At 42.7% G+C, this 59,532-nt stretch overlaps 2 protein-coding genes across 10 annotated transcripts; both read right to left on the minus strand.

The window, feature by feature from the left end:
• Positions 1 to 666: 666 nt before the first annotated feature.
• Positions 667 to 12,240, minus strand: LOC128803613 (organic solute transporter subunit alpha-like). Its single transcript, XM_053970734.1, has 8 exons — positions 12,162 to 12,240; positions 10,510 to 10,661; positions 10,318 to 10,391; positions 8,814 to 8,972; positions 5,989 to 6,100; positions 4,925 to 5,071; positions 3,455 to 3,560; positions 667 to 2,944 (listed from the first exon to the last, which is right to left on the minus strand). The coding sequence occupies exons 1-8, from the start codon at positions 12,238 to 12,240 to the stop codon at positions 2,757 to 2,759; spliced, it is 1,017 nt and encodes a 338-aa protein (XP_053826709.1). The 3' UTR covers positions 667 to 2,756.
• A 20,354-nt stretch (positions 12,241 to 32,594) lies between these two features.
• Positions 32,595 to 55,985, minus strand: ZFX (zinc finger protein X-linked). 9 transcript variants are annotated; one of them, XM_053969661.1, is made up of 9 exons: positions 55,201 to 55,394; positions 51,533 to 51,602; positions 50,145 to 50,233; positions 49,148 to 49,714; positions 40,626 to 40,775; positions 40,287 to 40,430; positions 40,062 to 40,196; positions 37,723 to 37,863; positions 32,595 to 36,413 (listed from the first exon to the last, which is right to left on the minus strand). In XM_053969661.1, exons 3-9 carry the CDS (start codon positions 50,203 to 50,205, stop codon positions 35,227 to 35,229), a joined length of 2,385 nt encoding a protein of 794 aa, XP_053825636.1. In that variant the 5' UTR covers positions 50,206 to 50,233; positions 51,533 to 51,602; positions 55,201 to 55,394; the 3' UTR covers positions 32,595 to 35,226. The 9 variants fall into 9 exon arrangements, with proteins under 9 accessions (XP_053825636.1, XP_053825630.1, XP_053825633.1 ...); XM_053969655.1 differs by lacking the exons at positions 51,533 to 51,602; positions 55,201 to 55,394 and adding an exon at positions 55,882 to 55,985; XM_053969658.1 differs by lacking the exons at positions 51,533 to 51,602; positions 55,201 to 55,394 and adding an exon at positions 55,673 to 55,743.
• Positions 55,986 to 59,532: the final 3,547 nt, after the last annotated feature.

Here is a 59,532-nt window from a genome sequence, read left to right on the forward strand (position 1 = left end):
GGTCTGAGCCAGAGGAGGGCAAGAGAGTCTTAATTATAAACAAAACAAAACAAAACAAAACAAAAAAAAAAAAAAAACCAAAATTTGTAACAATAAGGCCCACACATTCTGCTACAGTCACATAAACAGGAACTCAGGAAAGCTCTTAGGCATGTGTTTAAGAAAATGTATATCTAATTTTGCTCTGAAAAGGCTTCTGTGTAAGTGATGTTTGGAATGAGATCTCCATGACTGTACACAGTACATAGATTTGCTGCGAAATCCAAAGACTGCTTGACAATCACCACAGTACATCTTATTGCTGAAATATGTCAGATGAAGGTCACAACAAGTATTAAATAGCTACCCAAAAGCATAATAGCTAGCGATACCTGTGGCTAAATCAGGCCCACACTGATATTTACAAGATACATTTAATGGGCACTGCAGAGACATGACAGATACCAGCCCAACAGCCACGAGTGAAGACTTTTGCTGTGCCCCAGCAGCCTCCTCTGGACCTACAGACACCACTTCTTACACACTCCATCTGTTTTCAAATGCACTCTTCATGCCACATGGATCTGCTTTTCCATGCCACAGATCCCACCCATCAAAGCATTCCCTTGAACCGCTACAGAAAACACAAAGATGCTTTACCAACTCAAAATATTTTATTTTCCAATTTTGAAGCTGATTGTACTCCCAGTCAACCATCCCCAATGCTGTTACGAAAATCAGTATTGCTCTTCAAGCCTATGTAAGTACCTGTGGCCTAGATTATACTGATATAAAGCAACATTAGGAATATGCTAATAGACATAATGTTAAAATACATTAAGAAGATTTCTCACGTTAAGAATAAGTTAGCGGATCCCAGCTAACTTATTCTAATGCACTCACTCTAATGCAGAGTAAAAATTCTCACATAAATTATTTTTCAAGGGAAAAATGCAGATTCTCTCAAATTAATGCAGTCCAAGACTGCCTACTTAGAAAAAAGATTAAATATAAAAATTGCATCAACCATTTCAAAACAAAAAAAATTCAATTTCTACTATAATGGAATCCTTCAGTTGTTAAAGAAAATATTGTTTCTGACCTCAATCAGAAACAAAAAAGCATTTTAAGTGAGCCCCAATTTCTGCTTCAGGTGGTTCACTAGTTGTTTTCAGTATATTTCATTTCCCACCAATTCCTAAACTGAATGCAATGTTTTAATTCAATGTAAGCCATAAATAAAGCCCCACTGTGTGTTGGAGTGGGTCCAGAGAAAGGCCACAGAAATGATGAGAGGGCTGGAGCACTTCAGCCTATGGAGACAGGCTGAGGGAGATGGGACTGTTCAGCCTAGAGAATGGAAGGCTCTGGGGAGAGGCCACCTTATTGTGGCCTTCCAGTGCCTAAAGGGGACTACAAGAAAGCTGAGGACACCCTTTTTAGCAGGGCCTGGTGCAATAGGACAAGGGATAAAGGTTTCAAACAACAAGAGCATAGATTTAAACTAGATATAAGGAAGACATTTTCCACAGTGAGAGATGTAAAATAATGGAATGGGTGGCCCAGAGAGGTGGCAGGTGCTCTGTCCCTGGAAACATTCAGGGTCAGATTGGATGGGGCTCTGACCAACCTGATCTAAGTGAAAATGTCCTGCTCACTGCAGGGGCTTGGACTAGATGTCCTTTAAAGGTCTTTTCCAACCCAAAGTGTACTGTGACTCTAATCTGCCTAGCTTTGTTCTCTTGCCCTGCTCTGGACACACTCCAGCACCTCAATGTCCTCTTTGTCATGAGGGGCCCAAACCTGAACAAAAGATTTGAGGTGTGGCCTCACCAGGGGAACAGTCCTGCCCTGGTCCTGCTGGCCACACTATTGCTGATACAGGCCACGTGCCACTGGCCTTCTTGGCTACCTGGGGACACGGTGGCTCATGTTCAGCTGTCTGGTGACCCTCAAGAGTCCTGTCAATCGCTCCCATCCTCACAGAGCTGTTAGTGCAAGGATGCTGAGTGTCATTATCCCCATTTACCAAGCACACAACCAAAGCACCATGTAGCATCACAGACTAGAAGACATCCCAGACTCTTTAACTCCTACTTTCTTTTTTCAGGCCAGTGACAGAGAACCTGCTGTCCACAGGAAGAACACCTGACATATTTACAGTCAGTAACTGTGTATTTACCAATTTCAGAGGTGAATTGACTAGTAATGTAAAAAGTCTTGCCCAAGAGAGATCGTTGTTTATGTAGGTGGAGAGCCCACATGGATATGGGGATTTCAGAACAAACATATGAGACTGTATTTACTGATCAGAATTAGCTATGGTGTAGAGTGAGAGATGCTCTATTGTAATGGAGGAACCACGAAAAAATGCTACATTGGACATATGACAGCAATCCAGGGTGAAATAAGACTTTTAAAAGTCAAAAAAGATTAAAAATAATTACTCTGAATTAACTCTAAATCATAGCCATTCTAATAGCTAAAAAATAAAAATAAAATAAAATCATATTGTAAGACAGTTTGGCACCATCAAGTGCTCAGTAACAGTATAAAATGGTATAAAATCTTAGTAAATTAAATGGTGTGAAAACCCTCACACCATGCACACATCGCTGGAGAATCAACAGGATGATCCTTGCTGGTCCTTTCAGTACTGCAGCTCACAGGCCTTCATGCCATGCTCTGACATGGACAGTGGCTATTTTTGGTGCAAGAATATACAAGTTCCTGAAGCTGATCTTACAGCTCCTGCATAACAGGAGCACAGGAGGCTTCTAAATCTTTGGCAATGCATCTTCAACAACTGCACCATTCAGGATAATCTTAGGAGTCTGCTTCTTGTCCCCGGGTTCTTCAGCCACACACTCTGGAGGCTCTAGGTCGTGGTATTTTCTCCGATAGACCACCCTCGAGATTACAGTTATCAGAAACATTTCCATGATGAGCAGCTGCTGGGCAATATCTGCAAAAAAAAAAAAAAAAAAAAAAAAAAAAAAAAAAAAAAAAAAAAAGGAGACAAAGAAAAACCGCCCAAAAGGGGAAATTACTATCAGACAAAAAATGACTAATTGGCTTATAAATTTTCACCTGTGCAAAAGGAACAAATTCTATCATGCTGTCCCCATATCTCTCACACTCAGCAGTTACATCAGTTACAGAATTCCAATATTGCCCATCAATAAGAATGCAATAAATTACGCATCCAAAATACAAGAGATTTAACAGTAATCATGCATGTTGATTTCTTTTCCTCTCATTTCTGATTCCTGCTCTTCTCATTATCAAGTTGTTCTCTACCATCATGACAGCTATGAAACTTCTGTTATTGTTTTTAAACTAAAAATTAGATTCTCCAAAAGCTAGTGATACCATGAAATTTGTATTTTGGGAAAACACCAGAGACTGCCATTAGCAACAATGAACTGGTACTTTTATAAGTAAATGAAGAACATTCTTCCCCCAGAAAACTTACATGATCCTCTTGCTGTAGAGGAGAGTGGTGGAGCACAGGGGATGATTTTTTGTGTGGCGAATATGTTGATAATAGTGGTCTGCAGGTGGTTCAGAATGACAATAAACTGCACCAGAAAGGGAAAACAAATGCCTTAGCTACCAAAAAGGCTTTTATAGTTCACACAACAATTCTGCTTTGATAACAGAACCTCTTTTGCCTCATTCCTCCTTCCTTGCCCTCCCTTTCCCCCCACCTACCAGCAGGGTGCCTGCCATTCTGCAGAATTCATCTTAAGGTCAGGATGATATTGCTCTGAATAGGAGTATTAAATTAATCCTGGACTTGAAAAGAATTTCTTCTCAGGCCTTCATTTGGGAGATACATTATACACAGACCTCCCAGCAGGGATTTTAAATAATACTGAGTTCTGAATAATAGGTAACAATGTTTTAAAAATGACAGTTAATTTGACCCTTGAGCTTATGTTCTTCCTTCATGAGAGACTCAAAGAACATTTTTCCTGTTGTCTCCTCTTTTTGCCAAAGCAGGGAGATGTTGTGGTCCCCAGATTAGATGAGACTGGCTTCTTTGCCAGAAGGTATGAGGGACTCTTCACAGCTTGAGTTCAGCAACCACCACTTGCTCATCACATTACATTGAGCCAAACATTTGCTGCCATGGAGTTATCAAAGTGCCTCTGTAGCTGCTGGTGGAACTGCCTGAGTCTAAACCCTCACATCAACAGAGTTTGCCATTCCAAACCTGAATTCACCCTAACACAGCTTTGCAGGTGTGACCATCCTGTTTACTGTCTTTATTAGTGCTTAATAATTTACCTAACCTCAGTGCACCAGCCTTGATGCATGTTCTGTTCAAGGATGCATATCCAAGGATTCTGCTGGACTCTATTCAGAGTGATGTGGAAGAGGGTGGCCTTGTCCCTGTGCTTTTTCAATCTAACCTATGTGGTTCTGTTCCTTACTGTCTAATGATCTGCAGCCAGTATTTTCACTATTATCTAATTCTGAAGTGCAGAATGGCCAAGAAAAATACTGTTGAAACAGCATACTGTGGAATGCTGAAACAGTTCAAACAACAGCTGCCTGCACAATGCAACATCTCCTCTCTGAGGTACACACCAGCATTTTAACATTGCATTTCAGGATACCACATCTACAAAACTTCCTTCAAGCCCCACAGAAAGTGCTGTTGTGATTTCAGCGGTCTAAAAATAGATAGATTTTACATGGCTTTCATGTCTCCAGCACTCCTAAGACTAAAGGTAAATTGGCTCCAAGTGAAACTGAACAGCAGCCAAGGAGAGTGCTTCAAAGGGATGCAGCTTTAATCAGGTAAAAATATGGCTTTGCACAAAGTGTATTTAATGGGAAATATACCAGAAATTTTCAACAAAGGAGCAGGAACAAGAGAGGCAGACTAGTATCAGCAGTTAAGAGAAATTCTTACCAGAAATATTAAAGTGCTCACCTGATAAAGAGCAAACTTTGGGATAATGTTCTTACACTTAAGGAGAATCCTAACTTTTCGAAACATGATTCCTACTGCCCACAGGGCAAAAAGAGTGAGGGCACCAATGAAGCAGCTGATCCATAGCGCAGGTCCTTTGGGAGACAACTGAGAAGCAAATCACACAACCTTAAACAACCTTACTTCAGTGTTTCCAGGAAGAAGTTGTGAACTGGATGATGTTAAAATGCTTTTTTCTATCTCCATGAAAGCTGGTGGCAGCAGCAGTTGCAGGGTTTTGCATGGGGAAACTGCCCAGTACCAACTGGAGCGTTGGCACAGGCTCTCCTCCTGCAGGCACCAACAGGGAGATGTGTTCAGCCTGGGGAGGTGCCAAGTGACACAACCCCTCAATGTTGCAATTGCCAGCCATGGAGTGTGGTGCCTTTTCAGAGACCCCAGCAGCACCTGGCAATGCTCAACAGCTCAAGAGAGCATGTTCAGCCTGACATCTCAGGTGGGTCATTCATTTTATACCATGAAACAACAACAAAAATATTACTTTTAGTCTGAGTTATCCAAGAGGTGCCAAATTATTATCAGATATTGATTTCTCCATCATCTTGCAGGTTACATGGTTACAAAGCAGAAGTATAGTACTATCTTTTCATTTTGCACAGATATAAAAATCACCGTGTCTTGCTGAAAAACATAGAATTAGGCTTCCTGTTAACATGCCAGTACATACACTTATTTCTTAAGGCTGTACCTTAAAAAACACAGGGCAGATACATCCCACAGGGCAACTTGCAGTCCTGCTATTCTAACCATACCAGCTGGGAAACGTATTGGAGCATAATCTGATGCCCAACCCCCCCTGATGCCCAATTTCTTTCCAAGAGAGTCGAAGAAGGCAGAAATCGAGGATGTCAGGAAATTATATGCTTCTGGTCTCAAAAGAATACAGTAAGGACTCACTTGGAAATGGTCACAGATTTCACAGTTTAGTTGTAGGCTAAGATAGTTACATCAGCCCTGAAACCCATGGATTTTGAGGACCTTCTCTGATTAAAATAGTTACTTACATTGTAAAGAACGTAATTGCCATTAGTCCAAAGCACTATTGATAAAAATGTGAGCACAGGCCGAAAGACAGCAAACTGAAAGGTGCCCAGCTTCAGCCAAAAGAGGGTTTGCCTGGACAAAAAAATAAGCAATTAAAAAATCATGGCCATGATCGTATCATCAACCTTAATAACATTTTCTGGATACTGTCAACTGCAAAACTTTTCCACTCTTGTAGCATGTGGCTAAAATCTGGGGAGGAACAGCTTCAAGATTAGAAAATATTTCCAAGAATTTCCCAATGTTTATTTAATAAAGTCTCTACAAAAATAGTAATTTCCCTGCTCTGCAGCAAGTACATACTAACCAAGGCTGGGCAAAACATGATGTCTTTCTCTGCCCTGAAGCCAACCAGGGAGACAGGAGCTGCATAACTGGTTTCTGAACAATGATGCCATTTGCTCTTGCCTTGTTGCCTTATTATTTCAGTCCTCCCATGAAATTGGACAAATCAGCCTGTTCAGCCACTTCCTAGTCCTGTGGTAGATCAAGACAGAGGATCACACAGACCTAGGTGAAAGGACTGGTGGTTTTTCAGTGCATCTTGAAGAGTACCATGTTTGGGTACTGGGTTTGGCATCTGGGTTTGCCCCTCTGTAGTCTAACAGAAGAAAGGAACAGTCTCTCACTCAGCAAATTGCACAAGGCTGGCAGGACAGCTCAGGATTCCTCCACTTCTGTCACTATAAAGTGGCTCCAGAACACACCAGTAACCTGGCCAGCCAGCACTGAAGGCCACCAGAAAAGGGGCAGATGAACTTTCTAACAGGGGGCATGAAAGCTGACTGACCTGAGCTCTCCTTCAGCTTTCACAGGGCAAGCTGCTGCTGCTGCTATAGGTGCCTCATGTTTTAGTCTGTTACTGTGCATTATTTCCCATATTTTCAGTGTTTTCACTGGAGTTCCTTAGGCCCTGCCATCAGAGATGTCTCACAGACAACAGGCTGCCATTTAGTGTGCTAAAGGATATAGCCATGAACCAGGAATTACAGGAGTTGCTCAATGAATATAGCTAGTAATCATAGGATTATCAACAGCACAAACCCATGTGGAAAGACCTGCAATGGGCCAGCCACTTAATGTGTCCCTTTCCAAAGATTTATTATTCCCAGAGAGCTTTAAAGAATAATACATATGACAAAGAGTGCAGTCACTGCAATGCCAGGAGTTGTTTCCCTTGTTAGCACGGGCCCATCTTTACTGATCACCAGATCTCTTCTGCCACATCTCTCCCTGTTGCATGGATTGTTACATTGCCTCATCTGTAGCTTGTTATTTTCCCCAGGACTGCAGATATATATGTTTTTTTTTTAAAGAATGAATCTCTCCCTTGGGGTAGCTCCCTGTTTCCCCATAAGGTACCTATGGAAAGAATGTGAGACTGACTTTTCTCTCATATAGCTTGCCAATATATTTGTTTAAAAAAGGTACCCTGCAATGGGAGAAGGCCAGAGGCTAGAAGCAGAGAGCAGATGGGTTTCCCAGTGGTACAGACACTGGAAAAGGAGGCCTAAACCCTCTGCAGAGCAAAAAGTCTTTTTTTTTTTCCTTTTTTTTTAACAGACAGCTGTCCTTCCTGCCAGCAGCAGTAGGCACTGTCTAGCTCCTGAAATGAGTCCATATTAGATGACATCATCCTGCATAAGCTGCCACTGAGCTGAACAACAGCAAGGCAGAGTAGAGGATCCTCTCCAAAGCTCCCAGCTGCTACAACCTATACACAGACATGGGAAGAAAAACAAATAAAGGTGCATTTTTTGGTTGGTTTACTACCTCTTCTTCTTTGTACCTCCTCCACGTAAATATTTAGTGTTACTCTGTTAAAATAAAATTATGGAAACTAAAGTTTTAATTCTAATACCAAATGAGGCAGTTTAAGGAGAAAAATTATTGTAATAAAAAATTAGAATTTTTGAAAATGCATCAGAAACCACTATGCTGTGTTCTGTTTGATGCTTTTCTCTAAACAGATTGTACAATTCCCTAGGACCCTCTGACATTAAAGTCCATACCCTCATAAGAAAGTGTCTTTTCAGTCCCTCAGATTTTGCTTATAATGAGAGAAACAGTCTCATGCTCTATGCCAGTAGAAAAGCTCAGGGAAATACAGGAGGTTACACTCCAGGCTCTGGAGTGGTGTGTAAGTGAGGGGGTGACACTAACCAGAGGAGGAGCTCCACCAAGCAGTGCTCAAAGGAGGACAGGTTTATGTTACAGTATATCGGCTCCTGTAGCTCTCCATCCTTAACTCCCTTCTCAAAGATGATTTAATACTGAGTTTAGAAGAAAACATCTGCTTTTGCCTCACCAGACAATGCCATTTCATTAAGAACAAAGCTTTACAAGAATTTTATCTACTTTTTGTTCTAAAATTTATTTTAATCTCAAGTAGTTTTAAAGTCAAAATCAGAATGAAACATTTCAATTTTATCAAACTGAGGGAAATTTTCTATCAAGAGAGCCTCCATTTGACAATTCTGCTTGTGAAAAATACCCAATCTTAAGACATTTGTTCCCTTCTGGAATGAAAAGAAACTAAAATGTCAATTATTAGGTTTTCTAGAGTAGAAATTTCTCCTCCCACACACCTCTGCATTATAGAAACTAAATAAATTAGTGGTGGTGTACAGCCCCAAAGTGATGATGCTGTTTAAAAGAAACCATTTGAGACGTCTTGAGACTGACTTTGGGGAAGCTTTGCTGTAAACCTGGCCCTGCCAAGCTGGTTGAATTCCAGCAGCCCTTTTCAAGCTTTTTAAAGGGAAATCTTAAAGGGGTGACTCACCTGGTGATGGGCACATGAGGGAGGCAGAGGCAGCAGCAGCAGCAGGGGCCGGTGGTGATGGTAAAGTGACCATTTTCAAACCGTCTGAGGAGCACCTTCTGCCCTCCACACTCTTTAATCATCATCATCAGGAACTTGTGGATAACTATGGCAAAAAATCTAGGGGAGGAAGAGAATTCCAGCTTAAACTTGCCTGTGTGTCTCACATGCCTGTGCAAGCCAGTGCTACCTTCTGTACAAGGTTTTTCCAGCTTGGGCTTTGCAATCAACAAAAATTCTAGCTCTGTCTTTGAGACACCTTCTGCTTTCCATCACCTTGGAGGAGCAGCACTGCCCTACCCTCACTGAAAGAGGAGTAAACTGGGGAACAGAGCAGGTGTGGAACTTCCCAAAGCCGCTCTGGTGGCTGGTGGCAGAGTTGGTGTTAAAGCACAGGCTTTTCCTGGCCCCAGTCATTCTGGCTGTATTTTTGCATAAGTTATCTAGTTCTCACTAGTCCGAACTTTTTAGAACAAGTCCTCTTGCTCCTCAAACATGGCTTTCAACCAACATGGCTAGGTTCACATAAATAGCTATCACTGAATGTGCTGGCCCAGGCAGGGTGTGGTTCCTCTGCAGACAAAGCACCTACTGCTGCAACCCCACCTCTCCTTCCTTCCCCAGCTGCACATTCTCAACCCTACCCAGGAACTACAGATTATGCCACCAAACATGGAAATCCAAGCAATAAAAGAGGTCCTCTGCTGCACTGCCTGTAGCTTGGGCAAGGGAGAAGAGGGAATTTAAACATGCTTGAAGTGCCACAGGACTGGATTGTTGGAAGTTTCTGGCAATCTGCACTACCTGCACGCACTGCTACATGCCAAGAGTATTCCCTACTCCTGTGTTGCCCCTCCTCTTTTACTATTTTACTCATCTCCAGACGTGGAGTGCTCAGGGCTACGGCATACCCCTACTTTGTCCTGCCCTCCAGGGCTGTGCCATCACCTCCAGAAAAGAGGGACCACATTTCTCCCTTCTTCTCTGTGCATGCCAGAGCTGTCATGCTCACACATAAAGTGCTTTTATGAGGACAACTGAGGAACATTTTTACATTGATGTGCTCATTGGGGGGCTCACTTGGCACCATTAATAATAGACATCCATGGCTCATCATAAGTAAAAGTGCAGGGAAGAAGTCACAGGCCAGACTCTCATTCCACATGACATGCAGAGAGAGGAAAGACAGATTACTGCTCCAAAGAGACTGTCAGTCCAAGGAATCAATTACATGTGAGTCACAGATCCTTCATACTGACATTCCCACACTAGGGGACTGTAGCACTGGGAACTGTTTCAGCATTTTCCACCTCCCAGGAAAGTGCTGCCAAAAGATTTCAACTCAAACAAAGAAATTACTGAATTGTTAAATTTACAGAATGACTGTGTTACCAAGAGCAGCAGATGTTTAAAGGGAAGAAATTCAGGGTTTGGAGCAACACCTAGAAACAAGCAGAATACTCACATTCCTGCTGTGAAATCTGTAAACATTGTTGAGCGAGGAACCCACATGCCAATGCATGAAGTAGTAGAGATCACCTACAGAGAAAAAGGAGGAAGGCTGCACGAAGGGCAGAGAGCTCATGTGGCTCCTGTGGATTTTCAGGGAAGCCTTATTTTCAGCATTAAATTTTATCTTGTTTCCACGTTAACTTACTGGAGCTGCAGCATTAATCCAAATTATGATTGATCTTTTGGAAGAGGGGATTTTCCTGTAGATGTAGACTGCTTCCTCTATAAACACCAGAATGGCAATGAGCGTCATCAGAGTCAAGGTTGCAAAGAGAAATCTCCCTGGTAGGTCAAGGCCTGCAGAAAGAGAAAAGAAAGCAGACAGTTCTGATTTATTTCATAAGCTTGTCAAACATTAATGTAACAACACCATCTCTGAGGGGCTTCTTTGCCTTATTCCTGCAAATACTTGCACTCATCCCTGGTTACCCAGGCAGACCACTGCCTCCACAGAACCATTCAAATACAGAAGTTCATGACTAAATCTTTCCAGGATCCACAGACAGCAGGCAGGAAGAATACGCCTTCACCTTCTGAAAGCATTATGCAATAGTCCATTTCAGAAAAAGGGAGTTCTGGGACAAATATCCTTAGATGAATGTAAATATGTATCAGAAATAAATATATAATCTGGGAACTTTTCCAGGTAGGCTACAAGCAAACATGCATTCACTCAGTATTAGTTCTCTGCTTCCATCATATGCTCATAGGCATGTAACATGTAACTTCCTTAGGCAGGCAAACTTACTAGAAGCTCGGTGGAATTTTGTACGGCACACAAGCAATGTAAGGAAAAGTCTCTGATATCCCAAGCCTGAGATAAAACTTGGTGTCTTCACCAAAATCTTTTTTGCTTCTCCCTTAAACATTTCAACATTTACCCATAGGTGATAGGTTTTATGTCTCCATTGACACTGGATGTCATATCGAAAGCCTCGTGGGGTCACCTGGCTAGCTCTGGACCCCAGCTTCGCTGACAAGGACTGAGTATGGGGATCAACTTTGACCCAACTGACGGTTGAAGTGCATTTTCTCCCAGGGGATGTGCTTCCAGAGACAGAAAAAGGCACCACAGTGGAATTCTGCTTAATTCAGGAGAAGTTCATGCCCTTCATCAGTACTAACTCCTGCCGGACCCGCAGCCTATCTGGAGGCAAAGCAGCGCCTCTGCCCCAGCCTCTTTAATCTAACCTGCTTCAAAAAACCCCGGCACTTCCAGACTTGGCTGCAGGCGGGGCAGTGCACGTCTCAGTGGATATCTCCAATCCTTAAATCTCACCGGACGGAACCTGAGACCCGGCGTAGCTCCAGGAGCCGGTTCAGCGCTCGGTTCCGCAGGTCCCGGGCGGCCCCGGCGCTCCTGCCCCACCGGCCCGTTCTGTGCCGCCCCCAGCCAGGCCCTGGGCTGGGGCTGTGCTGTGCTCTCGCCCGGCCCCGAAGCAGCTCGGCCCCCAGACAGGCGGAGGATCGGCCGGGACAGGCGGGTGCCAACCTCTGCTCGGGGATTTCCTCGCCGGGGAAAAACGGCGAAGGGACACGCAGGGACAGGGATAGGGGATGGGCAGGGACAGGGATAGGGGATGGGCAGGGACAGGGGCACAGACAGGGACAGGGGCAGAGGGACGGACAGGGACAAGAGGACAGACAGGGACAGGGGACGGACAGGGGCACAGACAGAGGCAGCGGCAGGGGCAGAGGCAGGGCCAGCCTCCGCCATCCCGCTGCGGGTAGGTGCCGAGGGCGCTGCCGCCCCGGCTGTCCCGCGGGCAGCCCCCTCTCCTCCCGCCCCGCACTTACTCCGGAGAAGCTCCTCCGAGTAGGGCGGCTCGCTGGAGCCGCAGGAGGGGTGCAAGGTCCCGTTCGCCTCGCCCTCCATGGCTGAAAGGAAACACCGGCCCCGGCGCGGTGCCCTGGCGCTGCCGGGGCTGGGGACGGGCGGCGGGGTCGGTGCATGCCCGGCCGCCGGTCCCTGGCGAGTGCGGGCGGCGATGCGCGGCGCGGTGCCGGCGGCCGGGCCCGGTTAATGATTACCCGGGAGCCGGGGCGGGCGGGCGGCGCAGGGACCGAGCCCGCGCTGCCTCCTGGCGCCCGGCGGCCCCGGCACGGCGGCCCGGGCAGTGCCGAGCCCGGGGCAGCGCGCCCACCCCGCCTGACACGGGCCGCGGCTGTTCCCGGCTGGTCCCCGTGTCTCTGCCCGGCCTCGGTGGAGCTGCTTGCGGCACCCAGCCGGCCTTCCCCGGGTCCATATTCACAGCCCCAGCGTGGCGGGGCACCTGGAGTCGGGGCTCGGCAGCCGAGTGGGCGCTGGAACCGGCCAGGGGCGGGCGGGATCCCCAGGGCCGTGTCCGCCTTCGCTCCAGCCCCAGGGCGCGGGCGGAAGCTGCTCTGTCAGTGGGGCAGGTGTTTGAGGGACTTTTCATGGAGCCCTTCACCAAAGGCTTCCCGATCGATTCGGCTGCAGCGAGGTGAGACGCTGAGGGGGAGCGCAGTGAGCGTAGGAGAATATACCGAGAGATTCTCCACTTTCCTACACGCTTCCTCTGCTGGAAGGATTCTGCAGCCTGAGCACTTTCAGGTTGTTTACAGGAAAAGGGAATGAGTACTGAAATGGTGGAATTTAGTTACCCACCAGGTTGTTCAGGATACTCAAAGCTGGCTAACCCTAATGGTTACTGGGCTGAATGACAAAACTACAGGGACACGCTGTAACAATGAGCAGAGTGGTGTCTGGGGGTAAGGTGGACAGTCCTAATTACCTACGCAGTGATAAGCAATTGCCACTCATGAAAAAGATCCTGGGGGCACAGTGGACAGTCTTCAAAAATAACAGCAAGAATCAGCATGGGACACAATGCAAAGGACTGTGAGAAATTGTAGATAAATAAGGGAAGACACAAACCAGCTAAAATACATATGGAGGCCTCCCTTCACCATGGTGATGTTCTAGAAAGTTGAACAAATTGAAGTGGGGAGGTGAGAAATTTAGGGACATTTTTAAGCACCAAGGGCCCTTGTGGTAAGGGCTGTCATCTTGCAGTTTTCAACGGATTTCCAAAGGTTTTACAGGAAGGACAGGCCAGACGCTGAAACACTGCCAGCAGGAACACAAGGATGCAGGGGAGAACGGGACTGCTTACTGTCTAAAACCAGCAGGTACCCAACTGAGAGAAGGCAGGATCCTTCCAGAGTGGCAAGATTTGGGAGCAAGACAGACGAGGCTACTGATAGCCTGTTCTTTTACTGTCAGGAAAGCTTGGTTACAGATGAAAGTAATTTATTTCAAGTCCTCCTTGGCATTGCTGACATTGTTTTCACTGCATTGAGAGGTGAGGATGAAAGCCTTCCAGTTTCATCAGAAGGGATGCAACAGTCAGTGGCTGTTGGAATGTGGTATCTGCCCAATTCTCACAGTCTGCCCAGAGCATTCTCCACCCAGCACATCTGCTGCTGCCCAGCTGCAGAAACAAAAGGCAAAATCCATGAAACACTATTCCAGCTGATTTTCTACTTGAAAGTCTTCTTTTTCATCCTGAAGAAACAGTTGTTAGTAGAGAGGGAAATGACCTTAAAAGACCATTCATTTTCTACATAGTTTGTTTGATTTTTTTTAACCAACTATTTTCAGGCGGTCACATATTCCAAAATGTGACCAAAAACTCGTTAGGATTGCTGAGATTTAAAGATGGCCCAAGGCCTTTGAATGCTCTTCCTGAGCAGACACAACAGGATTCCCATCTGTTGCTATTTTGGTTGCCAGCTCCTTGTATTCCCTAAAAGCTAAAAATAAAACCCCCTTACCTGTGAATTTCTTTTTCTGAATGAGGCAGGTTTGGTAATGCTTGTGTTAACAAAATTCATACACTACATGTAAGAGACTCAAGAAGTCCTTGAACTCAATAACAATTTTGGATTTGACAGTCATATTTAAGCCATTCAGAAATACCAGTTTGGAACAAATACTGCAGCAGACACTGAACATGGCATTAGAGAGTTTCCTGTCTCAAACCTATAGAAAATTAACAGGTTGAAGTTTAGAGGTTAAGGATTAATTCCCACCTGGTGCTGTAGGGGTCCAGCTCTCCAACTCTCTTCTTCTCCCAGAGTGTCTCATGCAAAATAGAGTCTAAAAAGAGAACCACAGACCTACTGTGATTCCTTTTTGTTAGAAACACCATTTGCCATTTTTGGGTCAAACATTGGACCCACTTCCTTAAAATCTGCCATATGTCCTGGAGGGAGTGTGCATCACCTCTTCCCCACATTCTGGACTGTGACATTGCCTGGCAGTGTTTAAATGTAATAAAGCAAACTGGAGAATGTGCCATGATCCCTCAGTTACCATGGTCGGAGATCTGCTGTTCTGTGCTCGCTTTCTTAGACCAGACTCTTCAGCAGTGCCCTCTCTGCTCTGCCCTCAAAGCCAAATGCTGTGTCTCTACATCAACAATGAATCCTTTAAATTCCCATAAACCTGAGTATGTTTTCCTCCACCTTCACTACTCCAATTTTTGGTTTAACCTTTTAGTTCAGTATATTGTATTTTCCACGAAAAACAAACCAACGAACTAACCAAACCCCAAAGCCACCTTCAGCACTGGATGAGTATTAATAAATGTATCACCTATCCATTTAGATGCATCAAGAGATTGTCACAGGTCCTCAGACTAAAAACCACCTCTGAACACAGTTCCCTTCCTCTGTTCACGAGGGGCATTCAAGTTCTTTGTGGTTCAGCCCTCTTCCAGACACTGCACAGCTCAGACTTGTTCTTTTCAAGAAACCTTTGCTTCTAGTTTGCCCCTTTGCTTCTACTTGTATTCATCTTTTAAAGAGCACTGCAGATGCTTATTTTTCTTCCATTTTTGTGATGACTTTCATTTTCACCCACCTCACTTCAGGGAATACTGGGTCCTCTCAGCTCTGTGGAACAGGACGCCTGTTGTGGTCACTGCCCCATGGCATGTGGTCCAGAGGAGCTGATGCCATCGATGGCATCTCCCTGAAGGAGGAACACTGGCCTTCAGAAGGTGACACAGCCCCTCTACCCCAGGCTGGTGGGCCAAGCTTATAGACAAAACACCTGATGTCAGCCCTGTCTCAGAAACTGAACAGCAGAACATCCTGCAGGTTATCTCAGAGGACAAACTCAAAGCTCCATTGCACAGGATCCGTAGGATAGGCTGTTGCATTTTGGTTGTAGGAAGTGCAGCAGACATCAGCATCATCAGTGCAGATGGGAAAGATGGAAAATGCAGCCCCTTTCACAGAATCATTTGGTCTGGGAAAGACCTTTAAGATGATTGAGTCCAACCACAAACCTAACACTGCAAATGGTTCTGAGGCAAGGTTAACTCACCTCCTGGAGGGGTACACAGACTTCAAAACCCTTACATTCCTTTAGTTAGTGAAAATGTACATCACCTGGAGAAGCTTCAGCTGATTCTGGAAGGGCCTCAGCAACTGTGAACTCCAGGGACAGATATGCAGAGCAGCTGCATTTACTAAGTAGGGTTAAAAAACAAGGTAGGCATTTCAGGTTCAGTTGTACAAAGTAAAGGATTTGAGCTGTAGATGAACAAACTCCAGAGGTGCCAGAAGGAAAGGTTAATAAGCCTACCTGATTCTCCTCTGCTGGCAGTTCTGGTCATGGACCTCCAATCACATAGATAAATCAGCCAGTTTGACAGAGACAAATTATTTGAACTGTTTAACCTCCTCCCACTGCATTTGGTTAAGACAATTTGGAGGCTAACTGATGCAGGGTGGTAAACTCAATCATCCTAGAAACAGCTTAACACTCATTAATGGGAGAGGTAATTATCCTTCTAAGTGCTATTGCTGGATTTGAAATGCTGCATTTGTGCACTAATTTCATGGAAAAGGAGGTAGAGTTTCAACAGTACCTCTGCTAGAGTGTGGACCCAGGGAGCACTATAGAAGTACTTGCAACTATACTTATATGAAAGGATGTGATCTATACTGATGCAAGAAACTCACAATGTCAGTAAAAGCTTGTGTAAATGAGTCTTTAAACTTGGGCTAATACTTCAATACAATGAAAGCAACTGGTTCTTCATTCATTTTTCCTTGTGATGGACAGAAAGCGAAAAAAAGTAACTATAAAGAAAAGGAACATTCACAGAAAGGAAAGGAAAAATGAAATATGAGAGGAAAAATAATACTAACTGATGATTTAAAATAATGCCAAAACCTAGACTTAATTCATTCAATCTCAGGAAGACAGGTATCTCCAATTCCCTTTAGAAGAAGTTTAGATTTCCTCTGTGTGCTCTGCCTAAACAAAGGTATGCTTTAGTCAAACATGAAGCAGTAGATGAAAATTCAGAGGAACTGGATGAAATTACAGGGAAGGAAAAGCAACTTCTTGAGTTTTTGTCCTGTTCAGCAGAGTTCAAGCTAACAGGACAAATTTTGTTAGAAGTCATCAATTTTCAGTGCTATAGGGGACTGCACATCACAAGTTTGGATATCCAGATAAGAGCCAGAAGAGTCAGCTAAAATTGTTCAGATTTCAAAGGAATGTACATGTTTAATAATTAAATTAAATTAAATTAAATTCTGTTTTTCAGCTTTAGCATAATATACAGTTGGATGTACATGCAAGTCAGCCTTTTCCACTATAAATCTGTGGATTTTTCACCGACCACCAGTAATAAACTACCCATTTCAGGAAAGGTAAGTCATTAATGTAAGAAAAGGAACATCTATATCACTGTAAAAGAAATTAATAAAGGGATTTTCTTGTTTTCTGGATCATGACAGCAACTATAAAAATAAATAAATATAGTCATGACAATGAAATAAATTAAGATAACAAAACTGAGTCGTAATTTTAGTGTTTATTCAGGTGGACAGATTTCTACATTAAAAAGAATATCAGGTGTGCCAGAAGCTTTCATGCTCTTAAGAGGAAATCTTAGACAAAGACTCTTATCAGTACAGAAGCAATAAAAGAGAAAAAAGAGAGGCTTTCATTAAATTTCAAGCTAACAGGTTTAATTTTATCTTACTTCCAAAGCAGCAGATCAGTTTCTAGCAGTCAATAAAGGGGAGAAATACAGAGACAGAATCAAACTATTAATTTTTAATGTATTATTGCACTTTCCTCCAGTTACAAGTAATTATTTGCCCTATCTTATCCTTTGAAGGTAACTTAGGAGCAATTGCCTGTGTCAGTAGAATAACAGAAAGGAAATTCACAGTACTTCATAGTAGAACAAAGAGCTGAAAGAACCTTATAAAATTAGGACCCTAAACTGGTGGTAAGGGGGGTAGCCAACAATCAGCATTCTGAGGGAGAGTAGAGGCAGGGAGTGCATTTTCCCTGCCATTGCTCTGATAAAGTACACATATTTGATTGCAGAGCTTTTCAGCAATGGAAGAAGTTTTTCCCCAAAGGAGTGTTGATGAGCAGTAAGACAAATATGCCTTAAGGACCAAGTAAACGCCACTCTGAGAGCATCTCGTATGTATCCAAGGGCACTGATGGGCAAAGACAAACCTCACAGATCTTGAGCATCTAAAGGAATAGATAAGGATTAAGAAGTTCTGTCTCTAGGGTGAATTTCTGTAGATTTTCCCTTTCCAGTCCTGATTTATAACCCCCAACTTCTAGAGCAGGGCTGTCAAGAATTTTGATGTTTTGTGTCAAAAATGCCAGTTCATCTGAAGGGAGGCTTCTGATAAGAGGGGTGATTTTTAAAAGATTTATTGTCAGGAAGCTATTGTAAAAACATTTCAACTTGACATTTCCTACAGGAATTGTTTTGCATCTGCTGTTCAAAGCAAATTTTGAAATATGAAACATTTTGAAAATCCTTAAAATTAAAAAGTAATGTAAATAAAAACACAATGTTTCAAAGTGAGGAAATTACACACAAATCCATTGATTTTTTATTTTAATGGAAATTTCTGCTTTTCAGCTTGATTCAGGACACCAGGCCTTAGGAAAAGCTGAGGACCTCCTTATGGAATAAGGTTTCCAGAGCCAAAACCATGCTGGAGATCATGGTTTACAGCAGTTTCCTGGAGGGGAGAGCAGGGATCTCTTCAGAAACTACTGATGTTAATCTGACTGGGGCTTCTCAGGCACTCTGCCCTTAATGACTCAGACTGCTTTTTTCACAACAGTCAGGTGCTGGGCAGGATACATCACGCATTTCTTCCAACAGGTCACAACATGACAGAAATATTTTCTGCTTTCTCTGTACTCCTATTACTGAGAAGGAAAAAAAAAAAAAAACAATCTCAAAACCAGAACACACACACACACAACTGAAAAACTGTAATATAATATTGTAATGAAAATATTGTAATATAATTTAAAACCCAAACCACAACATGCTCCAAAACTAGGGATATACTGTTTTGTGGAGCAAGCAGAGCACTCACCAGCAAGCAAGGAGAAAAGACCGCACATGTATGAATGCAAAATATTGTCAGCATGGGCTTTAGTCACCATGGCAGTGAGACTGCCTGTGCCAGCAGCCTGGGCACGGGTGAAATCCTGCACTGCCTACCTACAAAATCAGTGCCACAGCCTGAAACTGTACTTTTTACCTTTATATAAAGACAGCCTGTGAAAAAACTAAAGCTCCTACTTTTTTTTTTTTTTTCCCTCTAAATAATTAATAGAAATTTTATTTTGAAAGTTACAGTCAGGAAAAAGATGTTTTCAGTTTCTTGCTGTTTGAAACTACCTCAATGCTATAGCTCTTGCTACATGCATGGGAAATTAGTGGTTCAGCAAACACTGAAAAGCCACAGGCAGTGTCTGAATTTGTAGTGAACTGTGAAGGTGAAAGAAGAGCACAAATATCCACATTAAATATTGAATTTTTGTCCTGTACAAACAGAACCAAATGGAGAGGTGAATAGGTTTGGTAGAGAAGCAAGAGCTCCTGGAGCAGAGTTTGGCTGGAAAGAAAACACAAAATTATGCTTCAAATAAACATTAGGCACACATTTGTAATAGCTCAAAGATGCACTGTCTGCAGATGAAAACTGAAAGCTGGGTTTCAGACAAACACCTGAAGTGTGCAGGATAGCTGCATGGTCTGGGATGTTATGAAATAATACACAGGTCACAGTAAACCAGAAAATTCTGAAACTTGTTAGCAGGAGAAAGGCTGCATGACTGTCTCCAGTGTATCTCTCTGTCTTTGGGCAAATGGTGTCTGTGCCTCTGATCCATGTGTGGAGGAAATGTGCCCCAGCCACAAAACTGCAAATCCAGGGGCAGCTCTTGTCATGAGGCTGGGGGTGCCCCTGCTCGAGGACTTACAAACTTTGCTAATTTCCTTGCAGAAAAGGAAAAAAACACCCTGGAACTCTAACTTGCAAAAGACCCTGTAGCCTTCTTCTGCACACCCTTGGATGTTTTTGCAACCTCTGACAACCTGAGGGGTTTTCCCTTTTGGAACTGGTGTGTCTGGTGTACTTGCACTATCACTCCCGGGGGTTCCACTGACTCTGCCCCAGCTCACAGAGACAGGCAGGGGCAACTCAGGCTGCCAAAGGGAAACAAGGCATTGAAGAAAGCAATTGGGTCCTTCCCAAGGGAATGGCCATTTTTTGTGATTTCCAGTATAAAACAGCTAAATACTCAAATTGTGCTGATATTGCCTTGATAATGAATAACCTATACCACTCTGGGGATTTATGATACTGTTCTCTTAAAAAGTTTTGTTTCCATTGTATCGTCCTTTGGACAGAAACAGGGATCTTGTGAATACAGTGAAGGAGATTCACAATAGCTGTGGTATCTGTTTAGCTTTGGCAAGAACTATTTTGGAAGTCAAGCAGCCTTGAGTTTGAGCTTTTTCATCTGTGCAATGGCAGAAGTGCACCTGTGTGGAGGAAAGGGTCCCTCCAGAGATGGATGCAGGAGGACAAGAAACATTAATGTTTCTTGATCATCACACAAATACATAAGTGAATTCTTCTGATGCTTGTCCTATTTGGAATTGTATAATTTTTCAATAATACTTTAAAAAGTGGCAACCAAAATCAAATGTTTGTCTTTGCTGGGCAGAACTGTTATGATTTATTCCAAAGTATAAGGTTAAAGGCCTTGTTTGCAGAGGGAATCTGGATAGCTCTGTTATCTGGCATTTGTATTAGCCAAAAGACTGGTTCAGATCAGCTTACTCCTTGAGCACTATGAGCCATAAATTACTAAAAATAATCACATCCTATAAGCATCTGTCACATCATCTTAGCAGCTGTCAGGGGGTACAGCTAGAAATTTGTGACTGTCCAAAGAGCAAAAATGGAGTGTGGAGTAATACACCAAATAATTTTAAGAATAGTACACATCAGCCTTAAAAAATAAACAAAAGACATTATACATGAATATATATTTATACGTGGACATATACATTATACAGTGAACATATATTTATACTTAGAAGTCTCATTTTCTCTGCACTTCTGCCCCCTCAAACCTTTGAATGGAATCTGATAGCCATTCTTCATTTCTTATGCTTCAAGCAAATATGCTGCAAAAATGCCACCTTCTCCTACTGCAGCTCTGCCTAAGCAGCCCTGACATACTCCTGACAGCATTAATTCTCATGATCCATTGATATGGAAGATTACAAATTAAGCAAATTTGCAAAGACCTGCCAGAGATGAAAAGCAATTAGAAGTGAAATAGGGTTCTAATGAGTATTGTCATCTACTGTGTACGTATCTTGATTTTATCTGAGTGCAGTTTTCTTCTACTCCTGGCACACATTCATCCTGATTACTTCAAAGTGTTAATTTGTCATCCTCTTCCATCTGGAGTAAACGGGTAGGCACACACCACAGCCATCCTGAGTGGAGACACAGGCTCCTGGGTGAATGTGGATTCGGGCTCCAGTTTGCAGAAGTCTGCAGAGCAAGACTTTCAGGACATCATACCTGGAATAACTCAGGAGGGGTTTCTTTGGCAAAGGCTCAATGCCCACTTCATTAGATGAAACTCAGAGCCTGTCTTCCCATAAGGAAGCAAAAGCAGTCTCTTTCAGTAGACAGCTTGGAAGGTCCTAATTGTATCTGTGAAGCTGAAATAGAAATTCCAGCTCCAGATGTCAGATTTTTTGGCACTCCTGCATTTCCAGAAGGTCCATGCTGACCTGGTGGAAGACTGGGGCAACAAAGATGAATTGAGGTGACTCACCTTTGGCTTGGGTACACCTTGCACATCCCAATTCTGCTCCCTCTGTAAGGAAGGCTGGGGCTGAAGAAGGAGAGATCTGTGGGATGTTTCTAGTGAGGACTGGGACCTCAAGTGTGCAGGACTTGCTTTGGGCTCTCACCCACAGCCAGCAGCTGACATTTAGTAGGAGACCAGCCCCATCTCTGCGGGCTACTCTGAAGGCAGCAAGCTGATTTCCATGGCATTTCTGCTGGAATGAGGACAGCTGCAGCAGCATATCACAGATCCCCCCTGTCTGAGTACCAGCAAAGCCTCTTTTCACCCCTGTCTCAGGACACTGCTCTCCCAATACAAATGCACATACTGGATTGAGGTGAATTCCATTTCAGGAAGGAAGGGGATGATTTAGAGCCACTGTGAACTGCACTGCTGGGCACTTTCTCCTTATTTCTTGAACCATTTTCAAAACAGCTGTTACTTATTCCTCTTATATTTCATCAACTCAGAACATGGAATAGATATATTCCAGAGTTCCTGAGGGGACAAAAATCATTATACAGAGATTGTTAAAAAGCAAAAAAGAAAGAGAAAGAGAAACAGATGTTTTGCATGCTAGTGAGGCAAAGTTGTAGGAAGTGATAATTTTATTAACCCGACTTGAGAAAACTGGGAAAAAACAGGAAAGCTTTTAGACGTAAGAACCACCAGAGGCAGCAGCGTGTTAGTGACATGGCTCACACTGTAACCTTAGGCAGCAATTCAGCTCAAAAGGCAGAAGCAATTTTAACATACTATGAGCTAGACTATAGAGAGACCTTTTCAATATATCTTTCTTTTGTCTTGACAAATTCATTAAATATTTCCAGATACTTCTTGCATTCCTGATAGCCTGTTTCTCTCCTCCCCTCATAATTTTGTTATTTACTTAGAATATATTTTTGTTTCACAAGATACATTGTTCATGTTAATGTGTAAGTTGCAGGGTGTGTGGTCTATCTGAGACCCAAGCCAGCTTTTCTACTCTTGCTTGGCAGTTCCCATGGCAGCATCTGTTATCTCTCCCTTAGTCTAACATCTCTCTGATTTATCTCTACTTGCCTCTTCTATTATCTCCTCTTGCCACCAATTTCCTCTTTTCTAGCATCTGACAAGTTGACTAGCACCTTCATATAGCAACTATCACAGCTCCCCCAGCATCCTTCAGCCCTTGCTGACAGCTGAATAATGTGTTACCTGTCCTGGTTCAGAACTGTCATTCCTGCATAATAATTTTCGGAGAAAAATTTCTCTGATGCCCTTTGTTTCTTTTCCCTCTCTCTCTCTCTCAATTCTACCTAGTCAGTTTATAGTTTCTCTGATATTTACTCCCCACCAATTCAGTCTGACTTGGTAAGTGGAAGCAAGAATTTGAATAAGTTCCACCCAAATGTTAAGCTGTGTATCTGGGGGTAGGGGGGAGGTGTTCAAGTCTCACGACAGAAAATTATTACCTTATCTGACTGACAGGTAATACTTAGGGGCCAATTTTTGCAGTGCAAACATATGCATGTCCAGAAAGTAATTTGTATAAACATTTGTCAACAATTGCTTGGACTTTACTATGACTGAAAACATTCATGACAGTAAAGCTAATTCAGTGAAATGCTTGCAAAAAGCTACACTCTTATCTCTGTAGAAAAAACAGAAGCCTCAAAATACTTGGTATTTAAGTATTAAATTATTTTAATAATTCAAATTTTTTCTTCAAGTCTTATTTTCCACAAAAAATCTCAGATTTCGCTCAAAATAAAAGTCCACTTTTAAAAGATGTTTTTGTCCCAAAAATATTGGAAATGCAATCTATATCCTAAAGAAAAAGACAAACAAACACACACAACCAAAAAAATTCACAGAATATTAACAGAATACTGTAAAAGGATATATACATGCACATATATGTATGCATATATACATGTATACATGTATACATGTATGTATACTTACATGTATATGTGTATGTATTTAAATCTCACAGTTGGCTGAATTAGGCTTTTATTAGTCCAATAAATTAGAATACCAGAGAAAATGTATTCAAACCAAAAGCATATTTTTAATAATTCTTGGCTATTTTTGCAACACTTGACAAACCTCTTTCCTTTTTAAAAGTCAGGTATAATGCCTCATGTTTAAAAATAGCCACAGAGCACAGCATTGTTCCACACTCAACATGGCTCCCAAAAACACACATGTGCTCCTGGCCCCTGCAGTTCTGGAAGAAGGGGTGTCTCCCTTGCCTTCACTCACTTTTTCCTGCAGTTCCCACTGCCACTGGTGGCCTTTGTGGAAGCTGTCTCTATCCCACTGGAGGTCTATTGCCCTGTATAAAACTAGGAGGAGCTGAGTGCTCCTTGAGAAAACAGAATCAGTAACCACTTCAGAAGATCAGAACCAAGCCTGTGCCGAGGAAACTCACTGCTCTCGTGCTAGTGCCCCTTCTCTACCCAGCCCTATCAGCCATGTGCAGGACACCCAGGGAACAGAAAGTGATGCTGGCTTGAAGAAACACCTCCTTGTCATGCTGGATTTCACAGAATTACAGACTGGCTGAGGACTTTTGAGCACAGACAGCACCCTCAGAGAGAATCTGTTCTGCTCCCCTGCTCAGGGCAGGGGCGCTGACAGCAGGTTGCTCCAGGTGTGTCTAGCAAGGCTGAAGACAGAAAAGAAGACAAATGTTAGAGAAAGGCAGGATTCAGGCATTGCACAGAATGCAACTCGAAGATGGGGTTGTTCTCATGAAAAGTTTTCGTTTAAACAAATATGTGGCATTTATGATGACAAAATTATTAAGTTAAGAGTTCTAACAGCATGTACTCTTGATTCCCTTCTACAATTCTTCATTCCTTTCTTACATTCCTCAGAATACCAGTATATTTTTCTTCTTGTTCTAATTTTCTTTAAAAAAAAAAGAACCAAACAAAACAAGAAAATAACATCCATAATTTTGTAAAGAAATTGACTTTTGATCCTATTCTCTTGCATATTATTTTTGTAAGGGCCAGCCATAAATCAACCTGCCACTTCATTTTTTTCTTTTCTATGAAGTGGTAAAAAGTGGAGTTTCTGTAGCTAGAAATGTAGTGGTGTAGACATAAATATCATATCCTCCATCCTAGGAATGTGTTTCTGTGTCCTTCAGAATAATAAATGTAGCAACTGAGAATGGGATGGAGGAGCTTAAATGTGATGAGCAATCACTCATTTATTCCCAGCACATGCAATGCACTCCAGAAAAACCACAGTGGTCATAACTTAGGGGACACTGTCATGTGCTGGAGAACCTGTAAAGCCATTAAAATGAAAATACAAACCATTAAAGCTGTTCAGGTATTTTTTAACTTCCTGTTTAAGGCACAGACACTGAGGATGGCAGTTGTGTTATTCTGTCTGATGTCTAGCAAGGGGCCATGCTTTCAGGCTGCCTCTTCTTAGGGATAAGGAAAATCAACACAAGCTGAGCAGGCATCTTCCTGTGATGCTGTGATTTATAATAGGCAATCGCCGTGATTTCATGCTAGGTAATTTGATCAGGATATTAAACACCTTTTACACATACAATAGTCTCAGTCTCCCTTTTGCAGCAAAAAGATTTTTATTTTATACTGATGACTTGTGTAGGCTGACTTAGAACAGACTAGATGGAGCTAAAGAATAAAGTAGGTATTTATTAGGAGGTCTCAGTAGATTTATCTTGGGCAGCACAAGAGCCCAGCCAGGGCTACATCCAAGATGAACCAAAATGGTCACAAAATGGACGACTGGTCACGAGGTCTCTCACTTTTATAAGTTCTGGTCCATTAGCATATTGGAGTTAATTGTCCAATTGTAGCTTTAGGTTATGAAGTCCCATCCTTCTTGTTTTTCTCTCTTCAGTCCACCTTTGTTTTTGCTCTTGGGTCTGAGATTTGGATTGGTTGTCCTTGGTCCCCAGCTAGAGAAGGAATTGTTTTGTCTACCTGCTCTGTGAAGAGAGCTCACCATCCCCTAATACGAAGCTCAGAAGTACAAAACCTGAAAAATAGAAAAGCCAAAACCTGAGGCATCAATACCAAAAAAATAAACAGCTTAATATGTGGGGTAGAGTTGAAGATTAGGAGGTGTTTGGTAACACCAACCTGTGCTCTGTGCAGGAGGAAAGGGCCAGACCCAGAGAGGAGGCAGAGCTGAGGCAGAGCAGGAGCGAAGGAGGAATTGGCTGGACAGCCTGGCACTGGCACTGCAGCTGCTACACAGAGCTTGCAAATAAAGAACTATTGTTTTGCAGCCAGTTGAGGAACTGGATGTGATTTTTACAGGTGAGCTGTAAAAATCCTATACACAGGAGTGCATTTTCCCACAGAACAATATGGTTCATAAATTACTCCAGAGCCACAGATAAAAAGAATGTGAGACATGCAAGGTGCACCATACATAGAATGTTTCTGAAAGATAAGCAGTAAATCTAGAGACAAAGGATCAGATGGATGCCCAGTAAAGTGATTTGTTCGTACAAACTGTCTGGAGGAAATAAAGATTGTAAATCAGTGTCCCTTAGGATCAATATCTTTCCATGTGTATCTGCTGAGAAATGATGGCTTTTGCTTATGTAGCACTTCACTTATCATGAAGACAAGAGCTTTCAAAGGCTGCTGGACTTCTTTGACACATCACTTCTTTAAGTCTCTTACAATCACAACAAAAACTGTCACACAGCATGAAAAAAATTCCCTGCATCAGGTCTTATTCTTCACAAGAAAGCTATACTGTAGTTTAAATTAGCTAGGAGCTTCTGACCCCCTATTTAAAATGTGTTTGCACTGACATCCCAAGAAAAGAGTTTTGTTATTTAATTGCACTGTCAGTGCCAATGCTTTCAGCTAAACCCATTTGGAGTTAGACCTTTTAATAGAAAGTGACAATTTAAATTGCCACGGTAGCAGCATAAATGGTGCTTAAAGTCATTATTAACCTGATGCTGCAGTTGGCTCCAGACCAGTTTATTAAAGCAAAATCAAGGTGGAGGGAGGAGGGGAAGAGGAAATTAAGTGATGAATCATTAATTCCTTTGGTATTCGCTGTAAGAACAGTTGCTGTGGTGAATGAATTTGCCAGGGTGAGGGAGACAATGTGTAATCCTGTCCTCCCTGTGCCTTAAGCAGCACCCCTCGCGGAGGAATCGGCGGCTCGGGTTTGGGCTGGCTGTCCCATGGGATGCTGTCCTGCTCTCCTCGCCCACTGCCACGACCCACAGGGTGTGCATTTTTGGGTTTTGTCCGGCTGCGGGGCTTTGGCAGGTCACCAGTCCCACTGAGCCTGAGCACGAAGCCCCTGCCCCGCCTGCCAGGGCAAATCCCCGCGTTTAACTCCGTCCCGGCCTAAGGCCTCTGGGGGCTCTCCGAGATGCCGGGGGCTCTGGTAGCCCTGGGCAGCGGCTTTGCAGCTCGGGGGCTGGGCAGGGCCGGGCGCCCGCTGCCCGCGGGCCCGGCCTTATCCGGCACCGCCACCTGCCGACCGCGGCCCGGGCCCGCCGCCCCCGGCCGGGCCGCGCGGGGCGGCAGCGCCGGCCCCGAGGGACGTGCCCGGGAGAGGAGGGTTTTGCCATGGAGCGGCTCGCTGCTGCCGCAGAGGGGCTGGCGCGGTGACTCTGCGAGAGCTGCAGCAGGCTGGCTTTCCTGCTCCGCCGGAGCCCTTCCCTCCTCTCGCCCCTTCTGCCTCTTGCCGGCCTCAAAGAGGAGCACCACAGGTCAGGAGCGCCAGAGGTCAGGAGCACCACAAGCTTTCTAAGCAGACATCAGCTGGGAAAGCTGCCCAGCATCCCTCTCGTTTGGAGCTATCCCTCACCACCTCTCCCCAAAGCTCTTGAAATGTCGGTTTGGTGCTCCAGCCCTCTCTCTGCAGCATCACACGCTCATGGAGCCTCCTCCGTGGTGACAGAGGAGGAAAAGCTGTGCACTCCTGAAGCAGCCATCATTTGGTTGGTCAGCAGAGCTTAACTTGATCTTGGCTATGCCAACCAAAAACCAAAAGGAAACCCTGTGATTTCCACCCCTTCAACTTGGCAGCCCCGAGAGGGAATAGAACTCCTAATGTTGGTTCCTAATATTAATCCCACTAATAGGATCACTGATTTAAGACTCACAAGCCTCTTAGTACTAATAAGCTAAGCAGCGGCAGGTCTGATAAGGCTTTGGATACAAGAATTTACTCCTTCTTGCAATGGAGAAGAAAAGCCCACCTGCAGGGAAGCAGCAGGGTGTGCTGGCATGGGGCTCAGAGGTTGAGATGGTATCCCCAGCACTGCTGGGGAGATCTTGCACTGCAGGATTACCTTACCTTTCACCTGGGCATCCAAACATTCAAAAGCCACCAGGGTGACTGAAGGATGGATATGGTGCCCTCAGCATCCATTCTCTCCTTTAGAGGGGCTCTTCTAGTGTCCAGCCTCCTGATTAGCGTAGGCAGAGCTGTCAGGACTAGTTGCATGTTACCTACCATTTGCATTACATCTCATTGTATGCTTTTCCAAAAATTATAAAGAAATAAATAAGAAGGGGAACAAATGTTATTTTTAGGCGCTTGGAGCTCAACTCTAAGAGGCTGCTCTGTAATCTGGAATCACTTTCAAGTTTCAGTCAAGATCATGTTAATTTAGTTTTCTTTTATGTAAGAGATGTGCCATACTGAAGAGACATCACTTGCCAACCCTTTTCGTCTTTCAAGCACCGGTGTATTTCACAGATGGATGTGTATTCTGTGGAACATCACTTGTCCCACTTGTATTTATTTGAACACAGATGGTAAATCAAGTCCTTCCTCTCCCTGAGAAGCCTGGTATGATCCTGCATCCAGCTTTCTCTTTGCTTTAATGGTCTTCTACATTGGGAAATGTAAAGGCAGCTGGTGCTTAGCTGCTGGTACACCTTTCCCAGCCTCCTTGTCTCCCTGATGCAAGAAGGAAATCTCAATTTATCCAGTCCTTTCTGTAACTGACCTCCTGCAAGTGGCCAGGCTGGTACTTAGGTTTCATTTCATTGTCTTCAGCTCATTTCAAAAGCTCCCAATGAAGAAAAGGAATATCTACTCAGAAAAGGAGTTGCTGCTCAGCCACTCTTGGCAGCCCAGCAGCCATTCCTCCTTCCAGCCAAAGCCAGAGGAGGAGAGGGGGCTGGTTCCATCTCTGTGTGCAATTGTCAGGAGGCCCCCATGACCCAGCGCAAGTTGGGACTCCCAGGAAAGTGTCCAAACTGGAATCCTGCTTGCCAGCCTTGGCAGAGCAGGCACTTAATATCCAAGTTGTGGGGAAGGTTTTGGTCTGCACTTGCAGGTAAAGCTACCTGGCCTCAGTGGCATGGATCCATCATCCCCAACCCCACGCAGGAGCCAGTCCTGCACTCCTGCTGGAATTCTCTTCAGGCTCACACAGAAATCCTGGCACAGGACACTTGCAGCATAGACTGTGTGTCTTTCTGCAGCAGTCAGCTTCTTCTGATCCTTCCCAGGCTCTGTGCCTGCACATGTGAAGTATCTGAATTTGTGGTGAGAGCCCTGAGCCCCAAGCTGCTCTAACAAGAGGAGGGTCAGGGTTCCTCTTGATCTGTAGTGACCATGAGATGGTGTCACTATCCTGGCTTGCTGGGGTTTTTTGCAAGGTGCTTGTTGTACTACAGGAAGATCTTTTCCATGGCAATATAGGGCTGTGGGGTATTTTCTCCTGCATCCATGTTAGGTTTATTTTGATACTGGTCACCTGTCCAGTGTGGTGACAGCTTTGGGTACTGCTGCAAAGGAGCTCAGACTTGAGTCTGGACAAGTGCTGGCATTGCTCTGATTATCCACAGAGAATTCACATTGCTCCATGCCAGAAACTTTTCAGCAAAACTGCTGCATTAAAAGCCTAAGAAGTAAGGAAACGAAAGTGCTCTCTTAGTAAGCCATGATAGACAAAATGGTATTAATGATACCATTAATGACATTTTAAAATAGAGTAAATATATAAAGTAGATATTAATTTTCCTGGTTTCAAGCACTTCTTTATTCTTAGCATTCTCTACCTCTGCCAGTCATTTGACTGGCTGTAACAGCCCAGCTTCTGTACCTGTGAGTGCTTGTTAATTATGACTCACGCTTTCAAATGGATACAATCCTGGCATTCTTTGTTTTTCTGGGCTGTGTCAAACAAAATATGTCCTAGTTTTCTTAGAGCTAACTTTACAGTATCAGATTAACAAAAAAAAATTCTCATGCCAGTGCAAGAGTAAAATCGAGTCTTTGTTACATCCTTCTTTTGTCTGTCATGAAGTGTCTTTTCATCTGTACTTGTTTCTGGGCACACCATCAGGCACAGATTCCCCTCAGGACCTGTGTAGCACCTGGGATTCCCAAGACAATCGATCACAGGTGGCTTTTGTGCCTGGGTGTGAGCAACTGAACTAAGACCAAGAAATCTAAATAGGACAAGGCAGGATTTTTGGACCCTGTGCTTGTAGGTTGTTCTTTGAGCTTCTAGCCAACTTGCTAGACTTTAGTTTAAAACTCTCAAAATTCGGCTTTCTGATTCCTAGGGCAGGAACACCTCTGTGGTCCCTCTTGGAGACACTCTCATCTCTGCTTTGTGTTGAGCTTTGATTACAGAGCACAAGATTTTCCATCAAAAACTTGATTTCAAGCACTTGGCTCCTCAGAAGAGACTCACTCAGACTCCTCAGCCCCTGACCAGCACAGGAGCATTGGTCTCTCAGGGCAGTGGGTCTGACAGACATCCCCCAGCCAGGAGGCAAGGAGAACAAGCACCACAATGGGAGTCACCCGTCTGAAGCTGTTGACACCCCACCCTTGGCTCCACGGTGGAGCTGGTTAAAGTGAACCTCCAACACTGGTTAAACCACAGCAGGAGATAAGGTGAGAGGCAGAGCAGGGGTGAGCAGTGGTGGTACAAGGGGCTTGGCTCTGGTGAGTTGTGCTGTCACACCAGGGACAGCCCAGCACATGACCCAGCGCTACCACAGCACTGGAGGAGTCTGTTCAAAGCTAGGGCACACATGCTCTAACTGTAATACAGGATGTGTTTGTTGTGTTTAACTCTTTTTTTATTTCCTTCTTTACTTGTAATTCTGTAATCCTTTATCCTGATTTTGCTTGGGCTTGTGCTGAGATGATTCTCAAATTTTTGTCTTCAATGGAACAGTAACATTTTTTCCTGATTTGCAGATTTCCAGTAAATATCACAAAAGTGTGTGTGGTACATGGCCTCTGAACCACCTGTGCTTGTAGTTTTTAATGCTCTTGGCCTATCACATTCTTGATTGTCACAGGTCTGGAAAAAAACCATCCCAAGCCTTATTCGATACTTACACTACTTTTATAAAATAATAAACTATCAAAATGCTTGCCTTTTCTGCACTTACAGGAAACCAAATCAACTCATCCCCTCTTCAAACTTCACAAAAACTAAAGGAAAGGTTTTAGTTTGTGTGTATCAACAACCGCTTCTTTGCCCCTGACCCCGCTACTCACTTCTTTATTGGTTCCAGCCAGCCTATCCTTGGTCAGTTTTCTACCTGTCCTAATTGTTAATGTATTAATTGTATTTCCTAGTAATGATATATTATTTATTTTTAATTACTACTTTAACAAGCCAGGGAACAGCAGTGAGAAGCTATCCAGCTGCTTATTTTCCTAACTAGTGACACAGCCTTTGGCTTGCAAATAAGGCTGTCAAAGAACTCTCATGTTGGCATCCAGGCTCTGGGTGCCTTGGCTACTGTGTCCCAGTGAGGGGGAAATCACCCATATGGGCTGCAGGCACCTGGGCAAGTGGAGGATCCTTCAGCAGAGCAGTGAGGCTTCCACAGCTACAGAAATCCAAGAGGAAGAAGGGGAGATCCTAGAGGAGGGGGGAACTTAGTAATGTGCAGGAGCCTAGAGCTGGTAACTGCTCCTGGCCCTTCTTCATGGATGAATGATGCAGAATTGGGCGCATTTCTTCTCCAGGGCCCTGAATGTCTCTGGTACTCAATGTACAATTTCCTGATGAGTGGTTGAGGAACATCAGGTAGATAGAGAAAGCAAAAAAACAAAACCAAATCAAAGGGAGATTGCTGGCTCTGCAGTGCGACAGATTCTTTCTGTGAAGAGTTGCCCAATGTCCCAATTCAGTGGGGCTGAATCACTGAGATGAGGAGTAACTCAGCATTTCCTGAAGGTACCAGTGAGAGTGAACTAACAGGTATAAATGTCCTGAAGGTATCTGGGCCTCCTCCCTGGGAAGGCAGGTGCACATAGAGGGCAGTGACATCCAGCAGCACCTCTGGCAGTCGTGGGACCTGCGGGCTGGCGCTGGGTGACGTGCTGTCAACACAGGATGGCCTGTGCCCGACAGACCATTGCCAGAGCAGCTCCCACTGCCCGGCTGGATTTAACTGGGCTGAAGCATTTGGACAGCAGTGGGGAAAACGGCCACAAGCCCTCTGCTATCCCAGCCGGCCGCTGCCTGCCCCGCACAGGGAGCAGCGGGTGGAGAAACTGGGCAGGGCAGCAAGGAGGGGCAGAGGCCCAGCTCGGGCACCCTCCCTGCAGAGCTGCACCGTGCTCACCCCTGCCAGCACGAAGGGGAAAGCTGGGCTCCTGCTGGGGCTCACACGGCAAAAGAGGCACCATTTATTCAGTCCCAACAACAGCAGTGCCCCTCATTTGTTTCAAGGTCTGGTGGGGTGTTTTGGGACAGTGTAGTAGCACTTAGTAGGCAACCACCTTGCTGAAAAAACACAGAGGCATTGTCAGAAGTCTATCAGATGTGCATTCTTTAATAAAAAAACAGGCATTAAAATGGATTTTGAAGACCTGCCATCCCTTTCACTTTTGCAGATTTCCAGGTAAAGGAACGTTTCAGCCACGGCAGGGACTGAATCACTCCCGCCCCAGTACTGCACAAAATGAGCTGAAGAGCAGGGAGCAGAAGGGAAGTTGAAGTGCAGGCGAGCTGCAGGTGACCGTGTCCCTCAGAACAAGGCTCCGTCTCAGAACTGGCATCAAATAGACTAAAATGGTCATTAAAAGGAAAATATTTTGAATTTTATTTTTTCACGTTATTATCAAGTACACAATTACAATAATGTCACACATCCCTATATGGTACTATGTATTTTGTTTTTTTCTTTTGTCTTTTTTACAAAGTGTACAGAGGGAAGGACATATACAATATTTAACAGGGTATTTTCTACAGAACAATAATTTATATTATGTCCTTGTAAAAATCTGTACCTTTTTTAAACATTAAACTGAAACATCCATTTTATAGCATTTGCTAAGCAAATTATTTAAGAATTAAAACTAACCTGTAACTAATGTCAGTACATTAACAATAACTATAACTTCATTTTCTCTTTATACAGACAAATACATTTTACAAAATCCACTTGACCAAACCCTTAATTATTAAAAAAAAAGTTTCAACATTGTGCTTTAAAAAAAAAAGTGTGTATGATTCCAGGCTACGTAAGAGAAAGAAAATGCATAAAATTGTGTTCTTTGTCTTTCAGCTTATTTAAAAAAATAAAGTTCAAAATGGCTAAAATCCTCAGCACTACTATGGGAATTTTTGCAGATTTTGTACACTTTTCAGGTTTCCAGTTAGAAAATGTTTTGAACATAAGAGAGGAAAAAACAAGTAGTCACAGGCAAGTATTTTGCAAGAAGCTAGTGGGAATCTCTGCTGGGTTTTACTGCATCTGGTTTGGCATCAGCAGGTAACAGACACTACGGCCATGTAGGAAATCCACTGGCTTCAGCGGGGATTTCAAGGAAGGCACAATGCAGCACAGCCAGGAATTACACGCTAAAGAGTCATGTAGCAATATTACACAAGAACACACCCAGCAAGTCTGGGGGCACTGCAAGCAGGCAAAGAAAGAAAAAACCATCCTACAACACAGGCAGTGACATGGCATTGGACTCTCCTGAACTGCACACTACAGACAAGAATTTCAGCTTGAACTGAGACAGGAGGGATGAGCAGTAGGGCAGGGCTTGGTAACAAGACAAAATACAAAAGGCCTAGAAGATGCACATCCAGAAAGGAAACCTTTTTCTTCCATCACCCCAGACTTGAAACTAGCATTAAAATTCTTGTTTGAGTTCAATTGGAAGTTCACCTGCCTAGAAACAGGAATTAATACTGGCCCAGTCTCTGAAGCCTTTCCATTAGGGAATTGTTGGTTACAAATCTATCCTAATCTGGCAGGCAGCCGAGACTGGATTCTGCAATCCATCATCAGTGGCTGGGATGGGAATTTGAGCAAGGGGAGCAGGGTCATGTCCTAAAATTTGGCCTGTAATTAAAATGGTTTGGGTTTTTTGCTCCAAGGTTGTTGTTAAAGTACATGACTTTGTGCTTGGTACATTTACACTGCAATTAGCAAATGATATGGAGCTACTTTATAATAGTCTTCAGGTGGCAAAATTGCATCTAATAATTGTAATATTCTCCCAGCTGTTTATAAACAGATTGAAAGAACTGGGTTAATTCTGGATACAGTACTAATTATTAAACAGCTGCTGAACACAGCTACTAATGGCTCAGGAAATACATTTAATTTAGAAACAGAACTGCATCTACCATAAGTTACTTTTCTTATTACGGATATCTATGTTACAACGTCTCTACTCCTTATGAACTCATCTGCTCCACTCCATTCCCTTCTTAAGCTCTCACTATAAATATCTGGTTTCCAAAATTGAGGCACCTCTTGGTCTTAAATTCTATTCTAAAACAATTAACAATAAAAATGTGACTTGAACCACAAACTGGTCTTTCAAAGAAATACCAACATACATAAAAGCATAAAGTTTGAGGTACGTTTACCAGCACATACAGACAGTTGTGATCTATTGTTAACTCTGCAAATGGAACAAGAGTATTTTACGTTTCCAACATTTAAGACAGGAATAAAGTGGAAAAAACCCAACTCTTGTAACATACAAAACCTTTCAAAGACAAAGAAGCACAGAACAATAAATGCAGTATTTGCGCATATTTTGAATTTGCCCAGGAAAGATAAAAACTGCCCCAAACCATTTTTTAAAATTATTTTTCTCTCTGAAACCAGAATGAAAACACAAAGCGAGACTTGTAACTCCTCAACCAGAAAATAGTTCACCTGCCACGAAGTCTGTATAGTTAAAACAGGACAATCAGGTGGGCCCTAGTGACTTTACTGTCAACATGACAATTCCCCTTTTTATACACACCTCTGACAATTTTATCAAGAGAAATTTCGTATTTTTAAAATTCACGACAAAACTGCATTAACATGGACACTGTGAGTATCAACGAGATTAGTAAGATAAATATACTTAAATAAACTATTACGGCTGAAAAATTCAGTAAGAGACAGGGTTTACTTTATTAAATGCAACTTTATTGTTGCCATCTTTTCTTCATTTATTAAACAAACTGAATAGAATTCAGAACACGCTATTAAACAAAAGGTATAAAAGTCAACTACAAGCAATAATCCTATTTTTATACAGCAACAAATCAAATGCACAGTATTTTTTTTGTATTTTTTTTGTTGGTTTTTTTTTTGTGTGTGTGTGATCGCAGGTGATTGGCTTTAAAATAAGCTAACTGCCTGAAAGGCAAATTTCCTTTATAATTCCAGCCATAAGTCTGTGAAAGAGACTTTAAGGCAGCCCAACATCTTTATGATGTCGCATAATGTGCTGGTTCTTCTCTGAAGGCCTTCGGAAACCTTTCTTGCAATACTCACACCGGTGAGGGTAGTCTTTTGTGTGAATGGAAATCACGTGCCGTTTGAAGCCTGAGGCATCTGTAGTGCTATACTCACAGTACTCACACTGATAAACTTTCCTGCCACTGTGTGTTTTCATGTGTTTTTTCAGCTCGTTTTGTTGCCTAAAGCCCTTTCTACATCTCTTGCACCTGAATGGAAGATCCTTTGTGTGAACTGAGAGTATGTGGCGACTCAGAATGAACGGATCTGCAATTTTAAAGTCACAATGTCTGCACTGGTGCAATTTTTTACCTTTGTGAGCCGCCACGTGTTTTTTCAGTTCCGAAGGCCTGTGAAAGCCTTTATCACACATATCACACTTATGAGGATAGTCTTTTGTGTGGACTGAAATAATGTGTCGTTTCAGATCACTCGAGTTTGAGCTCTTATGGTCACAATGCAAACACTGATGTGTTTTACTTTCTTGATGCATAAGCGTATGCTGCTGTAGCTCTTTGGTATCTGAAAAAGTCTGGAAACAAATATCGCACTTCAGCGGCGTTTCCTTACTGTGTTTAGTCTTTACGTGGGTTTTCAAGTTGGAAGAGTCGGCAGATCGGTATTCACAATATTGGCACTGGTAGGGCTTCTCGCCAGTGTGGATCCGCATGTGCTTCTTGAGCTCCGATGGGTGGCGAAACCCTTTGCCACACTCCACGCAAATGTGAGGAAAGTTCTTGCTGTGGACAGCCAAAAGGTGGTGACTCAGTAACCCTTGTTCTGCTGTCTCATAATCGCAGAATTTGCACTTGTGCATTTTATTAACTCCTTTGTCCCTGTGCACCATCTTGTGAGTAAATAAAGTTCCTGCATGAGAGAAGGTTTTCCCACACTCGTCGCATTCAATAAGCTTTTCTGTTTTGTTGGTCAGCTTATGACTCTCCAAGTGGTTATGTAAACTTATTTTTTTATTCGTAGTGTAATCACAGTCTGTGCATCTGTATTTCTTCTTAGTAAGAAGGTGCTCCGGGTGGTTTTTCATGTGCCTTTTCAAGAAACCTCTGGATTTAAATTTCTTTCCACAAATCATGCAGGGATAGACTGTCAACGGATGACCGTCGGGGCCAATAATTATTGCTGAAAAACAACAAAAAAACCCTTTATCAATATCATACAACAATACTACACTTCAATAAATATCAGATGTTAACAATAAGATGAATTGTTGAGAAAGATGGGATACATAAGTTTTACTATACAGGTGTTCTTCACCTCAAATAATTCTATTTTGAAGAATTCTGAGTTCACACATTAAATACATGCAGAAACCAATGGCTGGTGCAAAGAACAGCAGCCAACTTGTTAAATTGAGTATCATCTAGTAAGCAAAGTACACAATCTTCTCCTGACTCTCCACAAATTGGTAGATAAAGTTTAATCTTGCAGTTTAATCACCTACTACTGACTACAATTCAGATGCCCTGAAACTAACACCTCCTTAGTATGCCATCTGTTACAGCTACAATCTGAAGAGGTACTACGCAAGAATCAGTAAGAACATGTTTCATGTACAGAAACCTCAAAGCTTTGGAAATTATTTGCACTCATCTATCATCCTGACTTGTTTATCCTGAATTTGCCTAGGCACGTTAAAAAAGCTGCCTTGTCCAAAAATATTTTATAAGGAGAACTGACTAGCTGGAAATAGAAAAGGCCAACTTTAATTTGCACAGTTTACTAACTCAAACTAAACAAAACAGAACTCCTACAGTTAAGTCACAATTTGGAAAGAAACTTCTAATATTAATTAAGGCAGGGCTACTGAAGAAGAAGTTGTGTTTTTTCAACTTTATCAAACCAAATAAATATTCTGACTTTAACACAATAACAGCAGAAAACAAATTATGCCACAGAACACTTCTGTTCTCACAGATGAAAGGAAAAAGATAGGCACAAACATCAACGCAATTTCATTTCACGACTAAAACAGGAAAAGGTATAGAAGTTACACTACTGAAAATTAATATACAATGTTCACACTTTCCAGTTACCTACTGAGCTGAAATAATGAAATGCATTGTCCTATATATTTTCGATAAAGACAAAAAAAGGGTATTAAAAGGCACGATTACAGAATACCATTTATCTAACATCACCTTTTAAAGTTACATTAAACATTAAAATGGGTGTGGCAAGTTAAGTCTGTAACTAACCTTTTGCTATGATATTTTTTCCTATGTCAGAGATGGCTTCCTTTAAAACACCTGCCACAATCCAAATCACACATGTATTTAAAATTTGTACAATAAAATATGCACTCATTTATAAAGCAGAAGTGTTGTCAACCAAGTAATTCCCCAAATCCCCTCTTTTTACAAGACACTCCACATGCATCTGTTTATGGGCAAGTGCCTGGATGATCGAGAGCCAGGCACCACATACTCACCTGTCTGATACTGTCTGGACTCAGGTCTCCTCTTCTTCTTTGGTTTTTGCTTGGCCAGTCTCCCAAGTCCAGATGACTCATCTATGTGCAAAAGAGCACTTGCAGTGCCATTCCGACTTTCAATGCCATCGTTATTATTACCTACCAAGGTAAGTTAAAAAGTTACCTACCAACACTGCAGGTAATTCAAGCACAAATTCTACAATGGTAGTAACAGAAATGATAAACTATTATCTGGACATTTAATCAAACTTTAATCATGTACAGCATAAGCTGGAAAATGTCTCACCATGAAACTTAGGAATTATGTTTGGTATCATGAGCATTAGCTTTGTTAATCTAATTTTACAGGAATACATAATGTACAGGAATTAATGGCTTTTCATTACACAGAGAATTCTCCTTCAAATGTAGCATTTTTTTAATCTCTTTGGATGCTAATTATATCCAAAATGTTTAACATTATTAAATAATAGCATGTCACAGTATTCACTGTGCCCGATTTTCTTTTCAGTCCTGAAATACATTTGTGTGTGAGCTCTCATTCACTTCTGTATGTCTGAATTCACCTGACTGAAGTTTGTCGCACACCAAGTTTCTGAACTGGAGCTGTGATCAAAGAATCCTTCTGAACAGCCCATAAAGTGGCAAACAAAGTACACTACTTACTATTTATACACCTGATGTTTTAGCACTTACAAATCCTTTCTACTGGGAACAAAGAGCATGCTCAGTATTGTGTAACAGAAAGAAGGAAAGAGTCTTTGCCTCACAGAACTTTGTGTTTAATACACAAATGGTACCACTGTATGTGAAACAAACATGAAAATTACAAACACATTCAAGGAGGTATTTATTGGCAATCAGTTTAACACTGGTGATTTAAGAGCATAAGTAAACTTTTAATAATAAATTTTGTGGTCAAGTATTTACTTGAACCAATAAAAGCCAACATTTCCTAGTGAAAGCAAAGTACACAAGACAGGAAGATTCAAGAAAGTGCAATATGATCAACAGCTGTTCCTTTGGTACAGAGTGCTGAGCATTAATATTCATGATTAATGTAAAGAGACTCAGAGCCAGGCACATGTGCAGAGCCTGAAGATTCTCATCTGTATGCTAGCTCATGTGTTCCTCTGCCATTTTCAGGCCTTCGTGCTTCATTTCTCACTGTCCCCACCATCTCTCACCCTTTGTGTTAGGTTGCTTACTGCTGACAATGCAGCCATTCCACTGTTTCCCACATTCTTATATTCTCCTTTCAATTCCATCTCACTGTTTTTAATACATTCTGCTCAATTTTCTCCCCCTCCTCCAAAACCACTGAACGTTTAGTATCCAACTTGTTTCAAGTTCACTCAATTTCATTTTTAATGCCCACTCAGACTGGCTTATGTAATTTCCTTCTCACTCAAATTGGGCTCACCAGTATATCGCCTAAGATAAGGCTTTGGGTGCACTACCATCCATCCCCTAAGTAACTTTTAAACACACACTGCTCCCTGAAATTTTGCCTTTCCTGACTTATGTCCAAGATTCCAGCCCCCACTGTATTCCCAGCACAATTGTCTGCTGGCACCAACACCACAATCCACATCATGCAGACATGTAAGTTTTGTCCTCTACTCCACTATTTCTTTTGTTTTGTTTAGAAGGAGAAAGGGGCAACACAGAAACAATTTTTCAGATTAAATTCTGGTCTTAAGCTTACAAAAGTTTGGGAAACCAGTTTGTGCACCAGTTGATGTTCACATATCAATGATCAAGAAAAATGGTTCTGCATGCTGGAAATACTCTCAAGGTTCTGCTACAATTTTAATATCTCCCTCTAACTTCTTTTTATTAATCAATTAACTATTGCCATGAGTGAAATCATGTGTTTATATGGTCCTTCTAGAAAGCACTTAAATCAAGCTAGACCTCAGTGTTGCTTTTCACTGTTACACTGAATCTTACATATTCCCATCTGCTTCCTTTTTTTTGCTCCCCCCAAATAAAAATATTCAGTTCTAGTCCCAAGCCAGCTCTCATTATGTCCCAAAACTCTGAGGAACAGAGGCACTTGAGATTCAATTTTTTAGCTGGAAGCTCATGTATTTCCCCTTTCACATCATGAAAATATGAAGGAAAATGCCTGTTAAATAGAAGCAAGAAGAAGCCTGCCTTACAACTTCCCTCTTCCTTTCTTTTTAAGGCTCTTTATCCTAAGAAACCATTCTTAAACTAAAAATCTAAAAACAAACACAAAAGCACAAATACTCTAGGCTACCCTCCAAAAACCAATCCCTGGTACTTTGCTGCAGGGTCACCAAAGAATAATTCTTTCAAGTATTACTTACCATAAGCTGCTGCCCAAGCTATGGGCATGAAAGTTTTAATTTCGGTGTCATCAATTTGCTGTTCATGGGCAGCTGCGGCATCCTCCTCTCCTACAATCACCTCCATATAAACCTCATCAGCTATTTCTGCAACATCTAAGATAAAAAGAAGTTTAAAAAAAAAATAGGAATGCTGCACTGCTGAAAGTGAAAATCCCTGCTCCCAAAGGAAAGCCACCTACTTACTTAAGTCTTCGTCTTCATGCTGAGAATCATTTACAGTCATGTAAACCATTTTCTCCCTTGGAATACGAATACTGCTATTTTGATCGAGCAATCCAACTGCGTGGTCATTCTCTGGCTCGCTCTCCACAATGTCTACTGTGCCCCCTAATTAGGAAGACCAGAGCAAAATATTTTAAATACATTTCACCAAAATCTAGGCTGAACCACAAAAAAACTGTAAGTTTGTCAACTCTTTAGTATCAGACTCACAGGTCTTTACATACCACTTGAGAGAAACCACCAGTCTCATGCAAAATTTCAAGTGTCAGGTTGGAGTATTCTCAAAGAAGTGTATTTTACCTAAATCATCTTCTCCAGGATCTGCTTTGAATATATAGACCTTGATGACTTCTGGACAAATGCCATCCACTTTACAAGAGCCACTTTCTGACTCTGCTTCCATGGTAATTTCAGCAGAACCTTCGTGTTCTATCTTACCAGCATCATCCACTACAAAAACAAGTTATTACAATTACCCAGTCATATGCAGACAGACATGTGTGAAATACATATTTATTAATTTATTACTCAAATTTGGAAGCAGTTTAAAATTAGAAAGTTGTGATAAAGAACCTATCCATTAATATTTTTTTCATATCCTTGAAAATAGTGACAATAAACACAAAAATAAATTCAAGCTGTTATCTTCTAGTTAAGCTGGAAGTGCAAGAATGCTGCAGTGACAGAACTAGAAGCATGAACACTGCACGAGGCAATGCTAATAAGGAAACTGTGATCTGCATCAAGATGATGGTAGGAAGAAAGTACACACAAATACTTCACTCTGTGGCATAATTTCACTTATTTTCAGTTTTAATTGCTTCCTCCTTCATAACTAATAAGATATTAATTGTTCTTTTCAAAAGCATTATCTGTTGCTCAACCCTGTCTCTGATGCAAGTGGCACACTACTGCTGGCCATCAGACCTGGTTCCCTGCAAAGCACTGGTACTGATGCTTTTCCAGCTGCCAGGAGAGGAAACCTGAACGGCAACTCCAGAAAGAAACTCCTCCCCTTTCCTCATGCCCTCCACAGCTGGGGACGGAGCACGGGGATGGAGCACAGCGCCAGAGCCCAAGCGCTGCCCTCGCACTGCAGCACTGGGAACCTGTCCCTGGTGTCCTTCCTGCAGGACCCTGCACTGCATTCCTGCTGCAGCCCTGTGTACTCCCAAACTTCACTCTCCCGCCTCCAGAAGGGCACCCACCATGCTCCAGGCTGAGCTGCTGAAACTTGCCCAGAATCCCACATACCCATGGCTGACAGGCAGCTTTATAAGGAACACACTTGGATTTTTGAGGCATACTATACATTGGCACCTCCCCCATCTTACTTTAGCAAGAACAGGTTTTCAAGAAAAAAAATAGTAAGTATGCATTCACAAAAATCAAATCCAGCTCTCAAGACCTTTGAAGAATCTTCCAATTTTCACAAACCCTAGATGTTTATTCAGTATTGAAATTATTCAAGAATGCTTAACATGACAAAATACTTTTGTAATTTGTGACTTTACTGTTACTCCCTCAGAGTCATGCATGACTTCAGTTCATGATAGAAAGACATGGAATTTATACTAATAAAAATCTAAGAAGTGTCCTATAAATGGTGAAGAATTTTTAACTACCATGCCTAGGACATACCAAATGCTTCACAAAGTATGCTTACTTTACCAGTACTCATTGAACTACCCTCATAAATAAATCATAGCTTTGCTACTCAGTAACTACATTCTTAAATTTATTTTAATACATACTTTAAAAAAAGCTCAAGCTCAAAATGTTATTACTATTATTTTCTTGCCATGAAGCCAATAAATTAGCCTTTGAATTAGAAAAACTATCACATGTTCTGTCTCACGCTTCAAACATAACTGTATTTAAGTACAATTTCTCAATCAGGCATCACTACTCACAAAAAAAAATGAATAACATTAAATTATAAAGCACTAACATAAATTAGTCTGTCTCTCCTTACCAAAAGAACAGCAGAAAAACCTAAATACTTGGAATGCCAATATCATGATCAGTGGCCATGGTATAGACTATTTCAAGCAGTAGGATGCTTAAAAAATTACTTTGTGTCTCAGGACAACATAATATCTTGTGGCTGAAGCCCAAAGCTTTTAAAAGTAAAAACCTTAAGATGTTCTTTTGAATCACATTAACAATGTAGCTCCACAGTGTGTATATTCAGTTACTAACAGACTTTCATGACTTCTTTGTCATATCCGTGATACACCAAATGTCATTGGAACTCTGACAAAAAAGAAAACTTGCTTTGTTCCTACACTAAATTTATGTAGCTGTTCTCCCTCAACTTGGCTGTTTCCAGTGTCAGGCACATTTACTTGAAAGGCTTTCAAATCAGTGTAGACTGACTTTACACCTCTGAAGCCAAAAGGGAAGTCTGCCACCAAGATCAACTGATGCTGGAACATACCGACAAGGAAGGAAAATCCTGGCTGAGTCAATCAGAGAGAAAACAAATCTATGTGCATGATGGCCCATTTCTTTTAACCAAACCAGTTTTTTACTTCCATTTATATATGAAAGTATCCATTAATAACTTTCACACAACATAAGAATTCAAGATCTTAAAAACATGCTCTATTCATGCTTTGAAATAAGTTCTCCAAGATTCTAAGTATTATTTTACCCAACATAATAAAAAAAAATTGTTATACAATTTAGAGTTTGTTTATCCCTGAATTCCCTTTATATTCAGCATTGTTTTAAAAATCTAACAACTGGTTTAAATATTTTACAGCCATTAAACTGTAAGGAAATTGATGCGTAGGAGGTATGAGGCCAACTTTTCTCATCCAAAAGGAAAAAAATTCACTCTTGACAGGTGGTAATATTTTAAAAACTGAAGTCCCTGATGGGCTTGAAAAGCAGTAATATTTGTCTAGTAACAGGCAGGTAACAGGATGAAAAATAGAGTGGAAAGGAAAACGTAGGAAAAAGATAAAAATTGAAGGAAAAGACAAGCCAGGTGAAAGAGAATGGGTATTATTACAGAAAGTACCATTTCCAAGGTATTTTGTCCAATGGCTACACAAGCATTTATTTATACTGATTCACTGGCAACGTATCATGAAATTTGCTTTCTATTTAATATTTGCCCAAAGCTTCTGCATTCTCCATGTATCTCAGTCTCACAATCTGAGAAAATTATATTCAGAAATACTTGACTGATTAATGTTTCAAGTTGGAACTCTGATGATATTAATTTTTCATTTCAAGGGGTCCCACAAATTACCATCCATGGCTGATCTTCTTTCATATTGCTCCTCTTTGACATTAACAAAAAACCAAAAACAAACAAAAACAAAAAAACCCCAACAACTCTACAACAACAAACTCCCCCCCCCAAAAAAAACCCAACCAAACAAAAGAAAGTACTTAAAAGAATTAGTTAAACTTCTAAGAGACCACTTCCTTTTAAGTAGAGCCACTGAGCAATACTAAACTAATCACAAGTCACACGCTAGAAAAAAGTTCAGGCTAGCATTACTGCAGTACTATTATACCTTGTGCCTCCATTTTATCAGATATGAACTGGACACTAAAAACTTCAAATGTCTGACTTTTTCCCCCCTATACCAGCTGGTAGCTTTCATTCAGTAAACAAGTGGATACAGACTAAATCTCAAGACTTTAAAAAAAAAACAAACAAAACAAAACCCAGAAAAATTACTAGAGCCAGTACAATTTTACATGAATTGCAAGAATGCAGTCTATGGTTACTTTGCCAAAATTCTTCACAGACTTCACTGATTAGAGCAGTCTGCTCTTTGCATACTATGAGCTGCAAGAAACAACTAAGTATGTGCTTCTCCAATGTTGCAATAATTGCTTCCATATAAAGATAATGCTAGAATTGTGATTAAAGCACAAACAGATGAGAAAGGTGCCACACAACATGAGAGCCACAGCATATTTAAAACCTGTCTAGTTAGCACTTATAAGGAAATCAAAAATAAGAGACCAACAGGTAAAAAAAGGAAGAAGGAATAAAGAATAAAGCAAAGAAATAGAAGATCCAGGCAACAACAACAACAGATATATAATTGCATTTATTTTTAATGGATTCCATAACATTTTAAACTTTTTCTTTCCTACCATTTCTCCTCTATGTGGGATTAATGAGGAAAATAAAAGGATTGTAAAAAATAAAATTCACTTAAGCACAGACACCTTCCACCTTTTTCAAGTACCCACTGTTTATTGCTAAAAAACACACCAAAACAAGCAACCTAAGGAAAAGCCTATCTACACCAAGTAAACAGATCTTAAAAATGTGTCAATGGAGCAATTAGACAAAAATCATCTATTTTATCAGGCTTTATGTTCCCAAATGGTTCTCTCAGCTGCTAAAAAAATGTGTATCATGGGACACTTGTCTGCTTACAAAATAAACAACCCTATTTAAACATTATTAATGAAAAAAGTAATTATTAACTATTTTCTCTAAAACAGATTAAAAGCATTGTTTTCCACTTTGTTATTTGTGACAGAAACATCTACTTAACAGCAGAGAATTCCTAATCCAATGAAGAAACTATTTTTACCATACACTTATTTCTTGAATGGAAAAGCAGGTTTCCTAACCTATTAGAAAAGAGAAATCTGCTCTTATTTTCATTTTAGTCCATTGCTTTTACATGGGAGTTGCTTTTACATGCATCTAGAGGTCCCTCCAGGGTAGTAATCTAGTAGAGGTGTAATTCCTGAGCTCCCAACTGGGATCTAACACTTGTCCTTCTTGTCCTCTGCCCCTAGCACACAAATCAGACTAAGCTCTGAGACATCACTCAGCCCAAGGTAACTCTTATTTCCATCACCTCTCAGGGTAACCTCCTGAGCAGCCTGAGCTGCAACAACTGTTGGTGCCACTCCAGTGGTCAGACAGAGGCATGGCAGCAAGTTCTACCTCTGAGAAAAAAAAAATATGAGTTCCTGCATCTTTAGCAACCTCCAGGGAAAAAGAGGGAGATATTTACGCTAAAAAAGCAATTAAAAGCCTTTTGCTTTGTTGACTCAAAGTCTACTGGATGGCCCTAAGGAATAGCAAGAACCCTATGGCTTGGTTCATCAGATCCATTGCTTTCAACTTAAACATCCAACAAGGATGAAAAAAGATTGATTTTCATAGGCCTAGGTGAAACCTTTCTCTCTCTGTGAGTTATCCTGGCTTTGGACTCCTGTAATGAAAAGTGTTAATTCAGATAAAACAAACAAGGGACATGTCTAACTCAAGAGAAAAGCAACGGGACAGACAGACGGACAGCCGGATGGATGGATGGATGGATGGATGGATGGATGGATGGATGGATATAACACAGCTCCCATATTTGTAAACATTTAAATTCTTAAAGGTGCAGTTTAAGCCTTGTGAGGCTGCCCTTTGCTCTTTCCGGACTCCTCTTGTCAAACTTTTGCACCTCACTATTTTTACTGTGGTAAGAGTATATCAGGATACAACTTTTCATCTTACAGAATCAATTAATGCCAGAAGATGTGTCTACCATTGCCAAGTAGAATGAAATCAGACAAAAAAAAAAATCCATTTCCATCTTATTGTTAGGCACAGAGCACTGCTTTCCTTGGTTAGTAAATGTAGGATGTTTGTTTTGTTTTGACAAACACCAGCCAATCTCACCACTACTGTTTCACTTAAGGAGAAATGGTTTTCCAAGCTACGAAAGAATTAGTACCAGTGTGAGTCACAGCACAATTTATACTTTCCTGACCCAACTGAACTGGCTTAACTGAACTTGTTATGGAACATGCAAAAGAAAAAAAAAATTATCAAACCTCCTTTCATCTTTTTCAAGCCACTAGCTGGTAGGTTTGCATTCTTAGTTGAATGAATATCTGATTCTGCTCTGCTGTAAGTGCCCCGAATCTACCATGGACCAAAAATGAATCTTGAGGGCAAAGACAAAGTATCCAAGAAAAAAATTAAGTACATCAAAAAGTAACTGGTGATATAAAGTTGTGCCAAGAAGCATTGACTTGAAAATGAAGACAGCAAAGGCATATTAATTCCCTAACTGGGAAAAGAAGTATGAAAATACTGAGCTCACTGAAGCAAAGTCACAGAATGAAACCCACAGGAGCTGTACTCTTTGAAAAGACAAACCAGCCTGAAACCAACAAAGTAGGCAGACACAACGTTTTAAAAAATGTACACACAGATTAGTCATTTCAAATCACATATTTTCAGGATAAAGCTAAGAAAATTACCTTAAGAAAATATATGTATACTCAGCTCATTAGGAACAAAAATGGAAATGCTTATAGAGAGCCACAAAACAGGAAAAAGCAAAAAGATTTTGCCAATAGCTTCCACTGAAGAAAACAGATGGAAAAACCTACAGTAGAAGGAACACAAAGTGTTGTCCCCTGATTTTCAAGTGCCTACCTAAAAGAAGACAGGCAAATGCATTCTGAAGAACACAGTCTAGCTCACAGATCTGGAAAGCAGCAACATTTGGCTACTGTAATGGCAGACAAGATTACATTCTAACATCTGCCCCTGCAGTTCAGGGAGGTTTGACAGAATCAAACACAAATTTACAAGTTAGGATGAAAAAACCAAAACTGGACTGGCTGATGTTACTACCTTTTGAAAACTAAGTTCAACCGAAGAACTGAGACAGGCATCAGATCAACGAACACATACACTGCTGATGCAAACAAAAAATAATAAAAAAATTAATTAAATCATATTTTTCATACAACAAAGAGACTGTTCGGCAAGACAGCCTTTACTTGATGGAAAAGCGCTAGACTCTGCCTTCACAACCAGAAGAACTTGTTAAGCAGGCTTTAAACACAGTAGGTGGTAGTAGGGACTTCCCTTTAAAATGAACCGTAGAACATTAAACACAAGTAGAATGCATTTTTTGTAGCGTAACGATTATTTTAAATGTTGACTTATTTAAGGTTCTGAATCTCAACAAAGTATATTGCAAGAGACGTTTAATAATAAATAAACTATGAAACAGCAGAAATATGTGACTGAAGATGGAGAATACCCCAGCACAAATGAACAACTGCTACATCTAAGAAGCCTTCCCAGCTAGGTAGGGATCATACAAAATGGCCTCTACCAAGACATTCTGTCCCTGTTCAGCCACTGCCAGCGAGGAACAGCATACACATCCACCACCCCTCTCTGTGCATTTACACAGGTATGGTTTGCAAAATGCTCCATGGCAGCAGCCCCAGAGGCCCTGCTCTGCTGCAGGAGGAAAACTTTCACAGGAGGGGTGAGCAGAGACAGGAGCAACAGTGCCTTGAAGAGCTACAGCCAGGGATAGGGAAGAGGGAAGGATCACCACCAGAATCAGGCCTCAATTATCCACAGACAGATTATCCAGTCTGTTGTCTACCTATACAGCAGGTTCAGAAGCATTTGAGCTGCTTTCATCAGATTTATCTTGGGTACAGAATCAAAAAGTTTTATCTGTACCACACCAGACAAGAGTGCATTTATCAGTCTGGATCAATACAATTTCAGAACAGATCCCCTGACCTATTTCACCTCGGTACAATCCTGCAGTTTAATTTACAGTATTTTGTGTGATCCATATTTTGCATTATCCCATTTCATTTTTTCCCAGATAATAGAGAATTAACTGTACCTCATATAAACTCAAAACATGGCTGCAACAAGGTTACTCAAGGAACTCAAGAGATGATAAATTAAGAAATGCAGTGATCCTAGGTAAGGAGAAGCAACATTAAAATTTGTAAGTACAGAATATAAAATTAAAACAAGTTATTATACATTTCAAAAATATGTCCAAAAGTAAAGACGGGGGAAAAAAAGGAGAAAAAAAAAAAGAAAAAAAGGTAACTGAAGCAGAGCACGAAGTACACCTCATCAATGGAATCATTTAACACCACACAAAAGTGAAGTGCCTGAAATGGCAATTAAACAAACCAGCCTAACAAGGCTTTTCTATTTCTACAATAAATAAATGTTCAGCATTACACTGTGATGTTCCTAGGTGCTGCACTGAGTAATCACTATAATAAGTAACATACTTAGAGTAAACTCTAGTTCACACAAATGGATATCCTCAGTGGAAAAGGGATTGATGATATGCTCTATTTTTCTCCACCCTCTATATTTAAGCCTTTTGAAATACAATTCAAACAGATTGTGCCACTGCTCCTAAGGGAGATTAAGATATTCACTTCCCAGCTATGAGCAGCAATAGCTACTCTTTTTGTTAGCTGCATACCTCTGTCCTTTGCTTAATCAAGAGAAGAAAACACATCCTAACAGCAAAGAAAACCATACTGCTGTCTGTATTCACAATAAATGGAGTGCAAGAGGTGAGGGCTTAGCAAAAAAACAAGACAAGGATTGGATTTTCAGAAACCACAGCTTTTTACTCTTTCTTTTCCATGAAATATTTTTGTTTCCTTAATGTCTTGATAGTCATCATAGTAACCTGCACGTGTAAGCATTTTTAAACATTGTCACATTAATTTTCTTTCAGTTTTTATTAAGGATATGGCATCTGGTTTACTGGAATTCTTACTCTTTTGTTCATATGTTATAAATTGCTACAGAAATAACTTCTAATCAGACATGCATTTGCCAGTATTTCTCTCCATTAGCTTCACCAGAACTTTTTGCTGGTACACGTTCCTAAAAATCCCTCCGTGAGAGTACACTTGTGAGATGTATGTTTCAATAAAAAATAAAGAAACTCTGCTTTGAGTATTGTCTTAAGCCCTCCCTCATATATTTCAAGCCCATATCATAAGAACTTTGATGGCTTTACCCAAACACTTACAGGAAATCATAAGGTAATCATCACAGTTGCCCTTCTCATCTTGATGTTCCACAGGGATTCCATTGGCATCAATCACTGCCTCTGATGCACAGTCTGCCACCAAGACTTCCTCAGAAACAACATCTGTTCCCAGAGTATCAGTGACAATATCTGCTTCTTCAACGTTATCATGAACTACATGTTCTACGTGTCCAACTTCAGGTACATGCATTGACTCAGTTGTCAGCACATGTTCTGGTATAGACATTGTCTCTGCTGTTATGTCAGAAGCTAAAACATCATCCGGGACAGTGCAATGAGCCAAAGAAACCTCTTCGGCTACGTCTGTGTCCAGCACTTGTTCAGGAATAATGACTGTTTCAGACACGTCTGGCTCGTCCATGATATCTGGGCACTGAACATCCTCAATAACAACATCCTCAATGACATCCTGGATTACTACGGAGTCTGGATCATCAGGAACAAAATTATGCACAGTTATATCTGAGTCAACCACATCTGAAACAAATACTGTTTCCTGTACTTCCACAACAATCTGATCTCCATCCATATGTGCTGCATCAGCTCCTGAAAAACACAATTAAAATAGCACTTAAATTGTAAAACTGTCTTATATGAGTTGGTTAATAATTGAAATTACTTCTGTTTCACTTCAACTTTCACACTATGCTGCATTTAGTAAAACAAGCATAACAGCATATGAACTATTAAGACAGGCAGATAAAGCAAGTTCTCAGTAGATGCTACCATAATTAAGATGAACAAGATTTTCTCTCCCAAAAAAGATTTCCAATTTTTAGACTCTCCCCCAACACCCAAACAACTATTACTTGGCTGAAAGAACAGTAGCTCATTCATATTGCCGTGAGTAATAAAACCAACCCAAACTGTGTACAAAAGCATTGATGCAGCACAGCACTTCTAAGCAAAGGCAGAAGAAGCAATAGTCAATTGCATCAAATGTGAACACTTATCTATGTATTATCTCATTACAGACCTGTTGGATCAAAAAATGCATTTGGCTCATGTGGCTGCAATTCAAGCCCATCTTCATCCATGGCCTTTAACTCTCATCAGTCACAGTGTCTGCAGAAGACAAAGAAGAAAGGTAATTTCACTTGTATTAGGTGAAGAAGGTTGCCTCTGTCTATGCACCTAAAGTTGACATTTTGGGTGCATGGAAGTTAACATACAGCACCTCATGACTTTAAGATGAATCAGATTTTACTCGGGGTCCCTCAATCTGGGATTCTAGCAATAATACTCTGGATGACCAAACACCCACTGTTTGAACTAGAGTGTGAGGTCCAACACTGAGTCCATTTCTCAAAACCCTATGGCTTCAAAAACACAGAAGCAGCTCATAAAGGAATGTGAAAATGTGATTTCCATATCATCTTAAAAAAAAAAAATTAAGACAAAGCCTAGAGATATTCCTGTGAGAACCTTAATCCAACATATTCCTACTCAAGAAACTCAAGTCCTGTTGGAATATAGAACTGTGAAATCATTAAGGTTCAATATGTTAAGTTAAACACAAAGAGCTCATTATCTGAAATGCACACTAGTTCTGATGTCCCCATGTTCATTCTTGGACAGTCAGGAAGAGTTCTCACTCTTATGTCACTTCAGGAACTGAAATCATCAATGTAAACTGCTTCCAGAGCATAACATCAAATGTTTTCAAACCTAGATCTGTAAATATTTTCAAAACTCTTGCCCTAAGACAAAGTACCATAAGTATCACAAGTTAGTTCTCAAAAATTACCGAATGTCATATTCTACCAAAATTTTTGAACAGCATATCAACATTTCAATGCTTAATGACTTAGGATTTCAGTCTTCTTAATCAAAGAGCCAAACAAGACCACAAAGTTAAAATACTGGCAAAAATGTAAAACTGCAATCTAAGTTCTGCTGCTTAGATATGTGCTTTAGAGCTAGGAGCAGGCAAAGCTAGTTAGGTAAAATGCAGTCTAACATAAACTTGTACTACTCCCTTGCACTGAAGTCCAACTATTTTCCCACACGCAGAACAAGCAAGAGGCAACAGAATGTTGCTTTGTGTTTCTGCTTGTATTTCTGTAGAAGTGGAAGATATTTTTCTTCCTCCAAACATTTCTCACAGGCAGAGAGCTCCCCATTTCTATGATACCTTCACAAAAGACAGACAAAACATCAAGATTCCACCCAAGGTTTCTATAAGAATCATAGCCTTTCCAAATTACATCAACTAACATTTACATTCATTAAGGCTTTATCAGGGAAATTGCTATACAAAAGAAAAAATTAACTAGTCCAAAATACAAATCAAAACCCATAATCTAGAACAAGTATTTTCTAAACTTGCCCCACTTTTTAGCTCAAATTTTCTCAACTCTTCACCTCTGGAACTCTCCTTTGGGGTGTTGTCCAGCCTCCAGTGCAGTCACTTGGGCTGTCTCTTTTACAGAAGCTGAGGGAGAAATATAGCCAGACACTGAACTGGAAGAAAAATAGTAGAACACTAATAATTTTACAAGGTGTTCTGTATTTGTGTGATGCTCAGCTGGAAGGCTCCAGTATTTTAAAGACAGCTGTGCTAACAAGTCATTGTGGTATCCAACTGGACATAAATTACCTCCCAATTATTCTGTCAAGAACTTCAACCCAAAGTGCCCACTATTAAGAGGGACAGCTCTTCACCCAATGCTTTTTTTCAGAACCAAGATCAGAAGAAAAGTGTTTCTCAGCCTCAAATGCAAGAAATAGCCTGACTGATAGCAATCAACTTCTGCCATGCCACAGAAGCAAGAACAGAGTAACAAAATCCCATACAGTAATTCTAGCAAGAATTATTCATACCCAAATTGCTTTCCTCCCATCTATTCGGTATCCACCCAGCCAGTCTACTACCGATGTCCTTCCTATTCATCTTGTATTTTCTGTTTTGCCTTCACTGTTTAGTTTCTTCTCTTCTGTTGCTTCTTTTCCAACTTTTGGCGTGCCTGCACCACCATCTTGCTCATTATGTCATCCGCTCATTTCATCCCTCCAGATTCTAACTACAGTACACTCCCATCATCCACACAAACCTCTCCGACTCATCAATTTGTACCAAAGATTGTATTGGCAATAAGGAGAGGGGTTTTTTTGGTACAAGGCAAAGGGGTACTAAGGGCTGTCAGAATTAATACTGCCTCTCTCCTCAGACTACACACAAGTAACAAGATGGAGCTCTCTCTGTCCAGATCTCTGGGAAAAGTTCAGATGCCCTTTGTGCCTGTGCTTCTGAGGGCTGTATATCACACACATCAGCCTGCCATCTGCTGCGACCTGACCAGCCTGAAGTGTCAGTTCACCACCTGAAGAACTGGCATTCATTTGCTCTGCTTCCTGCATTCACCACCTACCTGACCACTCCACCACAAATTCCTACTTCTTATGATTCATGCCTGTACTTTCTCTATCCTATCTGCTCCCTAAATTCCTCACTTCACTAAGTGAGGCACTCCTCCACTGTCCTTCTGTCTATCCTCTTCACCCATGAGATGCAGAGTTCTCCATCACTACTTTCCAGCTTCCTGTAAGTGCCCGCTGACACCATCTCTTCCCTGTTTTTCTTGTTTTCTGGATTCCAGGCGACAGATTGGAAACCCAAAATATCCCTGTGGTGTTCAGGAGCTGCAGTTTCACAGCAGTGACTGCCCAGCACACCACATAATTCTGGCCTCTTCTGCACTGGTCAGGTCTTCTCACCTACACTGGCAAAATGTGCTCAAAACAAAGGCTCAGGCTCCAACAAACCAAAGACTTCCTGGCTCACGGGCTTTCAAGTCTGAGTCTTAAAAAGGCAACCAACATTTGCTTTGGTGCTTGCTCCAGAGTAGAAAGAAATTTCAATGCTTTCTCTTTTTTTTTTTTTTTTTTTTGTCTCTTACTAAATAATGTGCTTTAGCATACAGACCCAGCCAACTCTTACCCCTGTGCAGGACCATAAAGAGTTTGGAAGTGCTCCACTAGGGCACAGGCCCCACATCCACAGAAATCTGCTGCAAGAAGATGACCAAAAGAGAATGCAGGCACTTAAAATAGGAATTAACTGAACTATCTGAAATAATAAAGGTGTCCAAATCAGAATCTGCAGTCCAAAAAGGCATAAAGTAATTTGTCTATGGCTGAGGCAAAAAAAATACAAAAAGATTCCTGAAATCACTTCAGGCTTTGACGATTCTAACCAGGAGATGAGAAAACACTGTTTCTTCCTGCCTGCTCTTCTGAGCAGAGGGTGAGCACAGGGGCACAAGATGCAGCCACACAAAGGAAGGAACACCACAGGGCTCCGTACCTGTGACAGCAGCTCCGTGACACAAGAAATACCAGAGCTGCTTCTTGCAAGCACCACAGAGAACATCTTCAATTCCCTGGCAAGCACCCCAAGCTCTGTGGTACCATAAAGGCTAGGAAGCAATTCCAGCTGTTCACTTTTCTGCAAGAGTTCAAGAAGGAAACTCCTCTCAGTCCTTCCAAAACATTCTAGCTGACACTTAACTCAGGACCCATCAAAGCCAACAGAATCAAATTTTCAGTTCCATCTTGGGAACCCAAACTCTCAAAGAAAAGCAGGTGTCCAGCCATGTCCCTACACTTAGTCCTTCTCAACTATGTGGCTCTTTGTTCAAATCTCAGGAATTCTGGTAACACTCTTCTACCACTGGACAAAAAAATCAGAGGGATCCAGAATCAGGTTTTATAAGCTTTGAAAAGAACTAAACATCTACACCTTTTACTTGGCTTGGACCCATGCCAGCTTCACATGGATCAAGGACTAATACAACTTTGCAATACATTTAATTTTGTCCATACAGTTAATTTTTACAAACTGATTTTTACCTATTTACTCAGAGACTTGGCTGGTTTTGGCTTCATGGAAGTCAAGGTAACATTTTCAAGTCGAAGGACAGATGGAAAATTACATATTAATGGAAGAAATGGTATTACTATATTAGCAATAATCTTCCAAAATAAAAATGATCGTGAGAACAATGAGTCAAGAGAAGCAATGCAGACCTTGCATTGCCACATTACACATCCTTGACTCAATAGACCTAGCAAGGTAATCAAGATGCAATAAAAAGAAATAGACAAGCTGTCATGTTTTAAAGGAGCAACTTTAAAAATAGAGTTCCTTAATAGAGGCTTAATATTCTGCAGAAATGGTTTCTCTGCTCCCACCAAAAAAAAAAAAAAGGAAATGAGGAAAAAGGAAAAAAGGAGAAATTTCAGACCAAATATCCAAGCAGCATAACTCTTACAGATCAAGCCATAAAGCATCAAAACTCCCTACGTGCAAGTGCTGGCCCCTACCCACGCTGGGATGACTTAGTCTACAGCCACAACCATGTTCCCGTCGTGCCTTGCTACATCCCATTAAAAATTGCGGCACGCCTGGCATGTCCCATTTGGGTCAGAGCCCCGAGCCACCGAGGCTTCGCGGTGCTCGTGAGGCAGCTCTGGGCTCGGTCCACGCCACTGCTGCAGTGTCACCACTGGCCTGACGTGACCCACTTGTGGGAAACGCACGGCACACACACACACACACACACGGACACTGCTCTCAGTCGCACACACAGGAAAGGAAAAAAATCCCCTACACTCCTATAGGATTTCATTCCTGCCTTGAAAATAACCCCAGTTATTACCAGGTGGAGAAACAGAAGAAAAAAAAACTACATTGTTACAATGTGATCATTCAGCTGCTAATTTCTTGACGCATCTCCCTCAGTTTTGGCAGGGGAATCAGTGCTGCTGCTCTCATTGCGATTCCGTAAAAAAAAAAAAAAAAAAAAAAGTCATTCCCCTCTTTGTTGTAGTTCAGTGTGGGGTATTTGCAGAAACCGGTTCAAGAAAAGGGTTTTCTCCAGATTTCACTGGAATGTTGTGCGCCAGACGACAGTAATTCCAAAGGAAATAAGCTAATTCTTAACGAAACCTAAATTAGGGAAATGACCGAACCCAGGCGCACCTTTGAACCAGCACCAAGGGGGCCCCAAGGGGATTAGGGGGCTGCTTACGGGGCGAGTGGGCGAAGGCGGCTGCGGGAGAGCTCCCGGCGCTGCCGAGCCCGCGCCGCCCGAATCCCCGGCCGGAGGAGAGGAAGGAGATGGCGGGGCAGGAGAGGACCCGGCCGGGAGCCCCAGCGCGGCCGCGTAGGGAGCCGCGGCAAGCTGGAACGCGCCTTGCTCCGCTGCGCCTCACAGTGTGGCAGCGGGAGGCGGGGAGGGTGTGGAGGCTGCGGGCGGTCCCTGCTGGAGCCCCGAGGCTCCCCCGCCCCGCCCGGCCCGGCTCGGCCCAGCCCAGCCCAGCCCGGCCCGCGCGGGGCCCCGGCTGTGCGAGCGATTAATTCAAGATGGCGCCGGGGCCCTCCGCCCCCCCCCGCCCGCCGCCATTTTGTCTCCTCCTCCAGACACCTCCGAGCCCCCCCCGGCCGGGCCCGCGGCCCCTCACCGGCCCCACTCGCCTCCCCCCGGGGCCGCGGCCACCCACCTCCACTCCGCGTTCCTCACGCCACCTCCCCCGCCACGCCGGGCCGCGCCGGGCGTGCGGGACCCGCCGGCGCAGAGCCCGCGGCCCGCTCCTGTGGCGGAGCCCTGGCGCGGCCTAGCTGCGGCCTCCTCGCGGCCTGTGCCGCGGCCTGTGCGGGCAGGGGGAGGCCCGGGCCGGGCGGGCGGCAGGGCCCGGCCCGCGGCTCTTACCGTGCGGGTGGCGGGCGGCGGCGCTCGCTCGGCGCGGCCTCTCTCAGCGCGACTGGGCCGAGCGCGGCGGCGGCGGCGGCGGCTGCGGCGGGGCGGGCGGGCGGGCGGGAGGGGAGGGAGGGGCCGAGCTCGGAGCTGAGTGGAAGCGGCCAAGCTCCCCGGGCCGGGCCCGCCGTCAGCACGTCACGTCACTGCCCGAGAGAGCCCAGGAGCAGGCGGAAGGGAGCGCGCCGCCACCGCCGCCTCGGGCCGCCCGCCCGGCCGCCCGCGGGGGCTGGTGCGGCCGAGCGGGCCGGGGGCCTGTGCGGAGCGGGCGAGGCGGCGGTCGGGGCGGCGGGGCGGGGGCAGCGCGGCGGCGCTCGGTCCCGCGGCTCCTCCTGCCGCCGCCTCCGCCGCGGCTCGGTCGCGCTGCGCCGCCCGGGGCTCGGCGTGCGCCCGCGGAGCACAGCGGCGCCCCGGGACCCCCTCCCCGCCCGACCCCTCCATACCGGGCGAGCCCCCCCCGCGCGCCGCCAGGCCCGCGGCCCGGCCCGGGCCCGGAGTGCGGCCGGAGGCCCCGCGGCCCCGCCGCGGGCTTGGACTCGGGTCTGCGCGGCGGGGAGCGGTTTTTAGGGTGCGGGGACTCCGCTCTGGGGTGGACGCGGGTCGAGGGCCGCAGCTTGGGCGGCCTCGGGTCATCCCGGCGCTGGGCGCGGCTGCCGGCGGGAATTGATGGGAACAAGGACAGCGGAAAGCAGCGGGGTGCGGTGCCGGACCACGGGTCCCCACGGAGAACACGGACGGCGCTCCGCGGGGGCCACTGGCACTCACGTAACAGCAGTACTGGGGCGGGAGGGGGGAGCGGTTCACATTTTGGGGACTATGAAAAATTGGAAATAATTTGGCATTGAAACCTAGGGCCTGTCTAGAGTTGTTTTCTCATCTTTGTCATAAAAGTTAATAAGAATTTTTTTAATATTTTTTTAAGGAAAGAGTTGCTGTTGTCCATGAAAGATGCACCCTAAAGTTTTCGAGGCTTTAAAAATTAAGTGGGTAACCTCAGGGATATGAGGAGGTGCCTTCAAATTGGTTGCATAATTGTGGGGCCAGGCCTCAAGGAGATTTTTTTCAAGAGGAGTTTTTAACGTTTAAGGAAACTGGAAGGAAATTGGCTGTTGCACTTATCAAATGATGCAAATGTGACTTATCTGGCTAGGAACAGCAAATGTGTCATGTTTATTTTGCCAATTAGCCTCTGGTTCAGCTTTGACTCCACATTAATTTTATGCACTAGTCTTTTCTATCTTAACACACAGGCACAAAATATAAGTTGGGCGGTACTTGGAGTTTATTTCAGTACAGCATTTGATAAACATGCATCCTGCAAACTTTAACCCGTGTGTAGTGGGTTGACCCTGGCTGGATGCCAGGCACCCACCAAAGCTGATCTGTCATTTGCCTTCTCAGCTGGACAGGGAAGAGAAATTACAACAAAGGTTCATAAGTTGAGATAAGGACCAGGGGAGATCACTCAAGAAATAGCAAACAGACTTGAATTGGGGATATTAATTCATTACCAGCAAAATCAGAGTCGGATAATGAGAAGTAAAATAAATCTCAAAAACCATATTCCCCCCACCTCTTTCTTCTTCCCAAGCTCTACCTCCTTTTCCCCCAGCAGTGCAGGGAATGGGAATGGGGGTTATGATTAATTCATCACAGACTTTTCCTCCCACTGCTCAGGATGAGGCGTCCTTCACCTTCTCCAGCGTGGGGTCCTTCCTGCAGGAGAAGGTTCTTGATTAATTTCTCCAGCATGAGTTCATCCCACAGGCAACAGTTCTGCACAAAATGCTGCAAGGTGGGTTACACTGTACATGGGGTGCAGTCCTTCAGGCACAGCTTACTCCAGTGTGGGCTCTCCAAAGGGTCACAAATCCTACCAGGAAGCCTGCTCCAACATGGGCTCCTCATGCCATGGGTCTGCCCGTCCCTGCCAGGAGCCTGTTCCAGCACGGGCCTCCCATAGGCTCACAGCCTCCTCTCAGGCATCCACTTGCTCCAGCTTGGGTGTCCTCCATGGGCTGCAGGGGAACCTTGGCTTTGGCACCTGGGGCACCTCCTACCCCTCCTTCTCCACTGACCTTGGTGTCAGAGTTGTTCCTCTGACATGTTCTCACCCTGCTTTTCTCTGCCTACAATTACACCTGCACAAAAGAGGGGTTTTTTTCCCTCTCAAATACATTATCACAGAGATGTTCCCACCATTCCTGATGGGCTCAGCCTTGGCCAGCAGTGAGCTCATCTTAGAGCTGGCTGACCTTGGTTCTGCTGGACACGGAGGAAGCTTCCAGCAGCTTCTCGCAGGAGCCACTCCTGTAGCACCCCTGCTACCAAGACCTACCTGCATAAACCAAACACACAGTGATACTGAGAACATAAGGGAAACAATAATATTATTGTTTCAAAAATTTATTTAATTCCATTAAAGTTATAGTAAAACTTTTGTAGACTCAGCCCAGACTTGGGTTGCAGGAAGGGGTCCTGAAATACTGTCCTTCACAAGGTTTTCTGAGCTTGACCATACATGTGATATTAATGTAAAATAGTCTTAAGTAAATATTTTTGCCAGGATGGAAGAGGCTAAGGGAAAGAACAGAGAAAGATGATGGTTAGTTCATAATCAACAGCAAGGTAACTCTAGTATAGATAAGTAAATATCGGATTTATTTCTTTGTCCTTATGTTTGAATTTAACACCGTGAATTTCTTTTAAATAGTGGAGCATGTTTCCCGTAGAGATTGTGAAGCCTCTGGATTTGGAGATACTCAAAACCCAACTGGACACAACCTTAAGCAACGTGCTGTAGGTGGCACTGCTCTGAGCAGGAGGGTTGGGGAAGATGATCTGCAGAAACCTTCCAGCTTGAATAATTCTATGATTTCTAAGCCAGTTTTCCAACAAACTTTAAAAAAAAGTAGAAAATTCCAGTGAACAGCACAATATGCTCTAAGGCCTTTGGTTCCAAGGACGTTTTATTCAATTTTTTGTTCACATAGGCAATGGAAATCCAGAATGCAGGGCACATTGCCCTCAAAGATTCAGCATAGCCAGTTATCATGTTATTGCACAAAACTATAATGCCATTAAAAGGCAAATGGCTGGATGTTTTGCAATCTTCTTTGCAAACTTATTTGCTAACTTCTTGACTGGCTGGCCATGCATCCTGTCTGTATATAACTGTTTCACATTTACCCCCGTGTTCTTCACCACTCGGGAGCGAGATACCAGCATATTTTGAATATTTTGTGTAATTTTGGTCTTGATGGAGCCATTACCTCAATGTTTTCTCTATCACTCTGGTTTCCAATAGGCCACAGACACCCTGGTGTGATCAGAAACAGGGTACCTCCCATGGGTGCAGCTGCCAGGAAGGAAACCGTGTTTGCAGCTGATACAGCCCTTACTGCTCCCACAGCCAACAGAGGTATCTGAGGGCAGAGCACACTTGGAAACTGCAGGTACCATAGGTGTGCTGGCACCACTTTGGAACAACATAGGTTAACTTACCTGCAGAAATGTTTTTGTAACTTGCACTTTCTGGAATTCAGTAGGCAAAGGGTAAAACTACATTGTAAGCAATAACATTTCTGACCTTCACTAGTAGTTAGG

The sequence above is a fragment of the Vidua macroura genome, chromosome 2 (assembly GCF_024509145.1).
Source record: "Vidua macroura isolate BioBank_ID:100142 chromosome 2, ASM2450914v1, whole genome shotgun sequence".
NCBI lineage: Eukaryota > Metazoa > Chordata > Aves > Passeriformes > Viduidae > Vidua > Vidua macroura.

Excerpts from the sequence above, each read along its gene's own strand:
- ZFX (XM_053969655.1), bottom strand. The coding sequence starts at position 50,205 with ATGGATGAAGATGGGCTTGAATTGCAGCCACATGAGCCAAATGCATTT. Across the intron at positions 49,715-50,144 it reads TGCATTTTTTGATCCAACAG|GAGCTGATGCAGCACATATG; the intron begins GTCTGTAATGAG and ends TGTGTTTTTCAG. Across the intron at positions 37,864-40,061 it reads AGCTTGGGCAGCAGCTTATG|GTAATAATAACGATGGCATT; the intron begins GTAAGTAATACT and ends TTACCTTGGTAG.
- LOC128803613 (XM_053970734.1), bottom strand. The coding sequence starts at position 12,240 with ATGGAGGGCGAGGCGAACGGGACCTTGCACCCCTCCTGCGGCTCCAGC. Across the intron at positions 10,392-10,509 it reads GGATTAATGCTGCAGCTCCA|GTGATCTCTACTACTTCATG; the intron begins GTAAGTTAACGT and ends TTTTCTCTGTAG. Across the intron at positions 2,945-3,454 it reads CTCTACAGCAAGAGGATCAT|ATATTGCCCAGCAGCTGCTC; the intron begins GTAAGTTTTCTG and ends TTTTTTTTGCAG.